Source organism: Pteronotus mesoamericanus, unplaced genomic scaffold (genome assembly GCF_021234165.1).
Source record: "Pteronotus mesoamericanus isolate MK-2021 breed Mesoamerican mustached bat unplaced genomic scaffold, CSHL_Meso_final scaffold_232, whole genome shotgun sequence".
Taxonomy (NCBI): Eukaryota; Metazoa; Chordata; class Mammalia; order Chiroptera; family Mormoopidae; genus Pteronotus; species Pteronotus mesoamericanus.
Genome location: NW_026555311.1, coordinates 9,796,066 through 9,868,154, shown reverse-complemented (window position 1 = coordinate 9,868,154; position 72,089 = coordinate 9,796,066). Strand labels below are relative to the sequence as shown.

Below are 72,089 nucleotides of genomic sequence, written 5' to 3'. Positions count from 1 at the left end.
TCTTTTCCTTGAGTAAATCATGAATGTCTCCAACGGTTCCTGTGAAAGTCAGCCATAAATTATTATATCATGGTATCATCTATCTAGTAAGAATATTCCAGTTTATGGGTCATGTTGCATAATGCATAGCATTAACATTAATCTAAGAACTCTTATCTTTGCATTTTCCTTCACAAGGCATTTTCAATTCATTGCCTTACATTACGATTCAGGAAACTACTATGGAATTGTGAAAGAGGAACCTGTTACAAATGCCCTTTTCTGTTTTCAAATTAGTTTCAAGATCTATACCCTTGTGCAATACTGAACTGTAAGTGGACATTGTGACAGTTTTGAAAGACGAATATGCCAGTCTTCGGAGCTCTGGTTCTTTGAACTCAGCTGTCATGTGCCACTATGCGCAATTGTCAAATGATAGTGAGAAAATACTACAGTGGCAGTCAGAGTGAGTAGAGAAAGAACAAAACAAGTTTAGCTCCAAAAAAAATCTAAGAATAAAAAAGTTAAACAAATGAAATTTGAAGCAGTTTCCAAACATGTAAAATAAGTAAGGTTGCATTCCTCAAATTAAATCTTTTAAACAATGGTACAACATAGAGTGTAGATCTACATTTTCATCACTAGAACCATTTTAATGGATCCCAATGTCTTCTGTCTGTTTTTCCTTATTCTTTATTCCTTGCCCTATGTTCCTAAGTATTGCTAAAAGAAAGCAGTAAAATGGCAGTATGAGTACTAGAAAAGAGTTAAAAGTTTTGAATTCTAGTTTTATTTATACTAGTTTATGGTGGTGTGACTCTCTAAGCCAGAGTTTCTTTATTTGTGAAATTAGGAAAATGAGACGTCTATAACCTAGCTGTACGGTGCTTATCTAAGCTATATGAAAAATTAACTACCAAAATATGTAACATACTCTGAATACTAAATAACTATTTATCTTTAAAATAATTACATAAATTTTGTTTGTGCTCTCCTTGCCTTTCTTTTGCCAAGTGAAGCGCCCTTGCTAAACAACCTCAACCATTTTCATAGCAGCAGCTACACTTATTTTATGGTGATGTTCAATCTATATCATTGGTCCAGAGCTCTTCTGAACTCCAGTTTCTATATATGAGTGACCTGTGTTTTCTTATTATTTTATGTTCACATTTATCCTTCCCTCCCACAGGAAGTCTCTTGAAATAGAGCTCCCAACCCTCAAGCCAGACACCTGGCATCACCTTGGTCTCTCTTTTTCCTCCACCTCCATCTCCGAGAGACAAGGACAATTTTTGTCAGTTCTGCCTTTTGCCATTTCTGTATGTTATTATTCCTTTAATCAGTCTCTTTCTTCTTCCCGTATCTTTGTTCTTCATGCCTCCAGTCTTGTTCTCCTTCAAATATAACCACAGTGCTCTGTGTAAACACAAACTTTTTCCCCCACTATTTAGCATACCAACTTCTCTCCCATCACATATGGAATGAGGTCCAAAGTCCTTAGTATGATGTGTTAGACCCTCTAAGATCTTCAGACTTTTCTGAACTTACATGTCCCTTCTCCCATGGTAAGCTCTGGCTATTGTGTTTGCAGTTGTCTGCACACATGGTAATAACCCAGGCTTTCTTGCTTCAATAGTTCTGTTCTCTCATGTGAGACTGGCCTTTCTGCCCCAGCCTCAGCCGAGTCCTCTCATAGACCTATTGATAACGAGTCCATGTTTCCAAGCATCACTCAAACATTACTCCAGAAAGCCCTCTCTGATACTCTCTTCTCAGATAGAACCAATCACTGTTTGTGTGTGTGTGTGTGTGAACTCTGTATCGCGTATCTGCTTCTATCATGTGTCCTTAATTTGCAATCCATTTATGCGTTTACATGCTTGATTCCATTTCTACAGTGCGTTCCTCAAAGGCAACACCTGTATCTAATTCCTCCACATGGTGTCCTCAAAGCCTGTACCAGTTAGTTCAGAAGACAGGTGCTACACTCAAAGCTTGTGATTTGAGGAATGTTTAATAATGAAACTTATTTTAAGAGATGTGGCAGATTTTGGGAGACCCATAGTGGATAAGTCAGAACTTGGAAGCTGTCACAGAGTATAGCCACACTGAAGGATGAGAGGAGGAAGGAATTATGGAACCCAGAGACAGTAGTTACATGAGCAAGGCCTTCTGTGGCTCAAGAGCTGTGGCTTTTTCTACAGGGATGCCACCAGTCTGAAACAAACCCCATGGGGAGAGAATTAAGAGTATAAAAACTTTTTCTTCAGTGTCCTCCCTCTTTGCTCATGTCTCTCCATATTCTGAACCCAACCCAGAGGCCAGGAAGAGGCAGCCCATTGATGTAATCCATATAGATAGCCTTTGGTGTGGGGTAGGGGTGAAAGTGGGAGGGGGGCTGAGCACCTTGGAACAGCAAAGGAAAATGCAACGCAGTGTCTCAAAGGGCTGACAGATACTAATGGCTTAAAGGTGCATGTAGAGTGGACATGTATTGAATGATTATTTATGTGCCTTTGCAACTTGTACAAAATGGACAGCAAGGAGTTAAACACAAATGCTCTGAAATAGCATTTCTGCCAGCTTCATACAGGATTATGTTGTGCAGCCACTTAGCTGCTTCAGCAGAGAAATGCTTTAAAGGGAAAGAACAGGCAGCAGTGGAAAGAAAGGTTTTGTCATATTTCCTGGGGGAGAAATGTATTCCTGGTGGTTTTACCCAGAAGGTGGTCCTTTCTGACAAAATGGTGATGTTTACAGAGGACAGATGCAAAAAATTAAGTAGGCCTGCATATGACCACAAATAAACAAGCAGACGTAACAAGAATGATGTCTAAACGGGAACGCCAACAGCACAAGGGTAAAGAGAAGTGGGTTTTAGTGATAGGTGGGCAGAAGCAGCAGCATGACTAGAAAGGAAGGAGAAGATGGAGAAATAAGGTGAGATAATAAGGATTTACTGCAAAGAAACCAGGCAGTGGTATCAGCAGGAAAATGAGATATCTGCAGAAGGAATCTGTAAATCTCCCACAAAACTCATAACAACTGTGAGAGCCTTGGAATAGCATGTCTGCCAGCTCGGAAGATTGTCCAAAAAATGACAGCCTGCAAAGCCAGCAGGATCTGCAAGGACAATGTAGGCTCTTAGGGAAGACAAGGGAATAAGACCGAAGCATGAGAAAAGCTGGACCCAGGCTGTCCATATATAAATGAATGCATTCCTAATAATTGGCTACAGATAGCTTTTATTAATGGTCAATGACAAATTGATTTTCTGCTGAACTGATTATCGTTTTTATGTTCTGTAAATATGGAACTACTTTTAAATAAAACAGGTAGTTGATTAAGGTTCTAAGTTCTAATCATGAGGTATAATAATACCCCAAACAGGCATTGTCTATGAAATAAATGTGTAACTTCATCAATGCTAGGAAGGAAAAATTATATGAAGCAGTGTGAGAGTGCTTGAGAATGTGGACTTCACATTGGACATAGCTTTATATCAATTCTTGCTTTACCAATGAGGAGTTATGTGAACTTGTTTCTCTCAGTTTCTTCTTCTGTAAAATGAGGATAATGTAGTCCCTTCTTCAGAGGTTTCCTGTGATGATTAGAAGAGTCAAGATATTTTAAATTGTACATAGTTAATGAGTGTTAACACAAAGCCCGGCACATATTATGTATCAAGATACTAAACTAATATTAATTATGATGGAGCCTACATTTCACTTGTTTTACATGCAGTTGAAAGGAAACTATAAAAACTGTTACAGTGTAAAGATTGCATAATATAACGCAATTTAAGATATTATTACAAATAATTATTTATGGTATAGGGAAATTCATTCATAAAGTAATTTGAACATAGCAATTTGTAACACATCAAAATGCCACATTCATATTAGATTGTTGGATTATCATATAACATTATGTTTATAGTGATAGATTAATTCATAATATTATTTTTAATTATCTATATGTTAGTTCTAAACTACATCATCAATTGTCTCAGTTTTTTAAGTCCTATTTTTCTGGAGTTATATGGTTTTAACAAATAAGAGTGTAGAATACCATATTTGTATTATCTAAATCTTAGTTTTAAGAGTTCCATTTTACAAATAAAACAACTCCTTGTGTGTATAGTGGGTGTTTATATTGAAATTTTCTGACTAATAGGTGAGTGTTTAGTTCAAAAATATGGTGTAAGTCAGGAATCAAAAACACGGAAATAAAATCTTTTTTTAAACATATTTTTTTTTTTTTTTTAAATTTTAAACATTTATTTTTATTTTTATTTTTTTTTTAAATTAATTTATTTACTTTTTAATACATTTTCCCTCCCCCTTTCCCCTCTCGCTCTTCCTTTGGTTTTGTGAGTCCTGCTATAGTTCCACTTTCCTTCCCTTTTTCCCCCCTTCCCTCTTCTTGATTTCTTTCCTCAGTGTTGCCAATCTTTTGATTTTGTAGATCATTGGTATTTGTCTTTCGCCCGGCTTTTCGCTTGGTTGGGGTTTTTTAAACAATTTAAAGATTTTATTTATTTATTTTTAGACAGGGGGAAAGGAGGGAGAAAGAGAGTGAGAGAAACATCAATCTGTGGTTGCCTTTTGTGCATCCCACACTGGGGACCTCGTCTGCTACCCAGTCACGTGCCCTGACTGGGAATCGAACCGGTGACCCTTCAGTTCGCAGGATGGCATGTAATCCACTGAACCACACCAGCCAGGGTGGAAATAAAATCTTAATAGTTGATCACTTTTAACTAAATGAAAGTCTTTGTAAATATAACTGAGGCATCTATCTATAAAATGAACAGGTATTAAATATTACATTAATGAGTGTGAGCCACGAAAAGCATTGTAACACATTCCACATTCCCACACCGCATTTCCCTACCATTTCCTCCAACAAGTGAAAATTACAGGCAAGCTGAAATCCACCTTTGCATAAACTAATGTTCATCATTGTGGAATTTCTTCACCATACTTAAAATTTTTGATTTTTGAGTCAAAATGATGGGGGTTTTGCTGTTCATTTGAATTTTCTCTTGATTCATAGTAGGGAAATGTTAAAAAAAAATCACTTATTTTTTCCTTCAGGAAAAAAATAAAGGAATAGATTGATTATGGAACACTCCCAGAAGTCATTGAGTCCGCATTGTGCTCAGAACAGGAGGGCCTCCTTGGCATTTTCCTGCTCCTTGTCACACATAAACTGGTGAAACATGAGGAGACCTGAGGTTAGGTGTTTCAGCTGTTTTAATCTAAAACTGAACTGTACCTGTTCTGCATCTAGAATATCTATAATGTTAATTTCAAAACCATTCTTCTGTCCAACATTACTGAATAAAATGTCACACTGTACTCTTTCCCCACTGAAGGTGATTCACTAAAGCAGAGAGAGTACTCCTGGAATTTGGGAGTACAAGGAAAACCAAATTAATATGTGATTTTACAAGATAATTCAAGCAATTCTCCTGAATTTCCTAGGGGAATAGACCTCTCTTCCTACTGTCTCACTATTGAGAATCTCTGGGTTACAAACAAGGATCTTAATGATGTTAAATGGGAACTACTTCTTATGAAAAGTTTCAGAAAGAAAAAGAGAGAGAGGTACGGAGGGAGGGAGGGAGAAGAGGGGAAGGAAGGAGGGAAGGAGGAAAGGAGGGAGGAAGAAGGTAGGGAAGGAGGGAGGGAGGGAGGGAGGGGAGAGGGAGAAAGGAGAAAGTAAAGAATATTTAATCGCATGAACTAAAATTTATTGAGCATTTACACTGTTAGACACTTTTGAACACTTTAATATGTATTGCAAGGCCATGGACAACGGGGTGGGGATTGACTTGGGGGGGGGGCGGGAGAGAGCAACAGGGAAAAATGTGGGACAGCTGTAATTGCACGATAAAAACTATTATGAAAAAAATGTATTGCTTCATTCGAAGTTCGTAACAACATTAAGAGGTACAATTTCCAGTCTTACAGGGGGAGTGTCTTAGGCGCGGAGAGGATAAAATACTTAACCAAGATCATAGAGCGAGTTAAAAAGTGACAGAACCAAGATGTACACCAAGGCTATCTGGCTCCAGAGTCCACACTCTAAACCATGAACCTATGGCACAGAAATTGTATTTTGGCTAAAATATAAACACACCTGATTTTTCTTTTTACAAAAAGTACATAAATGTGTTGCTTTATCACACCATGTTCTTTGCTTATACTGTCAAACCTGTTGCTTTACTATGTTTTCCTTGCTTGGCTGCTATTCATCCTCTGAGACTCAGCTTGGTCACAGCCTCCTTCAAGGCTTCCTTGGGATAAACAAAAGGCATATGTGCTCCCAAGTAGCACGTTGTGTGACTCCATCAGGATTGTGTGTTCATTCCTTCTCCAACAAAGGTCTCCGGGCTGCCATGTGTCAGGCTCTCTGCTGGGTGTATCATTTAAATTGCTTTTTATAGAAAATCTCTATCTTTGATGGCAAACATTCAATTTTTCATCTCCCAAATCTGGTAAAATAGCTGGTACATAGTGTGCTTAATATTTCTTTAACTGAAACAAAGATTAATATGTTGTATCTAGGTACATCAATATCAATGATCCATAGCAACAGATAAGGCTATTCAGAAGACCAAGAAAAAATAGGTAGAGATTCAGACAGAACTGTTATCCTTTGCTATAACCGACTTCCTGTAATTTATTTAATTAATGTGATCAAATATTTTTAGGTGCTTTTATGTGTCAAGCCCCGTGGTAGGTACCAAGAGGATATAGGCATCAACAATGAATAAGGTTTATTCCCAGCTCACAAGGAGCATGTAGTCTAGTGGGAGCAACTGTGCATATAACCAGTCTTCTTAAAATGAAAGCGGTAATGACGATATTAATAAAGTTAGAAGAAGAAAGCACTTTGAACTAGAGTAATTAAGCATGCTTCCAAGAAGAGAAGGCATCCAAATTTCAACTTGAATATATAGAAGTTTAATTGGTAGCAAAAAGGAATTTCAGGAACAAAGCAAAACCTAAACAGAAACATTGTAGAGGAAAAATATTTTGAGATATTAAGTAAGATTTGCCTCTGGTAATGTGTTTCCTTTTACTTTTTGCCCCCTTCCTTATTCCTCCTCTCACATTAGGGGAGAGATAGGATATTATAAAACATAATGAAAAACCTCTTGATTTTCAAAAACTAAAGCTTCTGAATCTCATAAGGCAAGGCTTTTACAGTGAAAGAGACTAAGCCCTGAACCATTCAAGGCATAAAGTTTATGCCATAAACAAGGAATAAAGAACCAGACCTCCCCACTCAGACTAAATAAAGATTCTACACACTGAGGAAAATGGGAGATAACCCAGGAGGAAGCTAGGGCTTAGATGCTGTGAAGTTCCTAACAAGGGCCCTGTACTCGGCCCTGCCTTAAGTTTGGAAGGTATAATTAAACTCTTGGGGTTAAGATACCAAAAACAGGATGGGACCGATTCAAACCCAAGGATAAGCACAAGGACGGCCAGGCTTGATCAAGCACTTAATAGGACCAAACATTATTCTTACCAAATTTTGAGTCATAACTGGATTATAAGGGTTTTACTATAATAGTACCATCATTTTATAGATTATAGAACTTGGTTCCAGAGAGGTTAAGTAATTTATCCAAGGTCATTCAGTTAGAAATGGCAGAGCAGCATTTGAATCTTGAGAGTCCAATTCTAAATAACGCTCATAATCATTGTGCTATCAAAGGAAGACACAAAATTACCTAAGATTTAATTTCTTATACCAGCGAAGATTATGGATCAACGTGATACCACGTTCAGTTATAGAAAAAAGAAAGAAAGCTGCATTTTTGAATGACTGAACTGTGGACATAATGATAATAATAATGACAGGTTTCACATGAATGATCCCTTTTAATCCCTCCAATGGTTCTGTGAATAAGCCATTATAAGTTGAAAGATGAAAAAAATGGAAGATCATATATGTTAACTTGTCCAAGGTAACAGTAGGTGGCCCAGCAGTATTTGAACTCAGACAACCTGACTCCCAAATGCATTTTCTCAATGATTAAGTCATCCACTTGTTCAGCAAATGGCAACTGTGATGTCCATGAAAATGCATTGTGTACATTTCCTACCATGGGGAACATGATTGACTGAGAGTCCCAGCTATTGTCCCTCTAGGTCCATCTCTCATTCACTCTAATGCTACGCCTCCTGTCAGTTGCTTCCGTCCAATGACTGATCTTGGCAAGGCAACATGTGGGGCTCCTTTAGTGTGGATTTTGGCTCAAGGACTGCCATTGGACTAACGAATCATTATCGGAACTGTGCTGCAGTTGGAGGCTCTTCCTACCTAATTCCCCTTCCTCACCCGTCTCCTTGCACAGCTGTCACGTCTATAGCATGGTCTGAAACTTGTCCTCACCTTACGCTGCTTCTTTACCCAATAAATCTCTTGCGTGTCTAACCCTTTTTTGGCATTTGCTTTTCTGGCAACCTCAGCTAATGCAAGTGGTACCGACAGTGATTTGAGAAAACAAACGGTAAGATAGGGATTGGGTTAGAGCTCCTTAACTACCCATTCTGAGTGGAAGGTGAGTCCCAGAAAGTCCCTGGCACAAGGCCCAGTCACTGAAGACTTCAAGGAGGTGATAATTTGCCTTTCAGGTATGATGCTCCAGATATTTGAAAGAAGGTAGAGTTCAGCTGCTTACTGGTAAATTGTATTGCTATCGACACTTTAGAGAGGTTGAGATACAAAGGGGGAATTAACAAGTAGTTAATAAGTATGACAGCCAGAAGGACTCTTGTAGCCTATAATAAGCCTTTGTCTCCTAAAATGGAAAAGCGGACAGGTAAGAAGCAGACGAAACATCTGATGGAGTCAGAGTTCCAGAGACCTTAGAGTACTTAAAGGAAGATCTGTTATTCTAAACTCAGGGACCTGGTTGAGAAAACCTGGGATCTTAAAAAGTGAGATAAAGATATATGGATGCCTCTGAAGATGTTGGCTTTCCACTGACTCCTCAGAGCTTACAGAGATAGTTTATAGACTCTCTCCATTGTTAGAGCAGGCTAAGGAGACCACTATTATACAAGGCAATAGATGTCCCACTAAAGACCTATCCCCCTACTTTCCTGGCTTCCAGGATGGTGACTAAAGTTAAATGCCAGAATTACTTAGCTGGGTATCAGTAAGGGAAAGAAAAGACTATATTGGTATGCACCTGCAAGATTTAGCTAACATGTACCAGCAAGAGAAAAAAAAAGCAGGCTTGGAATTGCATTTACAAAGTGCTTAATTAGGAGGGCCAGAATGTAAGACCAGATAAGAAATCATTCATTGACTTGGGGGAAAGGGGCACTTTCTCCAGATTGTGCACCCTGACCAAGGCTCTCAGGGAATGGGCAAATTCTGCTTGCCTGGATCAGCCTAAGCGGATCCTTTTTGGAACTGTGCTACAATTTGCCACTTATCCTTCAGGATCTGCAATCCTGCACTCTCTTTACACAAATGTCTGACACCTACTTCTTTCCATAATAAATTTCTGGTATCTCTAATCCTGTCTTATTGTATTCTTCAAGGTGGACCTGCACTAACACAAAAAGTAAACACAACAGTGGGTTTTATAGGAGCAAAATAGGAAATGAGACTGAAAACTAAGGTCTGGATCTAATCATGCACCTTAAAATCCAGGTTAAGAAACTATGCTTTCACTCCTCGGTGAGGTATTATTGTGAGAAAACTAATAAAGATTTATAGTAAATATGTAACATAAACAAAGGTTGCTATGTGTATAAAAATCTTACAGTTACAGTACGAAAAAAAAGGACTGGCAATCAGGCATTTGAAAATCATTTACATTTTTTTAAATTTGAGGTAATAATGCTTATATCATATGTATTGATAGGTGAGATACTTATATTCAAATGCCTGACTCAGCCAATGGCAAATAATAGGAGGTCAGTAAGTCCCTTTTCTATTTTGCCTTGGAGCAGCCCCAGAGACCTGAAGGCCCCGTTAGGAGGCTCCGTCACTCTCCACTGGCAGTGTTCTGATAAAATAATGGGTGACACAAGGGTCTATGGAAGAAAGTGTCACTTGATTGCATATATATGAAAGATGAATACATTTACAAAGGAATGTATTTCATTTTCAAATGAATCAACACATGTGTTGATATCTGATTAAAAATCATTAAGCAATAGTTAAGAAAGATTTGTCACTAGGTGAAAGCGGGTTTACAAGCTGAGGTGGGGTGGGAGGGAGACCGCAACAGAGTCCTCTTCTTTCAAAGTTGTTAAGGTTTGTTTAGTTTAGGTTTTTTTATCCCAGTACTCTTGACTTCCTGAAATATTTTCTTGCACAATATAAAATAACTATTAAGAATAGTAATCATTTCTTTAAAAAAGCAAAATGAACTAAAATTAATGTTATGCTGTTACCAACATCTAATATAGATGAGGCATATTAAAATGTGTGTTTGTTTGGATTCTACTTTAGTTCTATACCTTTTTTAGTGGAAGCTTTTGAGGAATATGATGTTTTACGTCATTACCTAAGTTTGTGAGCTATTTGTGACATTAACTCTAAGGAGTTATCTTTTTAGGAATGGACAGAGCAGCGGATGCTCTTAGCTGACTTCCTCATTCTAGATAAGAGACATGCAAACAAGTGGTTGAAGATTAATTTATGCTAAATATTACAAAACAATAAAAATAGCAGTAGCTATATTTGAACTTTCCAGTATCAAATTATATAAGAAACCTATCTGTCAACTAGTCAGTTAAGCTTTTAAATATGTGAAATTATCAATGTTACCAATGATGTAAACATAAATATCTTTCTTTTAAGATGAATACCAACTCTTTTTTCTTAAAAAAAAATCTGTGTTTGTATATATATGTATTCTACTAATAATTCAGGAATGATAAATAATTTGAAAATTAAAAAATATGGGTATAGACTCATTAAGTCTAACCATTTATTTTAAATAAGATGTTTTACTTAGATTGAAAGTATTCTGTCATAAACAAAATAAAGCATAATTAATTTCCTGCAAGCAAATTTAAATGTCACATTTCTTAGATTTCGCAGCAGTGTCCCTGAATGCAACATTTCATGTTGCTACATCTGTAATAAAGTTCTACTTTAATCCCCCAAATACAAGGTCTGTCCAGAAAAAGTCCAGCCTGTTACTATAATAAGGATGGTTTGCATGACACTGATGTAACCTGGCAGCCAAGGAGAGTGGGCTGGAATGCACATGCATGAACAATCACAACTTCACTGTACTAGTCAGTGGGGCAAATATAATGGGGCAGCTGATGGCAACTGGGAGAACTCCCAAGGTGCCTACTTTGAAGGGGACTGAGGCATCATTGTCCTATGAACAATGTTTCTTGCATCTTTCATCTTCTTCAATAAATGTCTCTATTTTTCATAGTACATGGCTGGATACCTTCTGGACAGACCTCATGTATCTTGCTATTCAAATATGTTAAAAAAAATAAAAGAACCCTAATTCAGAATTCACAAATTATTTTTCTTAGCATTACCTATTTTAGGTGTTTTATTTTTTAATACACATGTTTTAATCTGTCTACATGTTTACATAAATATAAAAGGTCAATTACCTAATTTTTTACAATTCTATTCTTTTATTCCAAATTGGAAAGCACTAAGAAAAAAGTTCTGTATGTACGAGAACCAAATATAAGCTTAATCATACAAAGTAAATGTACATTTAATTACTTGAAGAATGTTTTCCATTTTGAATGCTTTGTGTTTCCATGTTAATGAGTAATATCAATTGTTTGACCCGTATAATTGAAAAGCCCAGAAATAGGCATCACTGAATCTGGCTATTGGAGATATTTTGTAAGATATCTCGCCCTCCATCTCATATCTATGTTTGATTCTGTTCAGGTTCATTTTCAGGCGTGTCCCCACACTTGGGAGTAGCACCATAGTCATCAGTAGTTCCAGTCATATCATATTCCATTTTGGCAACCTCAGCAGAACAAATGTTTCTCTTTCTCCAGCGGTTTCCAAAAAATAGAGGAAAAAATCCTGGCTAAGTTTGGCATGGATCTTCTATCTAGCCCTGAATCACCACTCCATACATTTATTAACCAATGTGGGCTTATGTGGTCAATGCCAGGCATGTGAAATCAGTTCACCTTAACCACAGGGACTGAGAAGAGTATCTTGTTCAAGTTGGCAAAAATATATATATATTTTTATATATATTTATATATATTTATTTATATATTTACATATATAAATAAAATAAAATACTACAGAGTCAAACACTTGGGAAAACCGCCTTATTTCTCTAACAATATCACAGGCCCCAATTTCTTTTTACTTTTTCCTTTTCTGGCTAAGAGAAGGAACCTTGATGATGAGAGTTTCATTTTCCCCATGTAGTGAAGAATTACTGCATTTGCTTGCCCTGCTGTACTCTCCTGTATTGCGGTTTTGACTCCATGTTTCCTCTGACTCTGATCCTCCTTTCATTAAACTTGAGAGTGATAGACTTTCTTGGTCTTTGTATTCCAAAGTGGAAACCAGAAGTCTGGTATGCAGAGCTCAGACTTCCCTTTTCAACAGAGATCTAACATGTTAAGCTATGACTATCATCCATGGTTCCACAGTTTTTTCAATTATGCCATCTTTGTTCTCATAGCAATGTTTTTATAATCATTTAAATATTTTATTATAGTTTTATTATTTGAAAAAATAATAGCATAATATGGGAAAAATGACTTTGTTGTTCCTAGAAATAACACATAAGAATTTTCTCATGAGCATAGGATAATGGAGTCCAATATGAAAAACACTAAGTGTGCTGAAACTAATAAAACTTTGGCCTCAATTATACTCATTGGTCTGGATCCAGTGAAATGTATGTTCAATGATCAGACAGCAATTACAATTAAGAAATCTGTGTCAAATGCATGTTAAAGTTGGTGGCTTAAAACTGGCTAGCATTTTAAGATTTGTGTGACCTTGTCTTAGTTCTCGGAAACAAATCTTCTCATATATAAAGCTGTAGCTAATCTTCCACACCATCAGCATTTGTATGCATTTCTGTTAAGCAGTAGGGTAACAGTAACAGACAGAATTTTGCTGGACAGTCTGTCAAACTCATTGTAAATCATCTTCTTCATCCCAGTAGTGTTGTGCTCATGTAGACCCAATCGGAGAGATTATGGTATTGTGCACACCTGCACATTGTGTGTGTACGTGTTTATGCATACACATGACTAATTAATAAAAATGGATCTTTTGAGTTAAACAGAGTTATCACATAATTATACAGAAATTAATTATCCTATTAGAATTCCAGTGAAGAACCCAGTTTCTCTGCTCCCTCCCAACTGCTGCTTCTTTGCACATTAATCTTTCAATAAAACATAATATTATGTACACGTGGATCCTCCATTAAATAACCTATGTATACACCCCTCATATTAGTGTAAGTCACATACAAAAGGTAAATAACCATTTCTTGATTTAGATTAAAAATGACTGTTGAATATGTATCAACCCCCTATCAGATGTGATACATTTGACGAGGGATTAATATCCAAAATTTATACAGAACTTTCAAAACTCCACACCAAAAAAACCCAAACAACCCACTTAAAAAATGGGCAAAGGACCTGAATAGACACTTCTCCAAAGAGGACATACAGATGGCTAATAGACATATGAAAAATGCTCAACGTCACTAACCATCAGAGAAATGAAGATTAAAAACAACAAGGAGGTAACACCTCACACCTGTCAGAATGGCCATCATCAGTAAATCAACAAACACCAAGTGCTGGTGAGAATGTGGACAAATGGGAACCCTTCTGCATTGTTGGTGGGAATGCAAACTGGTGCATCCACTGTGGAAATAAGTATGGAGATACCTCAAAATATTAAAAATGCATCTGCCTTATGACCCAGTGATCCCACTTCCAGGAATATATCTGAAGCAACCCAAAAAACAAATTCAAAAGAATATAAGCACTGCTATGTTCATTGCAGTGTTATATACAATTGCCAAGATATGGAAGCAGCCCAAGTGTCCATCAGTAAATGAGTGGATAAAACAACTATGGGACATTTACACAATGGAACACTACTTGACCGTAAAAAATAAAATTTTACCCTTTGTGACAGCACAGATAGACCTGGAGAACCTTATGCTAAGAGAAATAAGCCAGAGAAAGACAAATACCTTATGATGTCACGCATATGTGGACTTTGGTGAACAAACTGAATTAATAAGCAAAATAAAGACAGATTCTTAGAGAAGAGAGTAGGATGACAGCTAAGGGCGGAGGTAGGCTAGGGGGTGGAGGGAAAAGGAAGAAGGACTCGTGGCTATGGGCAGCCATGTCGTGATTGCAGAGGGAGGGGTGTATAAAGGGGGCTAAATGGTAAGGGAAAAAATACAATAAAAAATTAAAAATATAATACAAAAAAATGGCTGTTGACCCTCTTGATATTTATCATCAGATCGTCTTCTTTCCTTCCTCCCTTCTTCCTTCCTTTTTCCCCCTCTCTTTCCCTTTCTTTCCCCATCTTCAGTCCTTCCTTTCTTCTTAGCTGTCCCATTATGTTTTTTTTCTCTTCAAAATCAATATCCCCTTTTGTTTCTGATAGTCATACTCTGATTTTCCCTGGAGAACTACTTTGCTTTCATTCTCAGTAAATGTGGTGGGGAGAGGCTTATCTTCACCCGGATTTTAAGATTAAACAAACTTCCTTCTTTGTAGTGACTGGGTAAGTGCTGGGCATATAGTCTAATCTAGGCCAACTGAATCCACCAAGAATTAATTATTGAATTTTTGCTGGACTCATCAGGAAAGATAAATTTCCCCTATATAATTCCAAGCAATGGAAAATAAATCTTTAGAGGTGCTACAGGCCACGACATAAATAGATAAGGCCTCAGAATAAAGCCAGCTGAGGAGTATAGAGACAGAATAAATGAAAAAATGTGATTCTTGCTTTAGTTTTTTCTCAGGACTTTTCAATTATCTGAGATAAACTTCTTTTATTGTTTAAGCCATTGTGGGTAGTTACATTTTCTACCTTTTTTAAGGAATAAAGGACTATTAAATAAAACATTCTGAAGAGTGTCATTCTCATAGAAACTCTTCATTTAATCTTTTAGAAACCAGGGAGGCTAATTATATCAAATTTAATCATCTGATTTGTTGGTTACAACTGAGCAATTAAAGAAAAGGTTGAGAAAGTTGGGAACAAGGTTATGAATATATTAGAATAAAAATATGGATACATTAGGTTTTTAATGTTATTTTTTTCAACCTTTCCCTAAGCAACCCTCTTATAAATTGTAATTTGACTATGAGCTTAAAGTAAGCAGTGACACACTTCCTTTTAAATATTTTAGGACTTCTAGTATAATGCATTTTTCAAATTGTAACTCATCATTTAAAAACTTATTTACTCACTAGTCTCTGAATAAACCAGTAAGTAGTCTATTAAACTAGGCTCACCTAGAACTCATTTGCTTACTTCTCTTTTTAAAACTCAGTAGATGAGACAGTTACCTAGAAGTATCAAAATGATCAAAAAGAGCTATTCAGGAACACTCCAATGGCATTGAAGAGCTTCACTGTGTTCAAGTTCACTGTGTTCACAAAGTAAGACATATTAACTTCATGTCAGGAATAAAATGCAAATTTATCTTCCAATTACAATTGATATTTTAGTTTACAATTGGTGTCAGCTGTAGGGAAAATTAAAGAATTCTAATTAAAGCTACTTGAAGCATATAAAACCTACAGCAGATTCTTCCATCTAATACAGTTTCTATCTTTTAAAGACAGAAGAGGATCAACAGTCATTTTTCATCTAAAGCAAGAACAGGTTTATTTACCTATTGCATGAGAATTCCACTAATAACATAAGGAATGCATACATAGATTATGTAATGGAGGATCCAAATGTACAACATTGGCAGCGTGTGGGATAATTACTGACAAGAATTAATCAGCATTCCTCATGTCATACACAATGCAGTTAGAATAGAAACAGCAAATCTGTTCAAGTAATGCAAACAAGCTGCATAAAAGGCTAAACAAGTAAAAGTATATCATCAGCCATGACTTAAATTACATCTTTAAATTGTGTACTAGCTTCCTTTAAATTAGCCATGTAGAACTCAGCCTCTGACAGACTTTATAAATTGGAAAGTACTATGTCTTCTCAGAAGGTTCACAATTTTGTTATTATGAGAATACATTTAATAATGCAGCATGTAAAAGAACTCTTACCTGATGCAACAGGTACAGTGCTGTGGATACTTATGTGTTTTCCGTAGTGATGGAATCTGTTGATAAAACCTCAGAAATCCTATAGCCATCCATGATGATAATCTTGCCCAAACTCCCAAAGAAAGTGCAGATTGCAGTTTTATTGCTAAATTCTTTTCGATACAATTTCTTTTATCCTTCACATTTCCTAAGATTCTCATCATTTTCTACCAAACTCTGAAATCAAACAGTTCAGTTTTGTTGTAATCATTGTTTGGTCTTGTTCTGGATATATTGAAGGTCCTCAGGATTTTAATGGGCTGGAATAATTAACATTCAGTCCTTCCAGATTTAGAGCTATACTTTGTTTAGTCCTCAGCACTCTGGTGGCAAGGATTCAATGGTGAACTTATGGTATATAGAGATTTCTGCCAAATGGTAAGTTTGAAACTGAAACTTGGGTCTAAGGAAATTCTGGTACAATATTTTTTTTTCTTCCACACAAAATATAAGAAACACTTCTATACTAACCACACTACCTGTAATCCATTTAGGCTATTAATGAAAATGTGTGTGACTAAATCTATAAGAATCAAAGATAAAGAAATAAAAAACAATGAGTATTAAGACCTCTGTACCCTAATATCTTAGTAGCAATGAGCCAGCATTTCCCCTTGTGAGGAAAAATGTGGGGAAATCAGAAATTTATCATTCTTTCATTGTGACTGAGTCAACCAAACTTAATCCCAATTTGTAGTTTTAACATCTGTTCACTTCCTGCTCAAACATTTTAGTCTCCAGTGATATTAAATAAGAGACAATGGTGTCATCTTCTTTAATAGAATTGCCAACAAAGTATATATGAATGGAAAGATAAATTGTGCTATTCTAAATAGAATTATGCTTAATTTTTAATGCAATAATTCTAGACAGTATTAAATTTCAAACTTGGTGTATTTATATTTGTGTTAGCATAAAAGATTGTCATATGTAATTATTGCATTAGAATATATTTGGATAAACATAACTAATAAATTTTTTGCATGCAGTGGGAATAGGATAAATTGATAGGGATAGATAGTGAGTCACCTTTGGGTGACGGATAATAATTGGAGTAACTAAAGGCCAAAAGAATATAGATCACTGGGAAGAAAGGGAAATGGAAGTATTTACCTTTGGAATTTTTCCTAGGTTTCCGTTTCTTCTCTATTGTGGTAATTGTGGAAGATGGACAGTAATCAAATAATGATTAGAGTGACGGTGAAAGTACAATTGTTGTAGATGACTCTCAGATCTCAGTCCTGGCCCTTTCTCTCCCTGATCTATCCATACTCATTCTTTTGATAATTTCATCCAGGCTCATTACTTTTAAAATATCATCAATATCTCCAGTTTATAAATCTACCTTGAACTCCAAGCCCATATATTCAATTGTATGTTTGACATCTTTACTTGAAGGTCTGAGAAGCAGCTTAAACATGTTCAAAATCAAAATTCAGTCTTCCCTATCTCATTAAATGGCAACTTCACTTTTCCAGTTATTCACATAGAAAACCCTGGAAACTCCTATCTGCCTATAAATCTTACTTCCTTTTTTTTTTTTAAAGATTTTGTTTATTTATTTGTAGAGAGGGGAAGGGAGGGAGAAATGGAGAGAAACATAAACATGTGGTTGTTTCTTGTGCACCCCCTGCTGGGGACCTGGCCCACAACCCAGGCGTGTGCCCTAGACTGGAAATCGAGCAACATTTTGGCACTCAGTCCACTGAGCCACACCAGCCAGGGCTCCTTTGTTTCAAACTATATGCTGAATTCGACCTTGTTTTACAGCCTCCACTGCTACCACTCTCGTCCCACCATCTTCTTCCACATGGATCATGACAATGACCTTCCGAAACTGAGCTCCCTTCTTACATTCCTGACTTCTGTAGTCTCTTTTCAATGTAGTAGCCAAAGCAGGGTTTTTTTGGTACTATAAATTGGGTCATGTCTCCCTCTAGTCAAACTCCACAAAGGCTTTCTTTGTCACTCTGAGTAAAAGTCAAAGCTTAATATGACACTACACAATCTCGTGTCTCTTAACTTTTCTAACCATATTTTCTACTATTCTCTTTTTTACCCATTGCACTGCAGATATAATGGGCTTCATGCCAGTCCTTAAAAATTTTGGGCTCATTCTTGTCAAAAGGTCTTTGTACTTACTAATCCCTGGGTAGGTTGTTTCCAAGATATTCATGGCTGGCTTACTTCTTAGCCTCTTTTTGGTCTTACTTCAAATATCACTTTCTCAGTTAGACTTTTTCTAACTGCCCACTTAAAATTTCACCTTTCTTTATCATTCTCTCACCCCACTGGCATTCCTAATCTCCTTTCCTTTCCTTAATTATACTCATAGTATATATTACCACGTGACATTTGTATTTATTTTCTTCATTAGTTTATGACCTTCTTCCACTAGAACACAAACTCTATGGGAGCAGGGATTTTTGTCTTACTTGCATATGAATACATTCTAGTTGCCCAGATTAATGAAGAGTATATATAAAAAAGCATAATATATATTGAGTGAATTAATTAATAATTGCTATGAAGAATTGTAAGTTACGTTGAGAGCCAGTAATAGGTGGATTTGACATAGTCACAAAAGTTGGGGAGAATTTCCTTTTAAAGTGAAGCTTTAGCTAAGTTCTGAAGGATGGGGAGCCATTATCCAGGAGAAGAGAGGAGGAAAGAAAATTCTAGGTATTTAAAAACAACATAAAATTTCCTGAGGTGGGAAGGAAAACTTATCTTTCAAGTGTAAGGATTGGAAGAAAGCCTTAAGTGGCTGGAGCACATGGAAAGGAATTACATTTCTTGCTACTTCTTCACTGTTTTTATTTATCTGGGTATTTATTTCAACCATTTAATTGAGTGCCGTCATGAAAGTAAAGGTGTCAGAAACCAAGTTTTATTCATCTTGATATCCTCAGTAGCTGATATATTGAAGATACACAATAGTAGTAGAATAAATGAGAAATTGAAATCAATTTCTGGTTTGCCAATGCAAAAAATAGTCACAACGTTTCTCTCACTGCAGCTCTATAGACATCACAAAACTGGAGGTTGGAAGGGGATAAAGGCTTTTACCATAATGGTCAAAGTATGGAAACTATGGATTGTCATCTATTAGTGGAAGGACATGCAGTTGAAGTTTAAATATACATACATAGAAATAGACAGCTCAGGAGTATACACATCTACCTAAAATGTTCAAAGCATTTGGGGAGTAAATTGTACACATACTTGTCGACACACTTAAATGACTGAAAATAGGACACAATGAACTGAAGTGTTAACCCATTAATTAGCTTCTAAAAAGCCCAAATGAATGTATGTAGCTTTTCCAAATTCTCTGATTCGCAGAGAATGTTGTTATATGATGAGTCATCAAATTCAATTGCAACTGAACAATGATGACAGAATCTTTTCTACAAATAATGTTTAATAACTGACAGTTCTTTCTCTATTGTGCGGCATGACTTCAACTGTTGACTTCAAAAGGCACACACACGCACACATACACGAATTGATGTACCTCTGCCCTCACACACATTAATTCAACATTCATAAATAAAAGTATAAATATTTATAAACAGAATTTATAAGTGAAATTGTAAGGCAATCTATAGAAAGGTGGAAAAAGTTCTTGAACAATACAAGGAATAATGCTTTTCAGCTACTTATCTTTTATGATGGCTCAAAGGTTAAATGGTACCATTTAAATGTTTTTTCCCAACATCTCTTCCAACTCACATATAATTTCCTAAAGCCATCCATATAATTTTAAATAGATCCCTTTTCAGAAAAAAATCACAAACAGGTCATAATTCAAACCAAGCAATCAGAGTCTTATATCACCTATTTAAAAAGGTATGTAATCCAGTCTTATATGAAAAATGCTTTGCATCTAGTTTATACATAATAAAAGTAGCTTTTAAAGGTATTATTCTTGAAAAGAGATCTGTACACTACTTCTAACTTGTGAAATTGTATCACCTGTTAACCAGAATGACTACTGTCATAATTAACATGCTGTGAATAGAGCAGACTTAGACTAAAAAGTAATTTGGTTGACATTTCATTTTATATAAATACATTGAAAATAAGAAATATTGATTTAAAAACTGGCCAAAAATTCTGAGTTGCAAAGGACACAGAGATAGATCTTAAGCGAAAATATTAGAATAAAAGATTAGAAATACAATTTCCAAGTAAGCAAAACTTTCCCATGTAACTACGCGTAGTGTATGCAATTAAAATCTTAAATTTGCATGCATTGTATTTACCTCAAATCTTGTTTTCTCTCCATTAAAAAAAGACAAAGAGTGAAAATGAAATGGAGAATAGCGTCTGCATAAAATGTAAACAAAAACAACTTTTACCAATAAAAACATTTGAAAAAACATGATTTTGCAGAAACTACATGAAATTATTAGCTGGCTCAATCTCTAAATGAGTTATAGAACTCCTGCCCCTTCCTTTCTGGTTAATTTAAACTATTCTGAAAAACTGTACTCTCATCATTACATATGAGCCTCCCAATATTTGTATCCTTGAAAATTTCCAGTAAGAAAGTTTTCTGTAGGAAAAATTAGTTTTATATTTTTTGCCATATTGTTGTTTATACCAAAATATAATAAAGAAGCACAGCAACTCACCTGAAAAACTGCTGAGCATCCAGGGACTTTCACAATTCAAGTACTTAATTCTTCTTTATCGCCCTGTGTAGTCCAACTCTGTTGCCATCGCCAAGATGTTTTATATTTGTGATATTATACTAACAGAATGCATCTTGAAATTCATAAAATGATAAAAATCTTCTAATGTAATATTATTTTCTGTGGACATGGACTCTCAATTGTTTGAGCTTCCATGTTTGTAACAATATTAAAGATTTCCAAGATATAAAACTGAGTCCTACATTTCTTGTAAAGAGACATCAAAAAAAAAAATTAAATCTTTGAGAAGCAGTGAAATAAGGGTTAAGCACATTCACCACCAAGTAATAAGCAGCATGGGTGGACCACAATATTCCATAATTTTTTAAAAAAAGGTAGTGCAATAAAAATTTAATCTCAGAGAACTGTGGAAAGCTTTCTCCTGGCACACTTGTGATGGAGAGGAAGAAAAAAGTTTGGATATATTTATTTCTTCCTCTAGGTGACCTTTTAAAGCTTTCAACAAAACTATATCCTTTGGAAATGCGAAAAAACTATGTTCTTTTTTTCCCCTTCTTTAAATATATGAAAAAGACAAAATATATGAGGAAAACCAAAATGAACAAATTGGCATATTTTATGAAAGATTTACATATAGTATTCATTTTGCTAACATAAGGGCAAGTGTAGAATTATAAACTTTATCATAAACAAAATTAGGTTTTCAGGATCCTATGCTCATTACTTAAAATACCACAAATAAAAATTTGTTCATGGAAAAATAGAGATATTTTGAATACTAAAGTCCTTTATTCAACAACACATAAATTTCACAAAAACAACTTTACTGGGCAAATCAAATGTGTTTTTTAAAGTTTTTTTTTTTTACAGTTTTGTACATGCCCCATAAGTAATTTTCTTTAATAAATACACTTTTTCCAAAACTGCTTTTTTTTTAATTGCACAAGCATACATACACCTTACACAAATATCTATTAGAAAATGTAATAGATAACTGCACAGTTCAGAATAGGAGGACACTGTGAAAGGAGTACACTTTGTGGCCCGCGCTCCTGAAACCTCTCTGACTTCCTTGCAGTTGTGAAAATGGAATCCCTCCTAACAGAGTAGCTGTCTTCTATTCACTAGGAATACAGATCTCAGTGTGAAACTGCCAAATGTAATGAAAACAAAATCTGAAACATTTAGCTGTTACATGAGAGCCAACTGTTTGATATCACTGTGATCAAAGACCCACTACAGCTTTTTGCTGAACATATTTGACCCTGAATGGTGTGTTCATTTAACCACTTTCCTTTTTTCATTATTTGATTACAGATACTATCAGCTTAAAGACTTTATATGCTTTAGGATTAATTGTACAATTTATAGGCCAGGAGTTCTGAATAAAGGGAATATTACTTCCTTTTAGTGATTGCTTAATATTAATTCATAGGAAGCCCACCATCTCTTGCTCCCTACAAATGTGTTTAGAAGAAAGAAGTTGGGTACTTGGAATTAAACAACCAGGGGACCTTTCACATACTCTTACAATGGAGGAAGACTTACTGTTTTGTTTTTTCTCCCAAGCATAGATACATGTCTACCTTGTATACATGCCTCCACTTGTACACAGACAGGTAGAATCTATCAGAAAGCCACTTTAATCTAAAGGCCTGAAAAGAGATTTGCATGATGATGTTCTTGTGACGTGAGGTGCTGAGTGACAGCGGACAAGGAGATTGGCGCGCTGTGCACCAAGGCCCCAGGGACTTTCCGCGCTCTCTCCAAACGCTGACCCAATGTGGCACCTCCTCATCTACACCCACACAAATCAAGACGCCTGTGTATGTAGGCCTCGCCTACAAAGCTTTTTATTTGGCTTATTGGGTAAGTAATTGTTAAGTTGTATTGATAGTGCACCAGATCTATCATTTAATTGTATAATCTGAATTTCTTGGTGCTGACTAAACATACAGTGAGAATGTTAAAAGTTACATTTCATTGGTATTTTAAAGTCATGAAAATGGAAACCTTTGAATCACCTCCTCAGGGTTATAATGAAATGCTTTACAAGTTCTCAGTACACAGACTTAGAAAAAAGAGAAATGGAGTGAGAGTAATATCTTTCTTTAACATCATCAATGAGAACTTTTATATGCACCCTACATTATATAAAGAGTTTTAGCAAAAACATAAAAAATGGGTGGTGTAATAAAACAATGTCAAGAATAAGAACATATAAGAGAATGAAAGAAAAGCTACACGTTTCCATTTTAATAATCAACAGATTTTCTTTCATTAAAAAATTGAATTGACATGTAAAACACCACATTTTACAATATACAGATTCATTAGTTCTTTAAGAAAACGAACAAACAAAAACACATCAAGACATGCAACACCAGCATGTATTTTAGACTCTCTCTCGTACATTGCTATGAGATCTTTACATGTTATTGTATGCCTAATGTAGCCTGAAGAGAAAGAAGTTTGTTTCACTTCCATAATAACAATCATCTTCCACAAAGCAAGGCAAGCTTACCATACAAATGTGAAAGTTTCCACTTGTAATTAATTAGCAAATTGGTTAAAAATAGGTAAAATAAAAAGGGAACTAGAAAGAATTTATATAGCTCTCGTTCCCACAGCTGAAATAGAAATTCTAACTAGAAACCCTCAAAGGAATATACAGCAAGTAGAAAGCTATCTCAAAACTAACATACAGCATGTTTTAGTTTGCAACTATTTTGTTCTCTTCTCTAAACATGAATAGGTGTAATAGATAACGAATCATCCTAAAAAAGGCGATTGGACCATAATCGTAGACCTTGCATTCATACTCTAGGCAAGTTAGAGCACATTTGTTTCCCACATTAGTACTTGTTAGTAACTTATCCAACTCTCCCTCCAGAATTCTTACGAAGAATGCTCCTTCCACGTTTTCAAAAATCTCCTCTGTCATTTTACTTCCCGTTCAAAACTACAACTAGCCTTTTGAAATTATTTATCTGCTAGTCTTTCTAAAATTTTGCAGTCCTTCCTGTCACCCTCTCTCTTCTCAAGTTATTTTCCTTTGTATGATCCATTTTGCTAAAATTTTTCAAAAGGCTAAAGGATGTCATAGGCTAAAATAACTGGCTAGTGGATAAAGAACAAAAAAAAAAAAACAATGACAGCATCATGGCAATTTTGATACCCTATGTGCTTTTGCTAAACTCTCTTTTATTGCTGAGGCTGAAAGTCTCTATCATTTGACCAAATGAAAGGAAATAAACTTCTTAGGTATCATGTCATCACAAATAATATTTGTCCTACTGGGACAGCCTTAGGAGCCCTGACTGCCATAAAAAACCAGTCCTACATGAAAAGGTAGCCCAGGTCTTATGAAGCATTACCCCTTTGTGTTTGGGGGCTGCTTGCATATACAGAATTCTGCAGACTAGGGCCCTGATTTCTCAGGAATGACAGCATCATTGACTGACAAGAATGGGAATGGAGCAATGGAACATTCCATCGAGGGCCTAGGGGAAGGCCCGCTGGTCCAACTGGGAGGCTATGAGAAAAGAAGATAACAAAAGATTTAAAAGCCTCACTTTTAGGAGTATGTGTAATTCTTTTTGCTTAAAAATATACCTAACCATGGCTCAATGCAGAAGCCTTGGTGTGTTCAAATTTTAAAACAAAGCTACCCATTTAATATCATACATGGAATTAAAACATTTGGATACATTTTATTAAGTGTTTATGTTTTCCTACCAAAAAAATCAGGCAAAAAATAAACAAACAAAAAATACATACAGCCCTCGCTAGGCCGGTTAAAACAAACAAACAAACAAACCAAAAACCCCAAAAACCTCAGTCATGGATTTCTGCTTCTAAGATATGATACTTTATTCTGTATCCTAGAAAACATTTAAAAAAATTATACAACTGATTCTGCATGTTCCACCTACTCAGAGTACTCCGCCTTACAGTGCAACCCAAGACAAGTCAACTACACTAAGTATTTGGGAGGTATACCCTTCTGTACAACTCGTTTGTAAGCAATGCAAGTGCATAACCACTACTCTAATATAGTGCTCAAAAGATTAATTGAAACTCTCATCACATCTTCCCCTCCTATAACAATACAACTGCAGGTAATTGCTGGATGCATCATAATCTTTTCTTCTTGTAAAACTTGGCGTCAAGTCTCTATGGAAAGATGCACGGCAAAACGTGCCACTGCTGTTGCTGCTTCTAGAAACAACTGGCAAAAAATATTTAAAGCTAAAATTTATTGCTCCAGATTTAACTCGCAGAACCATACTGTGGTGTACAAACTGTTAATCTCCATAGATGCTCAGACGTGATTGTCTCCTTGTGTCTAAACACACAAAATACAAGCTGCTATCTGTACAGTTTACAGTACTGAAACACATATATTTGAAAATGAAGTATAGATATGTACTTTGCAAAGATACATGATTTTACAGCAGGGGTTTACCCAAACTTATTTTTTACAGCCACTTTCAAAATAGACAACAACTTCACTAATATAGCTAAATTACATCAAATAATCAGTGTATTGAAAGTAAATAGACTGGCCAATTCCCCAAGCTCCCAGGTTATTTTTATAGGTCTTTTTTCTTTTCTTTTCTTTTCCTTTTTTTTTTGTGAAGAAACCCCTATACATAAAATGAAAATAATATCTTCAGTGGTGGACTAAGCAGTTTCTTAAAACAAGACATTAGTTTGCCCTTCACTTCCAAATGCCTTGAAAATAAGATATACTACTGCTTTAAAAGAACCATCGGAATGCTTCAGCGCTGGGAACAGGTGTTCTCTATAAAAAAAGAGCAAGAAAACAAGTTAAGCTTTCTTTCTATGCCAATATAAAATTAGAATTTTCTCCTTTATACTTCAGCAATATTTTTAGTCAGCAAGATTCAACATAATGACTTGTATATTTCAGCATTTAACAAACAATTAATGTTCAATCTTAGAACATTACAAAAACCAGAATATTGAATTTAATGCTAATTTACTAAATATAATGATGAAAACACATTGGTTTAAGAAATAGAGGAAACACCGTCTTGAACATGGATAGCAATCAGAATAAATGGTACGGTTCATGCTATTAATCTACAACAGGAAGACCAGCCAGTGAGTGGTGCTTAAAATCTGTATCTGCTACATACACATGCGTCCTCTCTAAGGCTGATGTTTATAAATCAGTGAAGTGATTTTTTTTATTCTGATGAGTTTATTTTATGACAGGACTACAATAAATATTATAAAAATATTTCTTCTATTATTTAATTACTAATGCTAACCATTCTTACATATAATCTAATCAAAACAATACTGACAAAATATATCACTATTTTAAAGCCTGCATTTTTAATAAATTAAAGTCTTATAAAACAAATTTATCTAACCAATGACACTCATTGAAGCATAACTATCTTCTTGTACCATAAAAATACTATTGTATTACAAAGAAATAACAAGCTAGCACTAAAAGTTTGAGCAATCCTTTAAACAAAAAGCTTATAGTCGCTATGTTTTGTTGTTGTTGTTGTTGTTGTTAAATAGTAGATAAGCTATTGAGTTTTCCCCTATATAGTAACATTACATCAATTCATCATGCCAAACTCTCTTTTATACAACAATCACATGAGTTAATATTAAAGGTACATAAGAAACAAGCTAAGAGTAAATTTTATTATAAGGGCAAATGAAAGAGAGTTAATTTCATTCCTTGTTAGACTAGTCCAACAAGCCTGTGTAAACTCTAAGATGGTTGCTGAGAATAAACAAGTATATTAATAAGTATGTTGACTGTTACCAAAATACTGAGTAGGAATAAAAGAATATGTATACACACACACACACACACACGCGCGCACACACTCACACACACCCCCTTGTAGAAGGTTAACACATAGTGTTAACAGCACTTGAATTTCATATGTCAGAAAATACATTAAATATTCTACTACAAATACTTTTTGATAATTGGGGTTAGCTTTTATTTACTTTCTCACTCATGACTTACTTGATTGACATAGTCCTACTGTATCAATGTCATCTAAAAATAAGTGTATTTATTGATGTAAATTGAAATTTAAATATATAAAATAACCATTTTGGAGAGTAAAAATATTTTTTTTATCTGTACTTAAAACAGTCAACACAATAAATTTCAAAATGAATTTATTTTCTAATAACAAATTTATTTGCTAAGAACAAACCAATGGTATCTAAACCAAATTTGCATATAGGTATATATTTCTAAAAATATTTAACTTGTGAAGTATTTTCTAAAAGCACAAACAAAAAGGTCCTTTGCTCCTACAAAAATGGTACATATCTTACTAATATTTTATTCCTCACTCCCCATGGTTCCATCCCGTCCCTTCCCGTCAGTTCCCTATGTACACCTGGATCCCCACTGTTCGCTTGATTGTTGAGAAAAAACACTGTACTGCATTCTCAAATTAACTTTTAGTGATATATGTAATAATTATATATGCTCTTACATTTATTTAATCATTATTAAAGAAACAATATGAAGTAATAAGAAACATAATATATTCATTCTAATATTATGCTTTACATGGACACACATACACACACACACAAGCAAGCAGTAATTGAAAACTTAGAAGTTTATACCAGATGCTAACTTGCTGCCTGATGCCAACTAAGAATATATTTTATTTAAATATGCATACTTATATAAATGTAGTCATTTTTAACAAGATCAGTTAGATCCAAGCATACTCATGCAATTAGAGATTCACATATGAAAAATAAACGTGTGCATATATATTCATACGTATTCACATTTACATGTACAGTATATGACATAGAGATGTCAACTTACTCTCAGATGCCAACTGGAAACAAGAATGTAAGTATATATTTATATAATTTTGTATCTTGATAAACATATATGTTTATGAAGATAAACAAAAATATATGGAGTACATTTTTTAAATTAGATGAACTCCTTATGTCTTAGATACATTTTTAAATTTCTTTTCCAGCTCTTTTATCTGCATATGACCCTATTACTCAATCTTACTTGTAATATTTAAGAAAAAAGCAAGCTTTATAAAATGCCACCTGAGATCAAAGGTCATTGTTATGAGAAAAAAAGATAAGCACTTTTCAATGCTTATTAGCACAAAAATTAGATAACACAATGAGAAAAGCAGAGAGCTGGTTTTCTGTATTGACATGAGCTGTTACAAAATAGCTCTGCTGCGTGCACCTATTACTGTGCATATGTTGAGATCTGCATGTGTTTCCTTATACAAGGACATGGGCAATTTACTGCTCCAGGGGAAGGAAGAAAAGTAGGGAAGCATCTCTTAAAAATGATCTCTCTCTTATATTAAAATATTTGAGGTCATAAAGCATAAAAATGATTAGTTGGGTAATCACCTAAAATATGTGAGGAAACACACACACACACACACACACACACACACACACAGGCACATCAATTAGAACAAATTTTGAAGCTATTCAACCAGAAACTTGAAGTGAGAGTTCTCTACCAGTTTTATTTCAGGGTTAAAAAGCATCAAGCTCCTTAGTGTCCCATAGGACACACAAAACGAGGATGCATATCTAATCTTGTGCCCAAGTTCTGCTGGGCTCACTGGAAATTTACAACAGGCCTGGACTAAGTTCTTTTCAAGATGAGTGAAGCAACATTGAAACATATTTGGTTAAATTCACAGGCAACGTATTAGATTAAATTACAGGTTTCTGATTGTATTAATTTGGGGATGTATCTTCTCTGGTTTTGTCAGTTAATGAGGTCATCTTTGTCAGAGGACTTCCATCAACTTGGGGGGTTATGCACCCTGACCAGTTACCTTTAGGTTATATAAATTCAAGAGTCCCAGCTGGGGAATCACACTCTTGATGAGATTACAGTGACTTTCTGGATCTCAGTGATGCTTGCAGGAAATTATTATCCTGAGTGACAGGAAAGCCAGATTTCCCAGGAAGAGAAGGAGGCGAAGGAGGCTGGAGGTAAAGAATAGAATTGAGTTGATCGGCATTGTTTAAGGCAGCCTTCACCGCTCATGCAGGTGCAAACACCGAGGAACAGCAGTCTTGCTCCCAAGAGGCCTGGGGAGAAACCTGCAGCCCCCGTTCCTCCTTCCTGCTCTGCTGTAAAGCGTGGTGTTCCAGAGAATTCATCCCTGTATGAACCAGATATGAAACAACCTTCAAGCTTAAAGGAATGCCTTCTGTTTCCCTCCTAAATAACTTTAAAAAGCCAGTGTATTTCTTTGACTAGAAGAATGATATAATCCAAGTCCAAGTACATTGTACATTTACATTTTAAAAATATGAATACATATCCATGTCTCTGGAAGAAATGTATTTCAGTTCGATTTTCATCAAATCAGCAATGAAATAGAAACGACAAAATAAATAAGACTCCCAAAAGCTGACACTTTAAGGATTAAGCCTAAGTTTCTTTTTTTTTGGTGTCTGTTAGGCAGTCATGAGGACTATGGTATCTTCAGGCTGATCAGGCCTCTACATCTTGTTAAAAATATGTCAAGGGTAATAAAAACTCCCCTCCTAAAAAGTGAACTTAGAGTATCTATAACTGTACATATGGAGATATGTGGGATTGGCTATTCATATCTACATACAACGTGTAAAATGTAGAAGTATTCAATACACAATAAAGTGAATCATTTTAATAGAAGAGGCATGAGTTTTCAGAGTGACTCAGTGCTAAAATATACTTCGAAAGCATCAGCTATAAATTGAGATAATGATGACATTAGCAAATACTGTAACTAAAGTTAAATATATCTTTCCAATATTTACTCATATACTTTCTAATCAAATATCTCAGTGATTTGACTAGGCTTCAGAATTCTACTGTGCAACATGGTGGCTCTAATGCAGTGATTTCCAAGCTGAAGTAAGAATTTTGGGGTACTGTTATTCTTACACTAATCAAAAATTAATTTCCTCCAATCCCATTTATTATTAATTAAACATAAGTCATCTAATCATTTTCTGATTCCCACATATAATGTTTTTTCCACAAAAAGCAAAGCAATTTGAAACTACTTAGCCAATATATCCTCTTGTAAACTATTCTGAAATATTGTTCTTACTATGAGGAGCCCACAGGAAGTTTTTAAACTCCTGGGCATCCAAGGTCTTGAAATTGGAAACACCCAATGTATTTGATTTGCTTCTTCATACTAAAATTGAAAACCTTAATGAACCCTGACTTTTCCAATAAAAAGCATCTGAATAAATATGATAAAAGATAATAGCAAGTATCATTGTTTGCTCTTAGATATTTGGTTATATTTGTTTCAGTCTTTGGGGTGTTTTAGATGAACAAAATGAAGAGAATCCCTGATGGTGAAATAGACTGCTTTTTTATTATTTAATTCACAAAGAATGCTAAAATATCAAGCTATATAGGTTAACTACTTTACTTATGAAATTTCAAAACCTACTTGGATAAATGGAAAACTGTATTCTATATAATGTCATGAATGTCAGTACACACCCATATGCGCATTAACACAAATCATTGAATAATTAAGATCTAAAAATGATACCTAGCCAATGTTAGAGACTTTCCAAAATAGCTTTAGCAGAAATATTTTTCTATATCCTATTTATAAATAGCATGAATAAAAAAATCATAATCCAGCAACTATAATAGAATTATTAGCAAGCACAGGCTGGTAGGTCTGAATTTATGAGATGATAATCTCACATTTCAGTAATTTGCTATTATAAACCAGAATAACTTTATATTTTAATAATACCTTAATTTAAAAATATGTAGATTGATGTACGTATGCACTTTCTACTTTTTAAATTATACCTTACTTTATTTTCTGCTGTAATATATATGTATCAGATAATATATATGCCAGTTTAACTTTTCTTATAATTCAGATTAATTTATCATATAAACTCTATATGACTTTGGTATACCCACATCATATTTTGGCCATTATCCAGATGTAAACTATAAAGCACCTATATATTACCATTAATTGGAATGTTAGACCCCTCTTTAAGAGGAAGAAGGTACCAAAGAAGTAACTGAATAATTTTATGACCCCATTTTGGAGGGCCTTAAATATGATTATAAGGGGCATTATACTTTTTTGGTTTCCAAATTGACATTTGTGGCCAGGATTTCTCTGATCAATGGTGGAAAACTCGAGATGGCTTTTTCATTAGTATCGATTCTCTGTGGCCTGCTGCGCTTGTGACTCCTTCTGCCCCGGGAATAGAAAGGCTCCTCCTCTCCCTGCCACCCCTATCCCTACCCCGACACTACCACCTTCACCGCTGGGGTGGCCACGACTTTAGACCGTGGCAGCGTAAATGTGGAAGGTAGGCCCAGCTAACTTTGGTAAATGGAAACATGAGTTTATATACTATGTTTTAATGGTACTAACTAAAAGCAATATGATGGTAGAGCTAGTCAGGAAAACAACAGTCAAAATGGAACTTTGGGTATAGGGGTAGGGGTGATGTAGCAAGAGGGAAAGTAAGAGCTCAAATCATGACTCACACTGGTTAAGAAGTGAGCAGAAAAGGAAGCCATTTTTGGTGCTAGCATCAAATGTAACTACTACTTCATTTAGGCAAGTCCCTCGATTAATGCAACATACAATTATGCTTGAATTAGTTTTGGTAACTGAATGTGGTTTGTGAAGCCACATCACTCCACATCATTCCACATCATTCCAAAAAATAAGTAAATTTACTGTAGTATAAATAGGTAGTTTAGTGATTAAAATGTTCATGGACTTAGAAACATACAAATAAATTATAATAGTATGGCATCAGCAAAAAGAGGAAAATTTTTCAGTGATCCACAAATTAAAAAGGTGGATTTTAAAATTATTTTATAAATTATTTTTAACCTTTTGGATAAAAGTGAGTGGGAAAGGAAATTAAAAGTAACACTGAGATTTAAAGAGCAAAATTTAGGTTAATAACCTACTGTCAAGAATGATTAAAATACCTAAAGTTCATTTTATTTATATGTCTTTATATATAATTCATGAATATTTACACAAGTATAGATGACCTTATTATAAACAAATCTGAATACACACACACACACACACACACCCCCTGCAGCAACAAAAGTTAAGTAATTTTATCTACTCCTTAACTAACTCAATTAATTCCTATTGAATCCAACAATACTTTTAGGTGAGATCATTGCTAATCAGGTATTGAAAAAACAAAAGCATTCTTTTCATGAGCACACTGTTGGACAATTTTGAAAGTTTTGGTTAATTCTAAAGGAGACAGTAAACTTTCTTGTTCTTCACTGAAGAGAAGAAAAAAAGAACATTCATGTAAATTGTGAGAAAATAGGAAGGGATCAAAAAATATTATGGAATAATTTTTTTAACAGTGAAAGCTATGATTTGGACAGCCTCTAACTTATATTCAAGTAAAATAGAGTAGTTACACCTAACCTTTATAAAAACAATTCAAATTATGGTGCTTCTTTTATTATTATAGATCTGAGAATTTTTTAAATATTTGTTTTTTCTGTATTATATAACAAGTGAACATAGGTTTAGTAGAAATGTTTTCTTAAGCTACATTCTGCAACATTTAGATGTAGCCTTTGAGCTTCACTTGGTTCAGAATCTTCTATGACAAAAAGCCAACCACTGAGATAGTCCCAACCTAGAAACCAAAGCATGTTTTATGTACATGAATTACTTAGAAGAATTTAGAGAAAATTTCAATCATTTGAGTCAATTAGATGTTATCATCAAAGTAATATATGTGGTTATAACTATACTTCTGAAAATGTAGCTTTTTCATTTGCTTTTGGAGTATTTCCTTTAATTTTTTTAATAAGTTCAAGTGTCATCTGGATGAATGTTCAAATTCACAATCACCCTGAGCTTTTTGGTCTTGCTCCTTAATGTTCTTTTGAAATAATAAAAGTAAAAGGTACACAGTCAACAATTATTAGAATTTAATTTTATCAAGTTATTATGTATTACTTACTCTTTCGGAATATATTTTCATTAGTCTGCCTCATTAAGAGGATATGAACTCTTAAGCATTCCCTGCTACCATGACATCAGCAAGACATCACATATTTAGATTCCAATTTCTCCTCAGGGAATTTGCATGGACTATTTCTTCTTCTGTAAATATCATGTCCTCCAATTTGTGCAGACACAGTAACTTTTACAGAGTTAACTAGCAAAGTCAATCAATAAACTTTTTTCATGCATAGGATTTATAAGAGGTAGTGATTAATATTCTTTGTCAATTTTTTTCTGGAGTCTTTTCTATATATGCGATTCTGTATTTTTCAGCAAGTTCTCCTTACAATCATTTAAAAATTCCACTACTTTTGAACACTTAGTTAGTTGTGGATGCTGGATAGCCTACGTCTTCCTAAGTGCCATCATTAATTTTGAGTACTAGTTTTCCCATGTTGGCCTTTCTACATTTCTATTTGCAGACTTAAAAGAATTACTCTTAAAAAGAAATTAGAAGGAAAAAACAACTAGTTTCCCTGAAACTAGTTTCTCCCCTATGGCAAATAAAAAGAAACAATGCTAGGAACAGTCTAGTGGAGCTATACCCAGACTCATGGCATCTTCTCAGAATTTTGAGGCATTAACCATTTCCATTAATTTCTTATTTAAACAAGACTCTAGAAGATAACCTTGAGCCTAATAATCCTTTCTGCCAACAGTCTCCTTTATGAGTTCCCTTTAATCTGTAACACTATGGTCTGCCTGCCCGCCCACTTTCCCTCGCTCCCTCTTTTCCTCCCTCCCTTTTTTATTCTTTCCTTTACTTCTTTCTTTCTATATGACTCTTTCTCTTATTCAGGTCAAACAAGGGTTTTCAGTACTCTGTAAAATATGTTTGAAATAACAAGTCATACTGTAGATTCTCAGTATGTTCAAATGTTCAAGGCAAGTATTCTATTTTTTTCTTATTTCTTGAAAAATTCTGGAATACTAATAGAAAATTTAATGCTACACTAAATAACCACATAATGTAGCCAAGTAGAGATCACAGGTAGCAGTATGTATTTCTTATTTAGAGCTGGGGAAGAACTAAGCCAAGGATGACTCAAGGAATCCCACGATTTTTAAATAGCTGTGAGATGCCCCAAAGTTTTCTAAAATCTCAATTATATAATTTTAAGGGTGTCGTCCATTTCTTGGACTGAGAAGTAAGATCTTAAGTGGGAAACAAGTATCTTGGATGAAATAAGATACAGAGTTAGGAAATTACATTGATATTGAAAAGAGGCAGTTAGGAATAAAGAAAAAATTGATTTCATTAAGCTGAATGTGCATATGTATACATGTGTGTACGTGTTTGCGTGTGTCAGTATCCACACCACTTACTAAAAGTCTTAGAAATTAACAGTCCCTACCTAAAGATTTGTTAAAGTGAATTGATCGATGGTTTACCACATGCTTAGTAATATACCATGTATTCATGAATATACAAAAAATGTACAGATCTGCCCAGGAACAGAAAAGAAACTATTTTTGAAACATTTAAATTTTGCTCTTTATCTTGTTAACATTTTTTCCATTTACAAATATAATTTCTTTCCTCACTACGACTTGTTCGATACTGTTGTTGCTATCAAACCAGTGTTTTTCAAATGTTTTTGACTGCAACCAATAGAAATAAACTTGACATAGAGGCCTAGTACATGCATACACATATATTCATGGATACATACATAACTGAAATGGGAGTTTAACAATATGTACTCTTACTATATGTGATACACTCATATTTTCTGTACCTCTTTATTCTAGTCTACTTTGTAAAAATCCTGGTGGTAAGCCAACACATTGGTTTCATGGACTCCTAATGTGCTGTCTCCTGAAGTTTGAAAACCACAGCTCAATGCCATATGCATAATATGAGGAAAATCCAAAACCATTCCACTTCATAATGAGTTTAACTCTATATTACAGCCTTGCATAGAATATCCAATATATTGTATATTTCCTTTGGAATAGAAGAAGCCAGTGGTCACTGTTTTGTTTTTTTATGAATGAAAATTAGAGCATGCAAAGATTCAAGGTTTATTAGAAGACTCCACATCTTCTCACTTCTCATCTGTCTATATACAACTGAGAATTTTATCTCTTTTGCTTATCCCTGATTCAACTAAAACGACCACTGACCTCATTCAACCTGTATACAGGAACATCTTCCAAGATAGGTTTCTCCCCAAAAGTTATTTTTCTGTCACTAATTCACCATCACTCAGAATCATCATATCCACACAATTAAATTTATATAGTCCATTATATTTTTTAAAAAAAATATTTCATTTCTTTTCACTATGTAAAATTCTAGAGAAAATGTATCTTCTCTGGAGTTTGTCAGATTTGCTGAAATACATAAAAATGCCCATGACTCTTGCTGATCTATAAATATATATCCCTTTCTCTTCTCATCCATCCTGCTTGATCTTTATTCTTTTGATACTGTCAGTCAAAAGGGTTTTTTTTTAAGTCCTTGAGCAAGAAACAGCATTTTCAGCACAGTTTTCCCCATATTCCGATACTTTCTTCACTTTAGAAATATGAATTTAGATACTAAGATGCAGATGAGATCCAAATGTGATTCCATTTCCCACCCATATTGGATGTATTCTCTTTTAGTTACACTTTAGAACTATTCTACTAAATGTTTCAAATGCATAGGTAAAAATGATGTGGGCTATGTAACACAATCTATTTTGCCTCATCTCTAACTCAGCTGCCACTCCACTGAGCTGGAGCCTTAGCTCTGATTCCCAAGTCAAATGTACTGAGTCAAATCACGAAAATCGTCCTTGTGTTTATAGTTTGCATTCTCTGCAAAACTTCTGTATCTTATGTGACAACATTTCCTTCTGAACGCAGTATGTACTACATTGCTTCCTGGCTTGGATACTCCTTTCTCCTTTTTAATGCTGTCTTGGTCAGTATTCCAAATCTTTTGGGGCTTATTTACCATAATTTTATCCAGAAAACCACCAGTCTTTTCTATTATTGTTCACTAACTTTTTTCATTTCATAAATACTTTCTTATTAAAAGGAAAAAAAGCTCTGCATAGTCATTTCATTCACTTTTTATCTCAATATGTATGTCTGTTTTATTCCCCCCAAGACACATACACACTTATCTTCCAAAACAAAAGTAACTCTACACTGTTCCAATATTTGTTGAATATGTTCACCAACTAAAATTCATGAAGAGCATTTAACCATATTCCTCACAATATTTTAAACCACTGATTCACATACAGAATAATTCCCTGTGTCTGTCCAAATAAATAGTAGCCTAATGAAGGCACTTACTTAGTAAAGTGAAACACACACACACACACACACACACACACACACACACACACACACACGTGTGCGCGCCCTGCGCTATTGAAAGATAAAGTAATGGCGGTGGTGGTGCCCACTGGTGGCAGGAGGCGAAGAGCACTAAAATGTCTACGTTGGTTCACCACACTTACTGACTGCCCCAGGTAATTTGAACAGTTTTCCTGGGTATTTCATAGATATAAATACAGAAAAACTTGTTTATCAAGTTTATCTCTTTCCAAGTGAAATCAAGCCAGATCTTTGGTGAACTGGACGATTAAAACAAATGTTCAGAAAATGCAAGCCACAGAATAGCCTACTTGGGCTTTAATTTCAAACTACTGTAAGTAACCTGTTGTTGCATTGAATTATCTCTAAATACAATTGTTTTTTACTTTACTTTTTATTGATGACTAAAGTAGAAACAAGAAATTGCATAGCTCCTTTCAGTATGCAAAGAACATAACCTACATACCATATTAAAATTTCGCAAGATAGGTTGATATTATTATTGCCGTTTTACAAGTGAGTAAGTAAAGTCAGAGTAGTTACACTGATATATATAACATTGCTCAAATGGTAAGTTACTTGATACTAGTGGCTCTTCCCACAACCTATCATCTAAATGTGGCCACATGGCCCAAATATAATTTTTAACTATAAATAAAGATCCAAGAAACTAGTAGTCTATTTTCTGATTATAATTTATATTTGGTACATATCAAAGGGATGCTTCTTTAGTATTAGTGTTTTGAAAAGTGATTTTTTTTTGCTTTGCCATTTTTTTTTAATAAAAAATGTAATGTGAAATGGGTAGGTTAAATATTAAGAAATAGAAAATCCAAAAAATTTTAACAGGCTCCCTCTCATACCTGACTATGGATCTTATGCTCTTAAAATAAATTAAAAGAAAGCCCCAAAGTTTCACAGAGGAAAAAATATTCCTCATAATGTTTCAGAGTAGAAGTTAACAAGCCTGTTGGGATCCTTTTAGCCCCTGCAGAGCTAAGTCTTCAACATTATTAAATGGCTGTCGCATCTGAAGTATGGTGCAACATAACTCAATAAACAACAGAAAACATATGATGCTGAACGCAGGGAGGCTTTTCGATTACCCTGCAGAATAATTCAATTTCCGCACAGGTGTTTGCATGTGATGGAACAAGATATGACTAAAGGATAAGACCACCCGTGAGCCCCTCCCCCAAGATTTTGAACTGCCTAAAGATCATAGCATAATGTTGTATGAAAAAGCACGTTAGCAATGAGCAGAACCATTGCTGCACAAGTGAAAGAACAAAACTGCACATGCCCAAAATCTTCGAAATTCCCACCAATTAAAAAAAAAACCTTCTGAAAACAAGTTTTTGTAAAAAATACTGTTCTCTGGAGTGTTCGGCTTCCACAGCCAGGTCACCTCACCTCCTAATAAGTAACTGAAAATCACACTTATAAAAATGAAAGATTTTTCCATTACTGTGGGTTCATTTTGCCTTTTGGAGCCAATGTAAAACTAAGGGGAAAGCTAAGAAAGAAGTCATCCTTTCTCCAACTTATATATTTACATGAGATATTCAATAAATCGTGAATTTAACCTATTAATTTAATTAGATATTTTATATGTTGAATACATGAGTTTTTAGTATTTTGTATAATGTGAGTAAAAATGTCAGAAATGGAAGTAGATTTACTCTTGTGAAATTTACTAAGTAGTAGGATATTTTATTATGCTTAAAAAGTGGATTTTCTGGTAAAAGTGAACTATACATTCGGACAATTTGACCTATAGAGTTGAATGGTAAGTTCTAAGAGCACCAACTACTTCAGAACAGTTCATGAAACCTGTGACTGATTTCTGGGGAATACTCAAATAGTTTTATGCTTTACTTTTGTATCCATAAAGAATATTCTAGCAGTGTGTCCACGGTCACCGCAACATAGAGCTTTAGTTTCCCACCTGGTCAAGCAGATATGGATGAAATGCTCATTCTTTCTGCACACATTTCCATTTTTAGTTTACAGACTTTTTATTAAATTGTTCTGTATTTATCAGTCTGTAAGTCTGACCATACAAAACTCCTACCTATTTACCCAGGTAAACAGTTGGCTAAGGCTAAGCAAAATATGGAGCGATACAGTAATTAATTCGTTACACGGTTTAAAAATCAAGTAACTTTTATTTTCTTCATCATGAGATACAACTTCTATACCTATATAAAATATCCAAATATTTTTTTATCTGATTAAAGTATACAGTTCGTTGGTGTTATTTGTTCTGATCGACTTTCTGATTGTATTTTGTTTGATGATGGCTGGATAGCAAACAACCATTCTTACAGGATAATTTATAAATGGGCTTTAATTGCTTTATTTTACTATTCCTAATGGCTATTCAAAAGATTGTTGATACTTTACATGACATTTGGATGGGGGAAGGTATTATTTTCATTTAGGAATTATCAAAAATGTATGGTTCTTTTAAAAACAACTATCTTATATTAAATCTGGTGATGGGAAGAAAATTTTATTGAACTTGAATTACAGTCTGATAACTGGGCTACAGATCAGTCTATTCTTTGACTTTAGTCGAAGATGAAATTTTCTGTTTTCCTATCATTTATGAAATTCAGTATCTTTTTCCTACATCATTTCTTTATTACATCCTAATGCTAATATACTATTGTTTGAATATATTAAAAACTTTCTGCTCTCCCTTTCATTGTTATATGTTTGTGTCTGACATTAAGCACAAACTTTAATTTTTATGCTGGCATGTTTTTGATTCTTGAAACTGAAAGTGAAAACTCATTTTTTTAAATGATGATGTAAAATAGCAAACTAGTAAGTATTTCAATTTACAATATAAAACGTTTGTATTTTACCTATAAAAATTTTTTAAATCACCTAACTTCAAAAACTTATGACATGTTCAATTATTGACTGGTTTTATTATTTAACTACACAGATTCTGAGTTTGAGTGACACACCTATTTTACTATTATCTACAAATAAATTTCTTCAGGAAGCAGGTGCCATCTTCCCACACAAACTGTAGACAATGTTGTTCTCAGAATTTTTCAATTGCCATTTATGTGGTTGGGGCTCTCAGAACTTAACAGCATATATATAAAATGTGTCCCTCCTCCCCTAAAACCCTCTTAGTTATCAAGTTTGGGTCAATATCTAGACGTTTCCACCAAACCCCTTAGAAGTTCAACGCAACTTGCGGAAATTTATTGTTGGCCTCTATATTCAGCATATAAATTTTAAAGAGAGAAAATAAAGAGAATGGAATTGTCCTTTTTCCTGACCTTACAGTTTCTCAGTCTCTTCATTATAATATGTCCCTTTCAAGTCCTTCCACCAACATGTGGAAAGTCTGGGTACAGGCGGTGTGTAACTCACAGCAGAGAGCCAAGGGTGGGGGCAGGGAAATCTCCTGAGGCTCTGCTTACTAATGTAATTCCATAAATCAGCTAATGGGAGAGAAACCAGATCTGTGTGGTCTCTAATGCTGTCCCACAGAGATCAATCATGTCACCTGAACAGTGTTCAGGGCCTAAGAGGCTGGGGTTGCCCACGGGAGAGTTTTATCCCTTGAGCTATACATAGCAGGCTGGGATATTTTAAAAAGTTAGATCTGAATATCAGAAATAGAACTGCTGTGAATATGAAAAGTGAAGATTACCTTTGTATGAGACAAACTGCTATTACGTAACTTATTATCATAATATGTAATCACATGTTTCTTAAGCTATCTGGGAATATGGATCATTCAGGAAACAAGTTTTTAAGTTTGGTCACATAAGTGGGATACAGCATTTGTACTAACTGCTTTGAATAATTAATGATGGGTGGTTTTTAAATATGCTGACTAAATGAACAGTGTTATATGCAAATATATAGTGCACAATATCATACAAAAACTAAGTTCATTTTATGTGCATTGTTATCATATGGAACATATTAAGGGGTGATTTTATAGACATATTTCTGAGGCATTAAGGTGCTCTTAACATGAGACTAAGTAGAAAGTGTGTAAATAAGTAAAGCAGTTTTCGAAGGGATGCTGGATGGGAGGCTTTCAAAGATGGGGTCAAGAATCCCAACCCAACCATGTGAGCGTATCTTAATTTCATCTTTCTCACCCTGGAAATCTGATTACACCTCCAATCTCTGGAATGAGAATAAGGTGAAGACAAGAAGGGCACAGGGGGTTTGAAATGATAAATAAGAATATAAGTAATGATTATGATGCAGATATCCGTTGGTATCTATAATTCAAAGCCAAAGAATACTAGCTACTGAACTTACCCCTGAAATCCACAGGTAATAGCCATGATAAATTCCCAAATCACTATCCTCAGCTCAGGCCTCTGTCCAGTCACTACGGCATCCACGGGTAATGAGATATCACAAGAACCAAATTAGAGAGGGAAGCAGGGCAGTAGGAGGGCCTTTCACCAGCCCACAACCACTGTCTGAGCTTTGGTTCAGTCATGTCAACCCTGTCCCTCTGACATGTGGCTACAACCCTCACTGCGTGGTTATACATGTGCTTAAGGCAATCATGCCACCACTGCCTTTTATCAATGATCTAGAGAGATCTCAGTCAATTAAACACACCACAACCTCACAACTTCTGCTTTCTTCCAAGCAAAGAGCAATCCACTAATGATCTTAGCCTTGAACTATAACCCAATATCTGGTGGGAAGAGGATGTAGTTAGGAAAACATCTTCAGAGAGTTCTGCAAAGAGAAAAGTTTGTTCCTCCCTTTCGTATCCCACCTTTTGAAAGGCAACGTAAGTTTGGAGCAAATGGATTTTTAAAAATATGAAAAAGCAATACTGTGGAATCATATGTGATCAAAATGCCTAAGGAATATAAACACCACAAGTTCGTGGGAAAACTATCAAAAGGAAGAAAAAGGAAATTTATGAAATTTGTTTAGTCTGATAAATCAGCATAGAAACCTGTACTAGAAAAGCTATTGCCACTCACAGTAAGTTTCTTCAGAGTAGTTACTTAATAAATACACCAGAATTATTCATGGCCCTATTGACTGCACACCCTAAACTGGGTCCAGTGCCAGGGGTCTAGCTAAAGATGAGGACTATTAGCAACACCAAATCCAGTTACTATATATAGTTCAAGAGAAAAAAATAAAAGCCATGTAATACTTATCAACTGGGTATTTATAGGAAATTTCAGAATGAACTGAATTTTCATATCTCATGAGCCTTAGAGACCTAGAGAAGTTACAATAAATTAATCTACAAAAAGAAGAGAAATCAATACATAAATACTAATTTTCACTGCCTAAGAAAATACATGGACCTACATTTTTATAATTGCTATTATCTCTGCTTAAGCAGAGTTGCCAAAGGAAATGTAATAAGCCACTCTAGGGTAAAGTCAATTTTCAACAAAGAGATGAGTTTTTTTATAAAGAGGAATAAATTCAATATTTTGATTAAACCAATCATGATCAATAATGGTATCAATATATACTGATTTTTTTTGGAATCCCAAAGCAGTTTTTTGCTTTAATTTGTGTTAATAAAGCTTTTTAAAGAAAAATCTCTATCTTATTTGTTTTCACACCTGCAAGCAAGATCTCCAGCTCTCCTCTTTTATTCTTTTAAAGACCAGTCCTTCATGGAGAAAACCCCTTTAAGCAGTGCTCACAATTTTTTAAAAGAATGTACAGGTGCCCCTCTGATGATACTTTGTGAGAGCCACTATCTCCCTACAATCCAGCCCATAGAATACTCCCCAATGCTAAAGCCACCACCTATGTTCTCATGCACATAAGAACATCTAGTCATCTACTCTGTGAAATTTATCAAGAACCTAATTGCTTGTCCATATTGCTTTGCTAAAAATACCACCCTAACCATTTACCTGCATTTTTTCCCTTTTTGTTTTGATCAGATTACCATATGAAATTTCCACCAAATTCGTCGATCTTTGTATGTAACAGAAATAAAAGCCTAATTTAACAATTACTTTAGTGATAATTGGTACACTGTCTCTTTTAAGGGCTTATAGGAAAAGGAAACTATAATTGATCATAAACCAAAATTGTGTTTAGTGTATAGAACAATCTGTGACCACAAAATGGTTACTTTGTCCAATGCAGACCCCAAAGCACTATTTTTTGGTTACTGAGTTTTAGGAGTCATTTGTTTCGGAAACTATGTAAAACAATACTTAAATCACCACCACCTACATTAAATGAACTAATTCTATTCCTTTATTCTAACTCTACATCTCCTTAAAAATCACAGGTGGTGTTCAGCTTTCTATACTATTTCTGCTTTCTTTAAAAAGAAAAATACCAGACATGCAGAAAATAAAATGGGAAACAGAAACACTGTGTCATGAACAGAAAAGCTATTCTAGAAAGGGGTAGAAAAATCCCTTTTAGAATCCCTGTATTTCCGCTTCAACGATTACGGTGTGCCTGTGTGTGTTTTTGAATGGGCACATAGGCTTGTGTGCCACAAACTGTGTCCTCCCTGTGACAACTGGGCCACTAATAAGCTTCCCTTGGCCGATAAAAGTATGTAAATGTGAGGTGTCCAATCTTTGGGGCAGAGATGTTTTTTAAAAATAATCATAAGGCGGAGGGGGCATTTTCAACCACCAAGGGAAATTTTTGACCATATTGAATGTGAAACTTCTGATTTTTCAAACCAATTACATGAGTTGTCCCCCAGAGATAAAAAGGAGGTGCGCCCTCCCCATCTGGAGGGCGGTTCCACATGAAGTGCAGCTGTGGAGAGCGGTGGAGAGGCCGTGACCTCCGCGCACCTCCTACAACGGTATCTTACAACCTGAATGAAGCTTCAGGAAAGGGGCACTGCATCTTGAAGCCAGACAAGAAGCCCTGCAGGGGAGAAGGGAGGGGAGTAAGGAGGGAGGGGGGTAGACTGGGAAACAAGAAATCATCTCCTCTGACCTCTAGCGAAGTGCCAGGTTTTTTCTTTAGCTCTTCACATTTTCTAAATTTGCAGATCTGGTGTCCCGTTTTGCGGTTCCTGCAACTGCTGCAGACGCCACAGTTGATGAGCCTTTTGCAGGGCACGCAGACCCCACACCTTTTCCTCTTCTTCTTGGCCGGGTTGGCTCCGCCAGCTCCCCCTGAGGAGGACGAGGAGGAGGAGGAATGATTCTGCGGGCAGTCTGCCAGATTGGCAATTTGAAACGCACTGTCTGTGACGGCTGCTGAGGCTGCTGCGGGGGAGTGAAGGGCTGTCATGACGATGACCCCTGGAGGTAATGAGATGCCCCCTAAAGCCGGGATAGCGGAAAAAGTCCCCACGCGCTCAGGGAGATTCATTATCTCTGCTTCAGCAGCGCCGCATTTGAGCTTGTTCATGCATTCCCCTGCCAAAGGTCTGCAGTGTTCAGGGGATAAGGTGGAGAGGAAATTAGTATTTGCCATTTGCAACGACGGCTCTGGCGGGCAGCCAGCTTTCCCCAGCCTCTGGGAGTCGTTTCGGTGGTGCATGCTGGTCCTGCTGCCGCCGCCGCCGCCGCCGCCACCGCCGCCGCCACCGCCGCCGCCTCCTCCGCCGCCGCCGCCACCGCCGCCGCCACCGCCGGCGGGGAGGATCGCCGAGGAGGAGGCGGAGGAGGAGGCGGCGGCGGAGGAGGATTTCCTGCTGCCCCCGCCTCCCCCGCCGCCGCCCCCGCCGCCACCTCCGCCGCCGCCCCCGCCCCCGCCGCTGCCCCAGAGCATGGCGGTGGCGGCGGCGGTGGCCGCGTTGTCGCAGTTCCAGGGGGACATGCCGATGCGCGCGGCGGCCGCAGCGGCGGCGGCGCTGCTGGGGAAGATGGGGGTGGTGATGCGCGCGATCTTGGCTGCCTGCGGGAAGGCGCCCCCGTTGGTCTTGTAGAAGGAGGTGGCAAATGAGCGGTAGCGCTCCATCTCCGAGTTGTAATCCACAAGGCTGTTCAGGGCCCCCTCGGGCAGGTGGCTTTCCTTGGGCAAGCCCGGGGCCTCCGGGCTCGGCCCGGGCTCCACGCAGACATTGGTGTTCATGGTGCAGGGGGGGAAGAAGGGGTGCAGGGTGGAAGTGGGGACCGCCTGGTCCGACACCTGGGTGGGAAAGGGGGAAAGATGGGGGGGAGGGAAGGGGGTGATGGTGGTGCTGGGGTGGGGGCCGAGGCGGGAAGGGAAAGTGGGTCCGGGTGGGGAGAGCAAGGTGAGGACTGCTTTATTCCTCTCTGGGGCGCATTTCCACAGACGGTGAATTCCCAGGCAGCGTCTTCCTTTGCATTATCCTCCAACTGTTACAACTAAAATAAAGAAAGTCATTCCAACGAGCTGCACGAGGGAAAAGATTAAAAATAAATAAACAGCTTCTCTCACTACCAAGCCACAGACACTGAAAGCCCCCACATTCTTCGTCAGGTCGTTTGCATAACAATCATCAAGACATGACCCCCCTCCCACCTTCCCAACCCCGCTCCCTCCCTTCCTACAGCACACCACAGCTCCTCCCCCCTATTCTTATAACCCTCCTGAGAAAATGTATTAATAGCCAGGATACCCAAGGAAAGACGGGGGTGACAAATGCCGAGGGAAAAGGGCAATTGGAGTGCTAAAGACATGCAAATCAGGGGTGGGAGGGCGATACTACCTATAAGCAGAGGGCATTTAAACATTATGAAATGTGTGAACAAGTGCTGCCTGGGCATGCAAATGCTGTAAAGTAGAAAACAGCAATGGCTCTATGAAGAAAATGAACAGGAAATTAGCAAATGAAGTACAGAGAAAGTCTACAATACAGCCGAGTATAAACTGTAAGCAAACACAATACAACTGAGAGCTAAGAGACTGCCCACATACAATCTGAACTAAAGAGGCAGGGGGAAGAAAAAAAAAAAAAGAACTACCAGCTGCCACAGTGTCCTTCTGTGTCTGCGGTCATTAGTTTGAATCCCAGCACAGCTGGCTCTGTTAGGGTCTTAATTCAAAGGACCAAGGACAGGTCTCAATTGTAAAAGCCATTTGGTGGTGGGGCTTGGTGGGGGTAAGAGGGTGGTGTTCTACTTGTTTAAAATAAACAAGAATAAAAAAAAAAGAAAGCTGGACTAGATAAAAAACTTAAATAACAAATAATTTCACAGATTTTGAACCAAGAGCCTGCAACCTCTGTAAGACTATCCCCAATAATTCCTAATGGAGATTCCTGTCTCTTCTCAAGACAAGAAGAAAGCATGGGACTTTTTTTTTTTTTTTTTTTTTTTTTTAGGATCTCTCATAGTCACTGGTTTTTACATTAAGTAAATGGAGTGGGGGAGGGGGTTTTCTTAAGGTGTTGTTTACCTGAAGAAGTAACCATTAAAATGATGTTTTTCTTTTGCTCCTTTTAAGAGGAAAGTTTAATGTTAACTAGATATTTGCATTCATCTCTGCTTACAGACCATTATAATGCTTTAGGAAGAGGTATTTTAGTTGTTTATTACAGAAGGAGAGGTAGACCACAGCCTTTTAAGAAGAAAAGCAAAGACATAAAGTGTACATTAACCTAAAAAAACAGTTTCTTTGTTTACAGATTTTTTTTCTTTAGGCCAGAATATCTTTTTGTGACATCTTTTGAAGCCCACATATTGGTCTAGAATGTGGAGTTCAGGGAATTCTAAATGGGGCCCAGTAGTCTCAGTCTCAAATATTCAGTTCAAAATGGATATCAATTATAGTAATTATGCTTATAATTAGATTAATGAACCATTTATGCTCAAACTCCAAGTGCAAAAACTTCAAGACCTGCTGATGAGGTGCCCTAAAAAGAGGGGTTTATGTAAACAAATCCCTATTAGGCAAAGTAAATCAAGATAAGGAACCTCACCCCAGGCTGGATTAGAAGCTAGCAGGCGTCTTTCAATCACAGCAAGTCCCTAATCACTCTGGAACCACCTCTGTGGTTTCACATTAGGAAAAACTGCTCCCTTCAGAGCTCTGATGGCAATACAAAGGGTGCCCCCAAAATGCTCCTGGCTAAATATTCTTGATGCTTGGAAGGAGGTGGGGGAAAGACACAGCAAGAATATGCATATAGCTTCAGTTTCTGTGAATCACGTTATAACTGCAAGACCATAATAACTGCTACTTAGCAAAAACTAGTTAAGCCAACCATGCATTAGATATCACCACATTGAGTGGAGGGAAAAATTCCAGCATTTTATCTTTTGACCTTGTTCCAAATAAAGAAATAATTTAATATCCTTTTTTCCCCCCAGAGTATTATTAGGGTGGTGTTTCCAAACAGAAGCTTCCCTTGCTTGCTTTCTTTTTTTTTAATTGCTATCACCTCCCCCTCCCACCCTCCCTCCCTCAAGGTTTAATGCCACCAGAAACTGTAGAAAATGACTGTGCCTAGGATCCAGGTCATTATTGTTTAATCAATGCATCTCTGGAGCATGAAAAAGGTACCTAAGCCACAGCTATTGTTTGGATTTTCTTTAAAAAGCAAAATAAAACGCACAGATAACTCTAGTCATATTCCAAAGCAAAATTAGACATTCACACTTCATGATCCTGTTTTGCCTTTAAACAATGTGACTGTACATGTCTAATACTGTATGTCTGGTCTACCAGAGACATAGAGATCAAAGGTCATATTTAACATTCAGGAGGAGGGGCGGGTGCAGATTAATTAATAAATTAATACAGCGACACCTTTTATTGCTGGAGTCCAGCATTAATAATCTACTTTACAATCCCAACGGACAGCAAACATTTACGAGAAAAAAGCCAGAGAAAGAGAAAGAACAATCACTTACCAGTCTCTTTTTATTTGGGGAGCCTTAGAATTTGCAGACGCTGCCAGTCTGCCTTTAATTAGTTGCACATCACCCCTAACACAAAGAAACACAAACCCAGATGTGTCTTGGCAGCTCCCAATTACAACTTTAATACTTGTAAACAAACTGTTGGGGAGGGGGGATAAATAAATATGCGGATCAAAAAAAAAATACCTGTAAATGGCTTTTTTTTTCTTGTTGCAGAGAGAAGGAGGAGGAGATGGTGTTAGTGGTGGGGGTGGAAGGAGGAGGAGGTGGGGGGAGAGGAAAGAGCCGAGTGTGAGTGTATGTGTGAGAGCGCGGGGCTGTTCTCGGTGGTCTCTCCTCTCCCAGCGCGTTGCTCTCCGTCCGTCTCCAGTCGCTGTGTGCGAGGGAGGGAGGGAGCCAGGGAGTCTCTCCTTTCTCTCTCTCTCTCTCTCCTCTCTCTCTCACCCTGCCCCCCCTTCTCTCTCTGTTTGTATGTGTGTGTGCGTGTGCGTGTGGCTACTGGGGGAGGGGAGCGCGAGGGAGGAGGCGGGGGCAGGGGCGGGGGCCATCGGCGCGGAGGTGAGGAGGACGCAGAGACGCGGACACCTACTGATGATTGGCTGCAAATTACACGGGGAACAAGAGGCGCACGCGGCCCGCGCTCCCTTCACAAATCCTCTCCGCGGCCGCGGAGCCACGTTTCCCAGCTCGCCCGCTGCTCGCCCTCCCTCTTCGCGCCGGCTCCCGGGCTCAGCCGCCAGCACACAGGGCTGTTGATTATTTTCTTTTGCTGTCAGAGATAATTGTTTGGAAGGGATGGAAAGAGGGCGTTTCCGCCACTCTCGCTGCATGTGGAGTGTGTGTGTGCGTGCGTGTGCGGGTGTGTGTGTAAATAAACTTGTCTGGGTTTTCTGGCTGGGTTGAGGAGAGCTGTACAAGAAACTGAAAAGGTCGTGTTTGTTTGAAGAATGCTCTTAGTTCCCACCCTACCCCGTGGCTTTTAAATACTTTTCCTGGTGTACCCAAGACTTTTAAAAAACAGTCTAATTTAGGTCTTTAAGGGAAAACAAATCAATGTTCTGGTTGTCCAGATCCTTTGACTATTATTGTGCCAGAATGCAATACAATAATAAAACAAAATAAAATAAAATAAAATAAAAATGGTCATGTGATGCTTTACCGATCTCAAAATCAAATTTATAATCTTGCTCCTCTCTCCCTTTCCACGCCAGTGCCTGTCCCCCACTCAACCATCTTCTTTTACTATTCCATCTGGTAGTTCCAGTGATTAAATCTCATTTTTAACTTACTGCTCTATTTTTAATTCCAAACTTAAACAAAAACTACTTTTATAGCTACATTAATCTATTTTATACTAGTATGACTTCTTGACACTTGAGAAAAATAGTTCAGTAATTGAAAGATAAATTTTTTTACCACAGGTCAAATATAAATAAAACTGAAAAGTGCAGCTATGAATTAACTTGTGCACTGCTGGCTTAAAGAAAATGGGATATTCCAGGATATATGTTATTCTGATATTGAAATAAAGTATGCTGTAGTGGAAATCCTTATGAAATAAGATATAAAATATGAACTCCTTGATGATAATTTTGAGAAAAATTGTAGTGGCTAATGATAAGCTACAGAAATAGGAAAGAAAAATTCAGGTTATTTAAATTGGCATTATAAAGCAGAGTAAAAGTTGTATTAAAATTAAAAAACTATGTTCTAGAATAATGCAATAGTATAGTTTCAGAGAAGGAAAGCATTATAGTAAGCTGTTTCTTTTATAATAACAAAATGCTGAAAAGACATTTTATACCATTTTGCATTTGAATTATCAAAAGATTGTCCTTGACCATATCAAGACTCTGTCAACTACAGAGGATTGATTTTTGGTCAGATGTTCAGAACTGTGCTGTGCATCAATGCAGGTGCTATTTCAGAGTGTGCAACTATGATAATGAGAACAAATTATTTTGTGATTCATTGATTGATACGCATATGTTCTCATTTTTTAAACATAGAATAAGTTTGGTTATAAAAGTCAAACCAATTATTTGGCATTTATTGACAAAATAACTGGTGCCTAATAATTACTTAAGTTCATTAGTATAGTTTTATACTTTTGTTAACATTATGTAAAAGCAAGGAAAGAAATTTTCCATTTGAATTTTTTGAGCTAGCATCATAGATAATTTATCAGCACAATATAGGTAATTTTTAATGAATGAAAACACCAGGAAGATGATAGAGTCTTAACAGATTTTTAAATGTTGAAAATACCAGTCCAATGATAGGATTTTGGAAACTTGTAAATAAAACAATTTCTAAATCAAATAATGTCTTGCTTTCTCATGCCAAATTTCCTTGACTTTCAGAATGCTTCAAGTTTCCTTTCACAATGAAACCTTAAACAAATGAGAAAATAAGATGTTAATTCCAAAGAACTGTATTTTCTAGCTTATTAAAGGAAATACTGCAGAACATTTAGTCTTAATAATTAACTACTATTAGTGACCCATCTGTGTCAGACACTCTACTGAGTAATGTGATGTTTTATTTTATCTTTGCAATAACCCTAAGAAATAGTTATTATTATTTTCATTGGAAATAATAAGCTCATAGAAATTAGATATTTCAATGAAAACTTGAGACCCGTAAAAATTAAATAACCTAGGTTGGGTCACAAAGTTAGTATGTAACAGGGCTGAAATTTATACTCAGTCCTATCTATCTTCAAAGCCTTATGCTTATAATCTGGTCTCAGTATCAATAACTACTTAATCAATAAACCCTCTCTGCATATTAGAACCTTACTTTTAATTATGATCATTGACCTGACATTAATTGAACATACAAAACATACTATAAAAAATGTACCTCATAGCTCTGCTGTAACATCCATTGCCTTGCCTCTGTGATAAAGGGAAACATGGCTTTTCTGGTCAACCTCATGTTCTTTTTTTTTTTTCTTTTAATACTAATTTTGCCACTCTCCTCTCTGCTATGTCTCTCATTATTCTATGGCCTATGTTGTCTTCTCCAGGGCAACGTGTCAAGGTTTTTATAACAATTGCTGAGAACCTTTAGATCACTACTCCTTCAGAATCCACAATTCTATAAAGTACTAAAACTTAAGGTTTGTTCCCTCTGCAAAATGCCTGCTACAGCTCTCAATGCTTGGAAGTGGTCTGTGCCATTCCTTTCATTTATGTGTTTTGTGATCTGGAGTAGGAGTACAGGGACTTCATTGATATCTTCATTTGGGAATAAAAAATTCCAACTGGAGTATCACCTGACGTGTCCTTTGCTTTGCAAAAATTTTGTATTGTGCTTTTTTTAATGCACAGCTGTTTTCCATAATGATCATGATCATTATGATTGCCATTATCCCAGAATTTGTTAAAAGGTAGTTTATCCATTGTTACAAATAGACCAAAAATGTATGTTAGTGCAAAACTACAGAAGTATATAGTTTTTGTTCATGGAACAACCCAGAATGGGAATTTCAGATCAAAGGGAATTTCAGATCTCTGTGAGCGATTCATGGACCTAGTTTCCTTCCATCTTGGGAACTTTATTATCCCCAAGGGACTGCTTATCACAGAAGGGCATGGAGGAGGCATGATCCCTTCTTTAGCACCTTGGTCTTGAAATGACCCACAGCACTGTAGTTAACACGCAATTGTCAAAAACAAGTCACATGCCACAACTAGCTGCAGAGATTGCTGGAAAGACACTTCCTAGATGAAACTCTGTGTGGCTGTGAAGTAGAAAAATAATATTGGCAAACAGCTGGCATTATCCCCAACAGAGTTAAGACTGGAAGTTGACCACACAGCCAGGAACTCACCTTGAGATTCCTCTTCCCCTGGGAGCATTTTTGCTGATCACCACCCTTCCAGATTACCACTAAAAGCAGTCTTAATGACTTTGGGGGAAGTTTGGCAACTATGAACAAATTATGCTTTCTAAAATACCTGTAGGAGAGCCAAGCCATGGTTAGAATATTCAAACAAGAATTTACTAAAGAATAAAGAAAGCAGAAGTAACACAAGCAGAGGAAATACCATAGATCTAAAACAAACTGATTTAGAGATAAATCTCAGGCATTAGCAGCCTGTCTGCTGGTATTTTGAAAATCCAGTGGTGACCTTTAACCTCCCACCAATAAGGTGTTCCCTATTAGTCACAAAAACACACATAAAAATATTCAGTTTAGGAAATATGTGTGGAGTCCTCTTACCTACCATCCTAGGACCCACCTTCCCAATTCATGTTTACAGCCTGAGGACTGCCTCTTTCCACAGTAATGTGCACTGTAAGAATGCAATAACCACACCCTTCACAGAAGGAATATGCTGCTAAAAAAAAAAAAGAGAGAATAATTTCTTTAACGCTCCTTGACTGTAGTTACCTGTGATTTTTATTTATGTTTTCTTTACCAGAACATGAGATCCTTGCCATCAGGGGCCGTGTCTTATTCAGTTGTGTTCCATCCCATACATTGTCTGACACATGACAGGTTCCCAACACAGTGCAGTGCACATTGAAAGAAAGTAGCACACGTAACATGTGGAAAAGTAAGTTCTCCATTGTTTGTAAGAGAAAAATGCAAAATTCATAAAAGAACATACGGAGTCCTTCTCCAATTGGCCACATCTTTTGAATCTCATTTCCTTTACACCTTGAAAGAATTCTCTACTTCAGCCCTGGTGGGTGTGGCTCAGTGGATTGAGAGCTGGCCTGCAAACCAAAGCGTTGCTGGTTTGATTCCCAGTCAAGGCACATGCCTAGGTTGTAGACCAGGTCCTCAGTGGGGGACATGAGAGAGGCAACCACACATTGATGTTTCTCTCCCTCTCTCCCCCACTTCCCCTTTCTCTAAAAAATAAATAAAATCTTAAAAAAAAAAAAAAGAATTTTCTACTTCAGCAGGTCCACTTCTCCGAGAAAAGTCATTCACCTTACCATAACCAGATGAAAAAAAAATTTTAATAATAATCATAAGCTAAGATGAAGGTACTGTTAATTTACATAAATGAGACATTTAGCTGATAATACATTATTATGTTATAATGAAATAATATTTTCAAATCCCTTAACTGAACATTTTAAGGACACTTTTCTTCGTGGCTTAACAGGAATTTGATGAAATTGATTCTTCAAATCAATATTCTACACACCTGTTATTTTCTTTCACTTCTAATTAAGTAGTGATATATCACTATTACAGTGCTGACCTTCATATTCGAAGCTGGCATGCTTAACCTGCCAACATCAGGTCATATGCTTTGAGCTTTTTTTTCAGCAATAAAATGTGTCTTAAGCCATCTACACTCTCTTGCTTTGTCTTTCTAATGACTAACAGGATGCACTTATGGAATGGCTGACCACCGGTAGGATAAAGTCTGGGACTATTGAGGATAATGAAAATAATTGGTTCACAGGGTTAAACCCATTACCTGAGCCTCATTAGCACCATATTCAAATTAACTACATTCTTCAAGTACACATATTCCACCATTTTTACACACAGTTTGGATACTAGCCAGATGTACCAAATGCTATCTTGGGCATTAATTTTAAAATTGTTCTTCACAAGACCTGATTTAGACTAGGCCTGTTCTTATTTCTTCATGGCATTCCTTCTCATTATATAAATTCTCATTTCTATAAAATTATATCTGTGATATTCCATGGCAGTGTAATAGGAGTTGTCCCCAAACACAGAAACCCATACAAGTGAAGTCACAATAGACTAGAAATGGAAGTCTCCAGAAGAATACTTCTTCCATAGGCTCCCGAACTTGCCTTGGTTTCGATGAGCTGTAGGCTTCCATGTATGTTACCATATATATATTTCATACGCTTTGTTCATTGGATTATTAGAAAACCCAAGCAATTCTGGCTTTTTTCCAAAGTATTTACTCATGGAGGAAATAATTCATCCACTTTGGTATAAAACATCAAGTGATGGCAAGTAGCTTCCAGACACTAACAGATCTAAACACATATTTGCTATGTAAGCCCCAAGTTGCTCTTTGGAAGTCTTTCTTTTCCACTTCATGGCAGTCTCAAGGCTCCATTCACTGGCCTTTACCCAAGAAAATATGCCTTAAGTGTGGAGCTACCTGTGTGCTCTCCTGAAAGCATATTTCTTAACAGAGATAAGTAATGATGAAGTAATATGAAGTTTGATAATTTTGTGACATATTGGCAATTTGGAGCTCACCAGAAAGCGCTTCATAGCTCTGTCAACAGGCACTGAGCGTCACAATAGTCCATGCTTCCCAGAGAGCAGTAAGATTGTGAGAGCATTGGTTCCTTCGGCATTCCGCCGTTCACTTTTGCACGAAAGTTTTATCTGGCGGGATTTAGTCAACACTTGAAATTGAGGAACAAAGTCCTCTCTTTCAATCCCTCTCCTTATTCTCAGTCAAAACCTCAGAACCCAATAACTCAGTTAACTAATGTTCTTCTTAGCTCAAAGGGAAGTGAACTTCGGTTAAAATTAATTTATAAGCAGAAACTGGACATTTTGTAAATAGGCTCTTGGATCTTCAAATTATAAGACAGAACTTGCCAAGTTATTCAAACCAAAGAAACAACCAATCTCCAAGAATTTTAATAATAAAGTTATTTCTAAAATTCATTTTTTAAAGACATAAATCTAGGCTTACAAAAGTAATTCATTTTAAGCTCTGTAAGATTTTGATATTAAATTTAAACTATTTTCTATTAAATAATGTTCATTGAAATCACCATTTTGAATTTGTCATTTTAACATATAATAAAATAAATTTCAATAAAATGTTTTTGGTTTCTCTTCTGAACTGCGATTTGACTCCCAATGTCATCTGGATAACTACATTTTAAAAAGTACAGGTTTCTGATATTACTCACAATATTACATTTCAAATCAAAACCATTTTTATGCATATTTTAAAGGCATGTTTCCATTGTTTATCTTGAATTAACCCTTTTTAAAATTATAGGATTATTATCTTCCTTTGTACGAGGAAGAATTGAGGATAACATCCCTGAGTTGTTAACGTTCAATCCAAAAAGGTTTTTTATTTTTTTCAGTGCTGACCTTTGTTATGCAGTAGTTATAGCAACAAGAAGAGTTCCTTCTGTCTGTCTGTTGTGTTCTCTTTCCAAACTAATGACAGTCTTTTCTATGCTGTTGTGTAGTATGGAAAATGCTTTACATGCATTCATTTCTTGATTTACTGATGCATTTAGCTAAACCAGCAATTTAAATGGAAATGTTTAAATAAATGCAATTAATGGAAATGGAATTTGCATATTCCATATGTTTATGGAATATGGACTGTTTATTTAGCTATTTTTCCTTTTGTCTTTAAGCTTCCCTAATCAACTTCGCAGTTTAACTTCTCAGTGATCAAGTTAATTTATCCTATCATTGTACCTGAGAGAGGGAGAGAGATCGAAAGAGCTAGGAAAGCCCTTTTTAGGGGCGGAAGATCATGTAGTTTGTCTGCCAAACTGGGCCACGCAATCTCACTATGACCTTGGGCATTCTAAATCTCATTTTAGTGATCTGGAATATCAGTTTAATTATAGTAATTACCTATCTCACAGGGTTTGTGAGGTTTAATTAATGCTAGCAAAGTGTTGGAGCTATTTAGCAGAATAGTACTATAAAAGGCAAACTACCTGAAAATCGCAACTCCCACCTCCCCACACAGTACTTAATTTTATACACTCCTCTTCTTTCTTCTTCAGAGTTAATATCACATTTATTGCTTTTTTACACTTCCCTCCATATCTGTGTCTGTGGTTTTCCTACTTGAGACTTAGCTTGGATGAAAAATATGGCCTCTGCCACACCTCTCTCAGTTTTACCATTATACCCAGGGATTCAGACATCCATGAACTCAACAAAATCAGGATTAACCTCAGTATCCAACAAAGCAGCTGTGGCTATGTGCTTCCCTTAAGTCAGAATCAACAAACTGCAGGTTCACAATTTGAATTTGGGCCTCAAACACCTTTTGTTTGGGCCCATGGTGTTATATACTTGTAAACTGAATTAGGCTTCCACCCTCTTAAAAAAAAAATTGGGAGATCTAAAGTCACTACCATCCTTCCTGGAAATAGTAGCTGGAGCTGGGATTAGTGATGGGGTCTTTCCTTTGCCAGCATTCTTAGCACTCCCTATTATCTTACATTTGTCTACCTAAGCACTGGAATTTGCAACTCAGGGCCTCTGAGTACATTTGTGTTAGCTCTTCACTGCACAACAATGCCTGGCCAAATGGACAAGTAGGGGCTGGAATCTAGCCCATTGCTCTGCTTGCCAAGACATGTTCTGGTGGGTCTAATTTGCACAAAGCATTCTAGGGACCAGAAATGTCCTGGTTGGTATTCCAACTGTAAGTCAATTAATTAGTTCAGTGAATGTCACAGCCATATTAATTTGTATTAAAAAATTAGCATCCCGTCTTTGAAATTATATCTTATAAGACTATATCTAGATGAAGCTTAAAGTCATATTCAATTTTATCTTTATCCCTTTTTTTGTAGACCCATTTTTACTAAAACATATTACAATATGAACTACTTTTTTAAATAAGATGTAAATAATATGAAGATTTTAATTGTGCTAACTCAGTGCAGCTGAAACAGGGACTGTATTTAATTGAAAGTTAACAAAATGACTGGAAGAGCAATGTGTACTGGATGGTCATAATAATACTCCATTTCTTTCATTCGGGACACCTACTCTTTAAAAGAAGGAGCCATTGTTCACACACTAGTCTTTTACTGTTAACTGCTAACGTTTTATAATGGTAGCCCTGCTTCAAAGAACAGTTGTTTTTACCTATTTGTAATGTGACCCTTTCAAAATTCATGACTTGATAGCCTTTTATGTGTCTCTTTTTAAAAAGCTATTCTATTCCTGTAATTTTGGCTACCTTATATTAGTGAAAAAGAAACAATTCTGTCACCCAATGGCAACACTGATTTATACCTCTTTCTTTACCAAATTCAAGACTCCAAAATGTGAACAATGTCTCATGAAAGCTAAAAATCTCGATTTTACTGACCACTAATGAACTTACAAGGGGAATCCAGATATGTATATTCTTTCCATATACAAAACATAACTTTATTCTCCAACCATAGAGAGAAGGAAGAATGTCAGATAGCTACTGACTATGTGTAAAAGAAAATTACTGACACTGGCTTCAATGATGAGTCCCAGGTAGGGCAGGCCCCAGGCAAGGAACAATCTGTGGCTGCAGTATGTCATGTGTGGTGCAGGTTCTTCCCATCTCTCCACTCAGTTGTCCCCTCATTTTGGTTCTTCCCTCAGGCAGGTTTCCCTCACAGTTACTGTTCCAATCATCACATCCAAGCATGAAAAGCATTCAAGGAAAGAATAAGACTTTCTTTTTTGTGTCTGTGTCTTTAGAGTCATAAAATCTTCCAGAAGCACTGAGGCTGAATTCCACTAAGATCTCATTAGACAAAATTAGGTCACATGCTCACACCTAAACCAACCACTCTCAAGGAGAATGAGATTGACTTGGTCTTTTAAGTATTTACTATTCCTGGAGCTAGCGATGAGGTCATCATGAAGCACATGACAGTGTGAAGGATAAGACATATCTGAACATAATCTTAGTTCGCTTAAGAAAAAGAAAGAAGATGGTAGGAGGATTGGATGGATGTTGGTCAGGCTAGTATCAGTGTCTGCTGTTGCCTTACGTAACTCCATCACTTCATTTCTACTCTTTTAGAAAAGCTAACTAGCCCTAAATGTCATGGACATCTCCAGGTTATGCATAACAAAAGGGAATCAGTCAGTTTATGGATGCCAGCTCTTTATCATGAATGAATTAGTGACCTATAATTTCAGATATGAATATCTGTAAGTAGAGCTTGTTTTCAGGAGCATGCTTTTCTGGGCAAAGTTTTGACTTACCAACTTTTCCTTACTGAATCCTCTCATGTTCATAATAATAACTTTTGTGCTCTGCTACACAAATCAAGGAATATCTAAACTTGAGATACAAGGGATGGGACTAAAAGCAGTAGATATAAGAAGAATGCAAAGAGAATGAGGATGTGAAGCAAAATTAAATGACAAGAAATGGTAAAAAAAAATTTTAGTATGGCACATGTATTTGCATAATTAAGTCCGTCATGAATAATTTCCTCATACCTTCTGCTGGCCTTTGGAACTATTACTTTAACATATTTGCAAGGTATCAGAAGCCAAGTAAATAGCCAGTCTTTAAAATTTCAAGTTGATCCCCAAACTGACTCAAATTTGCAAAAATCTGGCATAATTTAAAAGTAAATAAATAGAAGCAACACTTAGCAGAAGGTTCCCAATGTAAACAAAGCTGTGCACGTTTTGTTTATTTATGGGATTCATGCAAAGTGTCATATTCATTTAAAAATATTCAGCACAAGAGTGATTGATTTAAAAAATTGAATAGAATTAAGGAGCATAAGCCTTCCTTAAACCTACAGTTTTAGTGAATGGAAGAATGACTATTTTTTGTAATATTATGTTTGGGAAAAACATTTTCTCCTTTATATCTGTTCAGATATTTTAAAGGTTGACTGAAAAAATAGCCACCATCTCTCAAAAATATATTTGAATTTGGATGTGACAAACTATACCCTTCATATGACACCTGTATATCGCTAAAGGTTAAGTGTGGAAATATCTACAAAATCTCCATATTGGTCTTTTTCATTCAATGAACTTTCACAGAGCTCCCAAAAGACAAAACAGTTTAAAATCTCTACCTTTGTGGAACTCACACTGTACTGCCATCTCCTTATTTAGCTATGGCCATGCGCTCCTTTTTTTCCAGGCGGGATTACTCCCTGTGATATTTCAACTGAATAAACATTTCTTAAACACAAGTTAATACACAGCACAGTGTGAAGTAGTGAGGGAGTGAGCAACTGCCCTGAAGAAACTAATAATCTAATAGAGAGGACTCAAACAAGAACACACACACAAACACACACACACAGAAAAAGAAAGAGAGCGAGCTCTAAAAGCAATTATCTCACTTCTCTTTTAGCAAGAATTTATATGAACAGATAAAATGTAACCATAGACTCTGAAAACTTCTACATTGAAAGTGTGAATAAAATGCAATGACAGCAAACAGGAAGTACTGGATATTTTGGGGGTTTGGGACTCTCTTTAGAAAGACCTCACGAAAGAAATTTCCTCTATACTGGAATGACTAACAAATGAAGAAGAGGAGAAAGAATATTTGGTGTAAGGGAAATAATGTAAGCAAAAGCTGAGGGAACACAAGTGTATATCAGAGCCCACAAATGGTGTGTTGTTGAATATGGCTACCATAAAGGGACCCCTCAAAATAAAAAAATGATGGGAAATGAGACTCAGGAAGGAGAATTGAGTCAAATTGCATATAATCTTTACAGTTATGCTGAGGAAACAAGTCCTGCTTAGTACTAAAAAGAGGACAGTAAATTTTTTGATCACAGGGTGTTTACTATTAAGTGTTTTATCTTTTAAACTTCCTTTTAGCTTACTTTGGAGACGATGATTTGGAGATAGGAGAGACATTCTGTCCCTTAAGAGCATTTTTAGATCTCAAATCCCCATTGAAGAATGGAATATGAAGAAGACCATTTAGAAATTTTTGGAAATGTTTACAGTTTATTGAGGGGACAGATGAAATTCAGAAGACCAGGAAGGTGAGTCTGAAAGAGCCACCAAGAAGGAGACAGTGACAAGAAATCCCAAAAGAAGAGGTATTCCTAAATGCTGAGTTGTCCACAGAAATAATTATGCTGAATATTCCAGAAAGGCTTGAAAGAAGCTGCTGAGGACCATCCTGGAGTTGTATTCAGAGCAGTTGTATTTTCACCACTAATTGGTTTGGGAAGACATGGCAGATTCCCATTACTATTGCTCCCCTGAGTACAGCCCCACAACTGGCTTCTGCTCATTCATGTGCCAAAATTATGGTTATTTTTATCATTTATTTTATAGGGAACTATCCTTTATTTTTGTGGAAAAACAGAAACTAGAGGTACCTGTCACATATCTGAGCTTGCCCCATAGGCAGCCAACACATTTGGCAACAAGGACTCTCCACTATTTGGAGAAGGTGTTAAAGGGTTTATGGTTACATGGGTAACAATGCAGTTGTGTCCATTACTTTTCTGATCTTTACACCTCCATCAAGATGATGAAGAGAGGTCCATAGAGTCTCACCTTTTCATAATTTCCACACTCTCCTTCTCATCAGGGTCATCAAAATCATCAGGGCTCATCCCTTTACTACTTTACCACTACTTTTGTGGGTCACAATCAGAAACCTTGACTTCCCAGGGGACAGTTCATTTTCCGCTCTCTCATTTTCATACAGCTCTGTGCATCTGCCTTTCAGTATGTCTCCCCGATTCCTGAGAATGTTTATCTGCCATGTCCTCAACAATTTATCTGAAAATTCCCTTTCTCTTCTTGCTCTTGCTGAAATGTGGTTTCTTTAGAGGCATCAAATGCCCTGCAGCTCTTTCAAATGACAAAGATGGGGCAAGTTCATCTTTGTTCGTCACTGCCACTTACAGATCATTCTGTGCTCTCCCTCATTCCCCTTCCCTGCCTTAATGTTTATGTCATCACACTACATCCTGTGCTTGTGTTCCTTGCTGAAATGATCTCTCTAGAGGACTTTGGGGTTCTCCTTAACCTTTGGCAAATTTAACTAGCTCCTTGCTTACTCCACCCTCACTTTTCTCTTGATTCTTCCATTTAAGCCCATCCTCCCTCCACCTAAAGTTCATTCACTCCTTTGACAGCAAAATTTCTTAAAGTATGGTGTGTATACAATGCCCCATTTCCCTTTCCCCTTTATCTGTTGACCTATTGAGCGGACTCCAGTCAGGCTCTTGCCAAGATTTGACCTGTACCTTGTTATAACCAAAGATCTATTTCAGCCTTCCTCGCATTTGACCCATCAGCAGCATTTCACATTTTCTTCACATGGCTTTTAGGACACCACTCTCCTGGTTTACCTCCTCCCTGATGGCTTCTTAACACTGAAGGGACCCAAAGTTTAGACTTCTTTTTCTTGTTCGTCTGCACTCACCCCCTTGCTGATCTCATCCAGTCTCATGGCTTTAAATCACATCTGTGTCCTGAAGACTCCAAATATGTAAATCTTCAGTCCGGACTTTTATGTCTAAGAAAATTTCATTTACGTTATCTAATATTGATCACCTCTCTTCCTACCACTGCTAAAATTGACTCTCAGTTAAGGGCAATTTGTACTCTAGTGACTCAGATTAGAAATTATGTTGTCATTCTTTACTCTTTTTTGTCTCTCTCAATCCACATCTAATTTATTAGCAAATCCTACTTGCCCTACTAAAAAAATATATCAAGAATCAGACCACCTTTACCACCTAAGCTGCTCACACTCTGGTTGATGCCTCCTAGAGACTGGATGCTTCTTCCCGTGGCTCCCCCAGGGGCTAGCAGCTATAGTCACCCTGTGAAAACAAATGTCCATTTTTTTCATGTCACCGTGTGATAATCCCAGTGGTTTCCTACTTCTCTCAAGTAAAAAACAAGCCAAAATATTTATCGCGACTAAAACAAGCCTACATAATCTGGCTCTCTGTTACCTTTCTACGTCACTCCCTCCATGCTCAGCTATTCAAGTCCCCTTGCTATTCTCGGAACAGATCAGTTTTGCTGGGCTTCGAGACCAGGCAGTGCTGTGCCCACTGCCTGGCTTGTTCTTTCCTCCCCCACATCCACATGGATTGTTCACTTCCTTCTGATTTTACTCAAATGAGCTCTTCTCAGTGTGCGCTTACCTGTCCAGTTTTTTAAAATGTTGCCCTACGAACTGGCCCTTATTTCCCCTCCCTACTTGGGACCTTTTTTTTTTTTTAAATTTTTTAATGTGTCAGCTTGACCAGGCCACAGGTTCCTACATATGTGGCTAAACATCATTTCTGGATGTGTCCGTGAGGGTGTTTCTGAGTAAGATTAGCATTTGAATCTTGACACTGACTAAAGCAGATTGGCCTCCCCGTTGTGGGTGAGCCTTGTCCAATACATTGAGGCTCTGAATAGACAAAAAGACAGGAAAGGAGATTTGTCTCTCTCTTTGTGATTGTTTTCAAACTGGGACATTAACCTTCAGACACAGATTGGATCTTACACCATTGACTTTTCTAGTTCTCAGGCCTTCAGACTCAGGAAGGCAGTATACCACGAGCTCTCCTGGGTCTCTAGCCTACAGATGGCACATAGTGGGACCCTTCAGCATCCATGATAGTATGAGTCAATTCCTTATTTTTTATATAACTGTGCCCTACTGCTCTGTTTCTCTAGACAATTCTGACTAATGCACTGCTTATTTTTCCCTGATAGTATTTCTCACTCCTAACAGTACATAAAAAACATATTTTAAAAAGTTGTTTCTCTTTACAGAAGGTAAGCTCTATGAGAACCAGGAGACAGTTTTCTTCAAAGCTGTGTATAATGCAGGGCTTATAGTAGTAACTCAATAAAAGATGTGTGAATAAATGAGAGCAGTATAAAATATATGAGAGAGAATAATTATAAAGCTAACAATGGAAATTTAAGAATTAAACTAGAAGTCTAAATGAGAGAACTAGCCTTGGAAATGATTAAAAACAATCTTCTTCTGAAAAGAAAGGAATGAAGAGGGAAGAAGAATTAGTAAAGAGGAAAAATGGGAGAATATAATGGCAAATTCTGAGGTAATGAAGTTGGGATCAGAAAAAGAGATTTCAATTCTGACTACTTCAATTGTTCCATTGATGCAGGAGGTGAGGAACATCTGGTAAAGTGCGGGAATGAAGGCAGATGTAGAATATAAAATCAGTGGTAAATATTTAAAAATTTACTCAAAGAAATAAGGAGGGCAGTCTAGGATTTAACAGAATATCTGGACTACATTGAATACTCAATAAATATGTGTTGACTTGAATTCAGTTAAGTAAGCTAGAGAAGGTTAAAGTCGTTGACAGCAAGGTTCATAGTTGAACATAAACAGAATAAATGTATACCTTTGCAGTGCATTTTTAGCTGCTTAGGAACAAAATAGAGGAATAGTGTACTTGGACTGATGCAGAGTTAATGAATGGCATGGTGAGTGTGGCCATATCAATGAACATGATAGGATTAAAAATCCGGCAAGGAATCCTGTTTTTGCTTTGTGAAAACACTTTGAAATAAGCATAAAGTTGTTCATGGTATTCCTTGTTATCTTGTCCATGTCCATAGGATCTGTAATACTTCTCCTTCTTTCATTACTAACAATAGTAATTTGTGTCCTTTTTTTTTTTTTTATTTAGTCTGGCTAGAAGCTTATCAATTTTATTGCTCTTTTCAAAAAACCAGCTTTGGTTTCTTGATATTCTCTATTAACTTGTTTTTGATTACATTGAATTTTACACTAATTCTTATTAATTATTTTCTTCTGCTTACCTTGTATTTAATTTGCTTCCCCCCACCCCCAGTTTTCTAAGGTGGGAACTTAGTTATAAATTTTAGATATTTCTTCTTTTCTTACATATGCATTTAATGCTATAAATTTTCCTCTAAGCACTGCTTTCACTGCATCCCAGATACTTTGATAATTTGCGTTTTAATTTCCATTTAGTTAAAATGATTTTTAATTTCCTCTTGAGATATCTTCTTGGACTGATTTGTAATTTACAAGTGTGTTGTCTAATCTCCATGTATTATGATATTTTTCACTTATCGGTCTGTTTTTGATTTAGGCACTCTAGTCTTCACATAATTGCTCTATTTTTCCCCTATAAAATGTATCAACTTCATTAAAATATGCTGCACTGGCTTCACTTTACCTTCATCCTTCTTGTGAGTCACTTATTCCTTTAGGGCTTAGTGGTTGGTGGCTATGATCCTAAGCTAAATTTCTCTCTAACAATTGACCTCAATTAAGAAGGCAGCTTTACTCAAGGTGATGTTCCCTCTGAGAGGGTAGTCTGCATATAGCAACTAGTCAGTTCAAGACGCCAAATGGTATGTCCCCCATGCCTTGAGTTGAGGCACATTGAAGGGCCAGCCAAACTCTTGAACTGAGGATCAGCTGAGTACCTTGTAACAGTTCAAATTTTCCTTCTACTTAATCCTTTCTCTTTCATCCCTCATTGCTGTTGTTCCTGGGACCTCTGCCTGATATTCCTCTGCACACAAATATCAGAATCTTAGAAAATTTGGCCCATGACAACTGTATTAGAATTGATTCTAGGAAGGAGATGTCTGAAGCTGGATTGCTTGCCAGCCAGATGGCAATAAAATTTTTTTCAGTGACAGTAGATGGAACATTGTAAGGTCCAGACATCTAGTTCTGGTGAAATGATTAAACTGTTCAATGATGCTGAACTGGGAACAGTTAGAAAAAAAATTAACTGGCAGGTACAATTGCTCAGAATTTTGAGAATTTCAGCCCTGGCTGGTGTAGCTCAGTAGGCTGGAGTGTTGTTCCATAGACCAAAAGGTCACAGGTTTGATTCCCAGTCAGGGCACTTGCCTAGGTTTCAGGTTCAATCCCCAGTGGGGGTGCATATGAGAAAGCAACCAGTTATGTTTCTCTTTCACATTCATGTTTCCCTTCTCTCTCATCTGTCTCTCTCTCCCTTCATTTCTAAAAGTAGTGGAAAAATGTCCTCAAGTGAGAATAAAAAAAAGAAGTTTGAGAATTTCAGAAATAATACTCATTTTAAGGACTTGGGAATTTAATGGCTATTTCTTTTTTTAATGTTTGTTTCTAAAATGCTCATTTTAAAAAATCTATTTATTTCTTTTTAAAAAAATTTTCACACACATTTGTCTCCATTTACCCGCCACCACTCTCCCCTGCCCCACCCACCCTATGTCCCCATCTCAATCCTTCCCCGCCTTGGCTTCATCCATGTGTCCTTCATACCGTTAGAGACATGGGAAGTCTGAGGGTGATTAATCACTAATATAAGTATAGCATGAAACTCAGAGGGTCCCTGTGGCCAATGGCGAGCAAAAGCTGAAGATTCACCATTTAATTAAAGAGGAATAGAGTTCTTTAGAGTGTGAAATCCACTACTCAAGGAAGTCTGCTATGCCAAGGTCAGGTCTGAGATTGGGAAGGAGCAGAACTCTAAAACCTGGGATGTGGATATCTGTGTTGCAGAATTTCCAAATGCTAAATCTCCAGACACCCCTGAACTCTTTGAGACTGTCAAAATAATACATTCTTCTTTGTTCATTAATGGACTAACCTACCTTAGGCTGAGGTGTCCTCCTGTAAGACCTAATGTGCTCTTCTCAGGCTCTTCTCCCACTTTTCCTCCTCCCTTCCCGCCATCACTAAGCCAATAACTAGGCATAAATTGCAATGCAACCCTCTGAGGTGCTGAGTTTGCTAAAGTGGCAAAGGGATTGTAATTTTAAGGAAAAGCTTGTCAATATACGAGGTCTATCTGGAAAAAGCCCAGCCATTGTTAATATAATGAGAATGGTTTGCACAATGTCCATGTAACCTGGCAGCCAAGGAGAGTGGACTGGGATGCACAGGAATGAACAATGACAACTTTAATTTGCTAGTCATTGGGGGCAGTAGATGCCGTTGACTGAGCATGTGTACTGTGTGGCTGTTGCATTCAAAATCACTGCGTGAGTAGAGTAACAAGTCTGCATCAGATTTTGCATTAAACTTGAACATCCCTCTGTGGAAACTATTTGGATGATTCAGAAGGCAGCAGTTATGAGCAACTGGTGACTTGCACCTTCATCACGACAATGAGCCTGCTCATGCATTATTTCTTGTGCAGAGAATTTTTTGGCAAAACATCAAATCACCCAGGTGACTCAGCCCCCCTACAGCCAAGACTTGGCACCCTGTGACATCTGGCTTTTCTCAAAACTTAAATCATATTTGAAAGAAAAGGGATTTCAGACTATTGATGAGATTCAGAAAAATACGATGGGAGAGGTCATGGAGACTGGAAGAACTGTGTGAGGTTCCAAGGTGCCTACTTTGAAGGGGACTGAGGCATCATTATCTTATGTACAATGTTTCACATATCTTGTATCTTCTTCAATAAATGTCTCCATCTTTCATAGTATGTGGCTGGATATTTTCTGGACAGGCCTATTACAGTGGCTGGATCCAGAGAGTACATATAGACCTGTCTTCTAAGAGTGATGGATAAATGAGAGTTCAATGATATGATAACACTGTACCTGGTTGCAGGATTTCAAAGCCATGCAACGTCCCTAGGAATAGCCAAACAAGGTGCTGGGATGTTTCCGAGAAGCATAGAGACAGTGATGGACCACACTCTGTGAGGGAGAAGTACTGAGCTGTTGCATTTACAACTGCAGAGGGATCAGAGACCTCACAAAAGTGGGCATGCCTGAGTAAGCACATTAAGTAGGTCAGGTGCTCTACCAGATCCTTATGATCCATGAGAGAAAATTCTGCTTACCAAAGCAATAAGGAACATGCTGGTAAGGGGAGCATGGCCATGATGGTCATATTCAGTGGTGACTGTCCTCGAGACGCCAGGGATGACAACAGAAGATGTTCATAACTGGGCTCACTGGCAGCGACAGGACTCATAGGATCTCTGGTTGATAGAAGTAAGGGAGAGGTGCTGAACTATCACAAACCAAGTGGAGCAATTATTATAATGAACAGCAACATCTAAGTGGAGGCTATGAGAGGACCCGCAGAGAGCTACACAGGTGCTTCTAAGGGTAGGATATATGAGCAGCCACCAAGCAAACTGCTTAGCCTGTATAACCACAATAAAGAGTGGGTGATAAGGAGGCTGAGAACAGTTACCTCAACAAAAAGTTTCAACCTCTTACCCAGATTCCATACCTGATCCAGTTTTCAGACCTAGAAATTGATTGAAGGAGAGACTTGAACCTCAAAGGGTGTAAACCTGCAACACAATGACAAGGATGCTTGGTAAAAATTCTCCCATTGCCTCCCAAATGGCCCTTGCCTTTTCCTTAGTAATTTTACTCTGGAGTGAGGGAGAAAAAACAAACCATTCAAGATCTTTTGACACAGGATCAAGGCCTAAAGCATCATAATGGTCCTCTAGTTCATGGCAAAAGCAGGGATACTTATTCCACCGATTGAAGTCCCCGGGGTGGCTCGCAATGAATTCATTGGGACCACTGGGTTTGATGGCTCGCTTGGTTTCCAAATTCACAATTGAAATAGACATAACACTTAGTTTTTAAAAATACCCTACAATGGCTGATTCACTTGTAGGTTAAGAGCCATCATTGTGGGAAAGGCAAAGCCAAAGTCTCTGTAATTTGCCCCTCACAGTGGTCTTGAATATATTTATATTGCAATAAGGGGAGAACAAGCAGGGATTATTGCCACTATTAAAGACATGGTAGATTCAGGGTTAGTGACCGACATTACGTCACCATTTAATTCATCAGTAAGGCTCCTGCAAAACCCAGCTGGATCCTGTAATTACAGTGGACTGCTTACTAAAAGCTCACCTTAAGAAGAAATCCCAAGTGCAGTTGATTTGTTAGTTGTGGTATCTTTGCCAGAGCTGGTTAACAATACCTCAGATATGTAGTATAAAGTAAGCAATCTGGCCTTTTCACCTTTTCGGAAAAGAGGGCAAGAAACCATTTGTATTCACTTCAAATGGACAACAGTATACTTCCAGTCTTTTTTTTTTCCTTCCTTTGAGAGAGGGGAAGGGAAGAAGAAAGAGAAGGAGAGAACATCACTATGTGGTTGTGTCTCATGCACCCCTTACTGGGGAACTGGCCCACAATCCAAGAATGTGCCTTGACTGGAAATTGAACCGGCAACCCTTTGGTTCACAGACTGGTGCTCAATTCACTGAGCCACACCAGCCAGGATGACTTCTACAGTCTTGATTCATCACTATGTTAACTCTCCTACCCTGTATCAAGACATAGTCTGAAGGTACCTCAACTACAGATTTTATTAGGTAGTGGACGTGTTACCAGCAGAAGAATGCTCCCAACAGGAGTCACAGCGACTGTCCCTTCCTCTTTAAGCTATGGCTGCCAAGTAGGTCATTTTGGGCTCCTTGCGTCTATTTCCCTCATCCACCCCCACCCCCCCCCACCCTGACCCTTGAAGCTGTTCTTCACAAGAGTAAGCTCCAAAACACTCCTGAATGTAAGTTGCATAGACTGAGAGTCCATCTCCCTGGCAGTTGACCTACAACAACTTTTAACCTGCCATAGAATTTACTCACCTACTGTTCTTGGTGTTTATTTTCTCTTTCTTCCCTATAGAATGTGAAATCTATGAGGGAAGAAATTTTTATTTGCTCTTTTCATATGTAACCTAACACTTTAGAGCAGAGCCTGGCTCACTGAAAGCACTCAAGAAATATTTGAATAAATGAATATTACATTGGAAAGTTTAATCTATTAACTCTACGTGTGGAGATTATGACTGGGGCTGCATCTCCACTGTCTCCAAACCCATCTTATTTTTTAAAGCATCCAGCAATGTGATCTAAGCTTTTTGAAGTCTACTTTCTGAAAACTTAAGATCTAATTTTAAGTAATCTAATGATCACATAATTTGCTTTTAATTTTTAAATAGCTTTATAATTTTTCAAATTATCTAGATAACAATTTATTTTTATTCAAATACCGTAGAGAAGCACAATGGAGAGGTAATGTTACAACCCAGAGATAAATACTATTAGATGACCACCCTTTTATATATCTCTCTAAGCACCTTATAAACATATTTTAAATTTTACTTTAATATTATATCCTTTTAATGTTATTTATATTTTTTACTTCTTATTTTGTTTTTATTACCTGCGCTACCCACAGATCAATAGTTTTCCCCACCATCAATATTTATATTCTACTATTCATGCACATACACTGATTTACAAATATATTTACACATTTTGAGTTTGGGCATAATTTGTTTCAGGTATTGTGATGGAATAGAGGCACCATCCAAATCCCCCTTCAATGAAGAACATGAAGCTGGGAGTGCTGTCAACAGGTGCCCTCAGCTCTCAGTTTCTTCAGAGGTTGCCTCAGCTACAGAGAGCTAGCTTGCCCAAAGTCACACCATTTCCTGAGCAGCCCAGGTGGGGTGACGGTATAGATCAGAGTATTACTTACTGGCCGTTTTGGCCCACTGCAGGGACATCCTGATGGCCTCTTCTGGTTCTAGAACTCCCCGCTGGATCAGCTGAGATTCTCATCAGGCCTACTTCACCCTCTTCCCAATCTTGCTTCTTTCCCCTTCCTTCCACAGGTGTTGATTCAAAGATACTCACTAATAAATATCTAAGTCTAAACTGCATTTCTGGTTCTGCTTCCTGGAGAATCTGACCTGAATAATAGCTCCTATTATGTATTCATCTCTGCATCTTGTTTTTCCTTCTCACTGCAATCATGGACTCTGTCCCAGACAATTGACATACATCTAATACTTTCTTTTGAATGACTATGTAATTTTCCAGGGTTTTCATGTACTGCAATTTGTTCAGCTTTCCATACAAGGGAACACTCTATTAGTTTCCAAAATTTATTTTTAATCAGACAAAAAGTTCTGGAATAAATATCTTTGTCACAAACCAATTTAAACACAAAATTACATGATTACTTGCAATGTTCCTTTATTTTTCTTTACCAATCAATTCTCCTTTATTTCTTTAATGAAGTCCACAAAAATCCACTTTTCTCTTCATTTACTTTCTGAAAGTTCCACTATTAACAGAGGTCAATAATTAAAGAATTCATAACTGACATCTATAGAATTAAAATCCTTCATAATTTCTGTAATTCTTTTTTTGTTAATTTTTTGAAATGTAGAAAAACAGTACTATTAATACTTTTCTTCAGCTGGGATAAATAACTCCCATAAAAGTAACAATGTCACTTTTACTACTGTCTTAATCTAATCCACATGCACTGAAATAAAAAGTATTAAAACCTATAAATTTTGAAATCACAAACTAGGTTAGAATCTTTGCTATACAAATATTGAATGTCTAATATCCAAGTTGCTCAAATTCCTGATTTATAAAATGTAACTACCTTACTGGATTTGAGTGATCTGTAATCTTCATAGAATTAAAGAGTCTGTGGGTTCATTGTCTGGCAAAGTGTGTGGCATAGAGAAGAGGGTCTATAAATAATAATGATTTTTTTCATATTCTTGGTTTTCAATGCAGGCATGTGTGTGTTTGTGTGTAAATGTTATATTCATATATTTTTTAAAGTTTTTTTCTTTTGAAAGAATCCACCTTTATTTTTATTTGGAAAAACAAAAGAATACTATCTCATGTGACCTTTGTGATATTTAATTAGGTGCATTTACCCCTTTGGAAAATTTCAGATTCACTGTATTTCCCAAGTCATCAAAATATAGTTCATCGCCCACATGAAAAAAGCAGATGTGGAGAGAAAAGTTTATGGACTCTATAAATTGAGTTGACTTTTAGTTTCAAAACTGGAAAACAAACATACAAACAAATAAACAAAACACTATGGGTTCAAGGAGCTGGATCAGATTTAAACCAGAGCCATTGCAGAGCCTCAGCATGGGGTCAACCAGAGTCATTTCTGCTCTGTTCCCTACTTCAGAAAAAGGTTTTCTCAACTGAGTGTGCCTGTGAGCCTGCCTTAGCGCCATACAGAGAACAGGATGTGGCTTCTCACCCCACCCCAATGACTCTGATTTACTTATAGGTAATATATAACTCTGTTGTGTTGCACCAGTAGTTCAAATGTTCCTTTGTCCCCTATTTTGTGACATATTCACTGTTTCACAACATTTTATTCTTGGTTTGTATTCCCTTTGACCTCCTAGCTTTCTTCTTGGGTTATTTCTTTCATCCTGTCTAGTAGCTCTACTAATCCAGGGCTACAACGATAGTGCTCATGATCTTTCATTTCTTTAGGTCAACCCAGAGTATATCACCTGTGGGAGACTAGGTATTTAATCCACGATTTGGAGAGCAGTGGATAGAGTGGATGAAGCAGAGAAACTTCAGAAGAAAATACAAGAGGGGCAAAGAATTCTCTTTCAGAGAAACTTCTCTAAATCTTTACCCAAAGTTTGTAGCAGCAGAGAGAGGATCCAAGATTGAGCCAGCACTGAGAAAAGGCCCAAACCCCATACTGAGATAATGCTTTGTGAAACATCACAGAACAGAGGCTGTCTCATTACCCTTCAGGTAGTATAGCAAAGTCACATTTTAGGATGACCAGTTAAAAGACATAATGGTAAGACAACTACTCACTTAAAAAAAGTTTATTAAATATACCTACAACAGGGACTTCCAGCCAAGGCAGAGGCATAGGTAGATACACTTTGCTTCCTTGTACAACCAAAAGAAGGACAACAACAAATTTAAAAATAAAAAATAACCAGAGCTGCCAGAAAATCAAACTGTGTGGAAGTCCGACAACCAAGGAGTTAAAGAAGAAACATTCATCTGGACCGATAGGAGGGGTAGAGATGGGCAGCCAGGGCAGAGAGAAAACACAGCAAGGCCACAGTTGGAGGACTGGGCGGGTGAGGTGGCAGCTGGCAGACCAGGAGGTCCCATATTTGTGTGCAAATAAACCAGGAGGAACAGCTGGGGAGTGATACAGGCCGTGCAACCCAGGGTTCCAGTTTGGGAGAAGAAAGCCTCAAAACCTGTGGCTATAAAAACCTGTGGCGGTGGTAGCAGCAGGAGAAACTCCCAGCCTCATAGGACAGTTCATTGGAGAGACACACAGAATCCTAGAATGTACCAAACCCACCTACCTGGGAATCAGCCCTAGAAGGGCCCATTTTGCTGTGGGTAGCCGGGGAAATGACTGAAAGCCAGTGAGAGCCAAGCAAGTGTCATTGTTCCCTCTTGGGCCCCTCCCCCACATACAGCCACACAATGCAGGGACCTGGGTTGCCCTGCCCTAGTGAATACCTAAGGCTCCGCCCCTTCCAATATAACAGGCATGCGGGGCCAAAGAAATGTGGCCTAAATGAAAGAACAGGTCAGAGCTCCAAAAATAGAACTAAACAATGAAAAGATAGCCAACCTATCAGATGCACAATTCAAAACACTGGTGGTCAGGATGCTCACAAAAATGGTTGAGTATGGTTGCAAAATGGAGGAAAAAGTGAAGGCTATGCAAAGTGAAATAAAGAAAAATACACAGGAAACCAACAGTAAAGGGAAGGAAACTGGGACTCAAATCAATGATTTGAAGCAGAAGGAAGAAATAAACATTTAACCAGAACAGAATGAAGAAACAAGAATTCAAAAAAATGAGGAGAGGCTTAGGAACCTCCAGGACAACTTTAACTCTTCCAACATGAGAATCGTAGGGGTGCCAGAAGGAGAAGAGGAAGAGCAAGAAATTAAAAACTTACTTGAAAAAATAATGAAGGAGAACTTCCCCAAGCTGGCAAAGGAAATAGACTTCCAGGAGATCCAAGAAGCTCAGAGAGTCCCAAAGAAGTTGGGCCCAAGGAAGAACAAACCAAGGCACATCATAATTACATTACCCAAGATTAAAAATAAGGAGAGAATCTTAAAAGCAGCAAGAGAAAAGGAGACAGTTACCTACAAAGGAGTATCCATACAGCTAACATCTGATTTCCCAAAAGAAATCTTGCAGGCAAGAAGGGGCTGGCAAGAAGTATTCCAAGTCATGAAAGAATAGGACATACACCCAAGATTACTCTATCCAGCAAAGCTATAATTCAGAATGGAAGGGCAGATAAAGTGTTTCGCAGAGAAGGCAAAGTTAAAGGAGTCCATCGTCACCAAGCCCATATTATATGAAATGTTAAAGGGACTTTTCTAAGAAAAAGAAGATCAAAAACTATGAACAGTAAAATGACAACAAAGTCACAACTATCAACAACT

General features: G+C 36.8%; 1 protein-coding gene and 1 long non-coding RNA gene across 2 annotated transcripts; both read right to left on the bottom strand.

Moving 5' to 3' along the window:
• Nucleotides 1-25,729: 25,729 nt before the first annotated feature.
• CXXC4 (CXXC finger protein 4) lies at nt 25,730-44,460 on the bottom strand. Its single transcript, XM_054591668.1, has 2 exons — nt 43,324-44,460; nt 25,730-25,781 (listed from the first exon to the last, which is right to left on the bottom strand). Exons 1-2 carry the CDS (start codon nt 44,407-44,409, stop codon nt 25,737-25,739), a joined length of 1,131 nt encoding a protein of 376 aa, XP_054447643.1. The 5' UTR covers nt 44,410-44,460; the 3' UTR covers nt 25,730-25,736.
• Nucleotides 44,461-44,471: 11 nt separating this feature from the next.
• On the bottom strand, nt 44,472-47,596 carry LOC129085316 (uncharacterized). Its single transcript, XR_008530688.1, has 3 exons — nt 47,352-47,596; nt 47,157-47,231; nt 44,472-44,666 (listed from the first exon to the last, which is right to left on the bottom strand). It is a non-coding gene; the product is annotated as an uncharacterized LOC129085316 (long non-coding RNA).
• Between the last annotated feature and the right edge of the window lie 24,493 nt (nt 47,597-72,089).

Excerpts from the sequence above, each read along its gene's own strand:
- CXXC4 (XM_054591668.1), bottom strand. The coding sequence starts at position 44,409 with ATGAACACCAATGTCTGCGTGGAGCCCGGGCCGAGCCCGGAGGCCCCG. Across the intron at positions 25,782-43,323 it reads AACCTGGCACTTCGCTAGAG|AGAACACCTGTTCCCAGCGC; the intron begins GTCAGAGGAGAT and ends CTTTTTTTATAG.